General features: G+C 50.7%; 1 protein-coding gene across 1 annotated transcript; it reads left to right on the plus strand.

Annotated features, from left to right (window-relative positions):
- The first annotated feature begins 10805 nt into the window (after positions 1 to 10805).
- Mindy4b (MINDY family member 4B) lies at positions 10806 to 39571 on the plus strand. The gene is made up of 12 exons (XM_077793990.1): positions 10806 to 10912; positions 11145 to 11172; positions 12849 to 13016; positions 20010 to 20129; positions 20799 to 20890; positions 23397 to 23562; positions 24032 to 24097; positions 27718 to 27788; positions 29134 to 29206; positions 29745 to 29906; positions 38113 to 38293; positions 39429 to 39571. Exons 1-12 carry the CDS (start codon positions 10806 to 10808, stop codon positions 39569 to 39571), a joined length of 1377 nt encoding a protein of 458 aa, XP_077650116.1.
- Positions 39572 to 71464: the final 31893 nt, after the last annotated feature.

A 71464-nucleotide genomic window follows, 5' to 3' on the forward strand; every position in this document is an offset into this window, starting at 1 on the left:
GACGGCTGCCCCGTGGAGGCCACATGTACAACCTCCTTGCAACTGGTGGCCACATGATTCTGGCCCGAGGGATATGAACAAAAGGGACAAATGCCCTTTAGAGGCATGTCCTTTCTCTTTCCCTTTTCTTCACTCTGGAATTCAGTTTAATGGCAGGAGACACAGCAACTATATTGGACCATGAGATGAAAGTCAGATCAGAGTATGGGAGAGCCACAAAGTGGAAGGACAGGGGTACCTGAGGATTAGAAGCATCTACCCAGCACAACCAGCCAGGCTTGCTTCCAAGGCCAAGATGAGCTGAAGTAATAAAATGCTACATATCCTGTACAGTCTCATAGTACCCTGCAAATGCTTAATGTTCTCATGATCAACATCGACTGAAAATACAGAAAAACAAGATAGGCCTATTTGACAAGGACATTGGTGGCAATTTCTGTTTTAATTCATTACCTACTTAAAATTTTGAAGTGACTATATGCAATAAAAAATTATTAATGAAGTTGATTTCATCCATCAAAAAATCTAAGTATTTTGAATTTCTGACATGGCAATTCTTTTTCAAGGAATTTTTTTATCATAGGGAAACTTATTTCCAGATATTTCTATCATAAACAGAAGTACGAAGTAAGTGTAGACTTCTGGCCCTGGTGTGAGATTTTTCTTGGACTAAATTTTTTTAAAGCACGAAGTTCTAATCACTGGTTATAAACCCTAAATATTTTACATTTTTAATTGTGGAAATTTTAAAATGTTTGCACGCTTAGATAACGAATCCCTCAGTACCCATTACATATCCTCAACTACCAGCTCTTGGCCAGTCTGTTTTATCTCTATGGTCTTAATCACTTCCACCCTGCCCCCCAGATTATCTTGAGGCAAAGATATCATACCATTTCATCCATTAATATTTAATATGTATCTCAGGACTCTATTTTAAAAGCATAATCACAATAACATTATCCCACATTTTAAAAAATCAGTAATTTTTTATTGTTATTGAATATATACAGGGTTTAACTTTCCCCAGATATGTCATGATTTTTCTGTAGGATGCAAATAAATCCCACCTCTCACGGTTGACATGTCTCTTCTCATGCACAGAAAGAGAGTTTTATGGGAAAGACCCACAGGCCTCCGGGTGTTCCCGGCTCTGCTGTCTTGGTCCGAGTCCTGCTTCTCCAGGTACATCCACGGCTCACCGCCCTGGCCTCCAGGCTGGCAACCCCCCCCCCCAGGGCAGGGCCAGCTGTGGTCTCTTCTCTGGCCAACACATTTCCCCATCCTCTTCAGGACCTGGCAAAAGTGCCAGATGGCCCGGAGGGGCAGCCAGGGCCTGGGCCTCCTGTCCCAAGCCCAGATGGAGCTGTGCCCAGGCTTAGGTCATTTGTAAGATCTATTGCAGGGACCTGAAGACCACCTAGCTCAGTGGTCAGTATCTTCTACAAAAGGGCAGATAACACGCATTTTAAGGTTGGCGGAACACAGAGTCCAGTTGCTGTTTTCAGCTCTGCTGTGGAGGGCAAAGGTCATCATAGACAACACGCCAACAGAATGAGGCTGGGTTGCAACAGAACTTTATGATGGCACAAATTTAAATTTCATAAGCATCAAAGTATGATATTATTGCAAATTGTATTGTATAATAATATGTAACTATGTATGATATTATTATTATTAGCATGTTATGTTATATTAAAGCTATAAAAAGTATTGCATCTTGTGTCATGAAATATCATTCTTTGGTTTTGAGGCATTTAAAAATGTAAAACTCATTCTTAGCTTGTGGGCCATACGTAAACATGGCAGAATCAATTTGGCCTGTGGTTGCCGCATGCCAACCTTGACCTAGCCCAACCTTCACAATTCTTTCACGGAGCATTAAACTGGGGACCAGAGAACCCAACTGATTGACTCAAAGTCGCACAGCAAATCAACGACAAACCAAATTAGAATTATCCCTTATAGTGCACAAAAGAATCCTATCATCTGCAGGAATTGTCATCTGAGAACCACTGGAAAGGCCAAGGACAGAGAACCTGAGCTGATCCCCTGCCATATGGTGACAGTGACAGCTGAGAACCCTACTGCGGGCCGTTTCCTAGTAACCACAGCCTCTCTGGCTTGTTATTTATAACTTATTTCCCAGTGGAGAGGGTGGGCGACCTGATTATGTTAAGTTAGGAGAGTGGAAGTCCTGGTCCGCCATCTGAGGACCGACGGGCCACCGCTGCCCCTGGTGGGTGGAGCAGGTCCAGCCGCAGGGCTCCGGGCAGGACCGTCAGTGGGCTGCGGAGCTGGGAGCCTGGCACACCAGCCTCCCCAGCTCTCTTCCTCTGGCTCCAGGAACCTGGCTCCTCCTCGGTGTCCAGAGGGCCGTCTCGTGCCTAGAACGCTGGACAGTCCGTGTCCGCGGAGGGACACCAAGCATCTGGTGACCCTGGGAAGTGTGGGCGGCGGCGACTGGAGGCAGGAGATAGTAGGCGGAGCTGGGCACGTGGGAGCCAGAGCAGGTCCAGCACAGGGCCAGTACAGATGGCCCAGAGTGCCACCCCATGTGTCCCACACCTTGTCCCCGCAGGAGGGAGGTGAGCTCTGGGCTCACACAGCAATCACAGGCCACCCGCCTTTCCTAGGCCCGGGCAGCCCTGAAACGGGGTTGGTGGCGAGGCCAACCCGCCTTCGCTTCTGTCCGTGTTCCCTGCCATGCACAGTCACGGGAGAGCAGAGGAAGGGGGGGCTTTCCCTCAAACTGTGAAGAATAGCGGGGCTCCCCAGGTCCAGAGCCTCCAAGGAAAGGACTTCAAAGCCACTGCTTGAGGAGGAGGTCCTTCGGGTTTGTGGCCGTGTCCACCTGGACATCTGCTCCTGGACAACAGGAATGGGCAACCACCCAGGAATGCTGTGTGCTCAGAAGTCACAGTTGGGGTGTATTTTACCATGTGTGTGCACGGCACACACACACACACACACAGGTTTAAAGTGAGCATTGCATACTGTTGGTGATCTGGCCCATTATGGATTAGGGTTCATCCAATGCTGTGCTTTCAGCTGCCCATCAAGCGCTTCTCCTCGCCTCACCCAAAGACACCCCAGGCATGCAAGGTGGGTGTGGGTACCAAGGCAGCAAGGACAGAGGAAACCGGGCATACCCAGCAAGCTGCTGCCCTGGATAGACATGCAGAGGGCAGGGGGTGAGAGAAAGCAGCCCAGCTGGCAGCATCCCAGGGTGCCTGCCACTGTCATCAGAGATGCAGGGCAAGGGTGCCCTCTGGCCCAGGTGGCTGTGGGGTCCCTGTGGCAGATGGTCTGACTGACCCGAGACCACAGGTGTTTCCAGAAGTGACTCCTGCATTCTGTTCATTCTTGGTGGTTTGCTGCTGCTGTTTTGTGCTTGGCTGGCATCCAGGGCCTGTCGTGAGCTGGCGACTGCTCTTGCTGAGCTGCACCCCAGCCCTGACCCTGTCTTACTGGAGGGCAGGTCTGGTCTTGGGGCCTACACTCTGTAAAGCTGACACCCCCTCCCCGGTTGGAACCAGCGTTTTGGTTTCCCCCTGGAGATGATGCTCCCTTCCGCACCCTCAGTCCCTGGGGTCCAGGCTCTGGGGTCCTCCTCCTCGGTCTGGCCAATCAGTGATCCTGGTGGCCCCAATCACAGGTGCTAAGAGATGACCCAGTTAGAATCCACCCTGTGATTTTACAGGACCAGAAATAGGTGTGCTCTTGCTGGGGGGGGCTGAGCTGGTAAAAGTGGGCCCGACTGCCTTCCTCCCCCAGGAAAGTCTCTCTGAAGACTCAGCAAGCATGGCTGGGGACGGCCAGACCCCAACAGTGTCGCCCGAGTGTGCACATTCAGCCACCTCTGTGTGGGACTCCCCGGGAATCAAAGAACTCCTGGGTTCTCTTTCCTCAGTTCTGCTTAAGCTAGTTCCCACGGAGCTGCTCTTCCTCACAGTCCAGGTTCTGAGAAGGCAGAAGACAGGCCACCCTGTCTGCTCAGCCCCTCGGCTGACAGAAACCTCCCACCCCAGGGTTTGGAGCAACTGTAGGAGGTCACAGGGCAGAAATGGTCCCTGTTTAAAGTGAAACAGTTAAACGTCACTGCACACTCGGTATGTGTGCCTTTTTATGTATTTTTATGTGTGTGAAGACTCCTAACAACCTCATGATGTAGTCACTGTGACATCTCCATTTGACAAGGCTGGAAAGTGAGGCACAGAGGTGAAATGAAGGGCCCAAGATCACTGCCGGGGGCGTGGTGCACACACCCTGCTCCTGAGTGCACTTCTATACACTCTGTGAGCACAGGCAGATCCAGGCCTCGCCTCTTACAGAGAACACGGCCAGGGTGAGGGGCTGTCTCTCTTGTGATGACATCACCTTGTGGCCTGAGAAGGGGTTTGCAGAGTCGTCGTTGAGGTCCCCCATCAGGAATGAGAGCATCCAGGTTGCAGAGAGTGCTCTCTGAGCACCACGGTTTCCTGCACCATCAGAGGCTTCAAGCAAAGAGACGCCTCTTCCCTGCTGGGCTGGAAGAAGCAAGTGCCACCCTAATAGAGAAGTGTGTTCTGCCAAAAGCTGGGTGAGCTTAGCAAAGACCCAGGTGTGGCCAGTGTTGAGAGCCACAACCAAGTCAAGATGGCGCCTGGCATTTTGCCAGAAGGAGTGGTTGAGAAGTAACACCAGCGAGCCATTAAGATGATGATAATTAAGTTAAGCTGTATATAATTATTAAGATAATGACTGATTGCTGTAACTGGGTGATGCTAAATTGAAACAAGCTGTTTATTCAGTTGTGTATATAAACCTCTGCTGTCCGGCAATAAGGCGGCTCCTGCTACCTCGGGTGCCCGCTACTTTTGAGTTCCCCTTGAGTTCTCGTTGGTTCTTGCGGAGTTTCTATGGAGTTCTGGAGAGTTCCCGTTGGGTTCGGGCAATAAAGTAGTTCCTGTTTGAACCTACAAGTGGCTTGTGACCTCCCGGTTATTTTGTGCCCAGCCAGGCTACGGCAGCCAGAGTGCCAGGCCCATCGGTCCTGGGTGCAGCCTGAGCAGCTTGATCTGGGGAGCAGCAGAGCTGTGCACCCAGACACTCGGACACCGTGGCACAAGTGGGCGCTGAGGTTCCCACCCGATGGCTCTCCAGTGCTGGCACCTGAGGAGCGGTTTCCCCAACGCCAGCCAATTCTGCCCCAGCCAGGAGTCCTGAGGTCACTTCAGCGCAGACACTAGTGCCCTAGACCCATTGTTGGACACAGCATGTCTAAAGATGGGGTCCCATGGGGCAGCCAAGCCAGGACACCCAGGCAGGCAGTGACATGCCCTCCTGGCAGAGGCTCCCTCATGGTGCTCAGCCTGACCACAGCATGGAAGCTGGCCCTGCAGCTGGCCTGTCCCATCGTGCACGCCTAGGACAGCACTCAGTGAAGCGTGAGATCATCCGCATCTTATTATATGAGGATACGCCAAGGGCAGGTGCTCCAGTGGGTCTGTCCCACTGCGCGGGGTCACCCCAGGCCTGGGGCGTGTGGGACAGTGCCCACCGCCAAGCTCCCGCCTGGTTCTCCTTCCAGTTGTTTCCATCTGCAGTCCACTAGTTGGGACATAGATCCATCCTCAGTGCAGGTGCCAGTCCTGGGTCCCCTGCACTTCTGACCTGCTTACTGCAAGGCCAGGGTCCCACTACCCCTGATGATTTGATAGAGAGGCTCATGGAACCTGGAAAGCCACTTACTTATGGTCACCAGCTTCTTACAAAGATACAGATAAACAGCCGGATGAAGAGGTGCGTAAGGGTGGGGTCTGGAAGGGTTTCTGTCCCCAGTGGAGCTGGGTGCTGCTCTCCTGGCACCTGGGTGTGTCCGCCAGCTAAGAAGCTCCCTGGAGCCTGTTCCTGACGTAGGCGATGTTGATTGAACCATTCTGTAGTTCAGTCCCCAGCCTCCCCAGCCTCCCCAGCCTCTCCATCCTCTTCAGCCTCTTCAGCCTCCCCAGCCTCTCCAGCCTCCCCAGCCTCCCCAGCCTCCCCAGCCTCCCCAGCCTCTCCAGCCTCCCCAGCCTCCCCAGCATCTCCATCCTCTTCAGCCTCTTCAGCCTCCCCAGCCTCCCCAGCCTCTCCAGCCTCCCCAGCCTCCCCAGCCTCCCTAGCCTCTCCAGCCTCCCCAGCCTCCCCAGCCTCCCCAGCCTCTCCAGCCTCCCCAGCCTCCCCAGCCTCTCCAGTTTCAAACCACACTGAAGCTGCTGAGGACCATCAAGGTCAGTGCACAGAGGAAGGTATCCTTTCACCTTTGTCACTCAGGAAATGCCAAGGGTTTTCGGCACCAGGATCGAAAACCAAATCCTTATTCCCCATTGTAACACGGTGGTTTCTGAGGCCTTTGGGGGTGTTGACAGGACCACAGTAGTGAACAGTGTCCAAAGGCCAGTGACTGAGGGAGTGGGCCAGGACCGACATCTGTGTCCCTCATGTGGGACTTTTGACTTCCAGCTGTATCCGTGACCCAAGCTGCTATTCCTAAAATCTACAAAGGCAGGAAGATGGAACTTCTAAGGGGGCATTTTAACCTGTAGAGACAAGGAAACACTTAAAGGTTAGGGGCTTTCAGACAAACCATGATCATTATGATTCTACGAGGTACGTCAGAGGAGGTATGGAAGCGAAGCTCAGAGAGAGACTAGAGAACTTGTCCAAGGTCACACAGCTGTGGCAGAGGGACATAGATCCATCTATCTGGTTGGGACATAGATCCATTGGACACTGAGCCTTCTCCCCACCTTCCTCCTCCTCGCCACAGCACCAGAACAAAAGCAGAACGTATCAGCCACCTCCCAGCTTTAGGGACTGGCAGGATTCTTTCAGGAAGGAATATAATCAGGAAATTTCCAACTCCACAGAAAGTAGAACCGAAGAAAATGAATGATAATTAAAGCATAAAGGATTTAACTTAATCCTAAGGAAGAGCTTTCCAGTGGTAAGGTTAATTAAACACTAACGAGATTGTGTTTTAAGAAAAAAATCAAAAGCCTCTAAAATTCTGCTTCCAGATTCCTGTTTACGAAGACTCACATGAAAACAGCAAGAAGAAATTCTAGTCGGGGCGGGGGGGGGGGGTTCATTTTGCAAGTTAGTTGAAGTGTTTGCACACCCAAGTTCTTCAAAATTGACTACGGGCTGAATTGAGTGTGTGATCATTAAGATCAGTCTTGCTTTCTGGGGTCTAGAGCAAATGTTAATAATACTGAACTCTCACATTCTGAATTTCAGATTCAGAATATATACTAGCTTTTGTCATAATGTCATGAATATTGTTATATTTGATTATGAACAAAGCATGTGGCCTCAGGTGCTGATTTCTACATTCATGTCATTCGTGCCTGGGAAGGTGAATGGGTGCAGACCCTCCTGGCCCCCATCATCCTGCCGCACGCTACAGAAGCTCTCCTACCTCCCCCAGGGTTTTGGACTGGATCTTTGCAGCAAACACATGACTGTCTGAGATCTCTTTTTTTAAAAAAAATATTTATTCTTAAGCTTTAGGTGGATACAATATCTTTATTTTTACATTTATGTGGTGCTGAGGATCGAACCTGGTGCCTTGTGCATGCTAGGCAAGCACTCTACCACTGAGCCCCAGCCCCAGCCCCTGAGATCTCGTATTCCACCCCAATCCTTTGCAGACTCAGGGCAGTCTTGGGACAGGAGCTTTGGGTGACTTCCTATGCTGTGGGGTGGGGGCAGGGCATAAAAATGAAGATGACAACCCCAGATTCCACTCATTCTGTGCCCTCCACTGTCTTCTCCTTCCAGACCTGGGTCAGGGTCCCCCAGCCCCATCCTTTCTCCCCACTCTACTTTTTACACCCAGGTCTGCTGTTCTTGGTCTGTTGACAAAATGCCCAAGAGAATGGTAGTTTCCCCTGGACATGGATGAACACATTCCTAACTCGGGGACTACTCCAGAGACCAGCCCTTTCCATCTGCAGAACTGGAGAGGGCCATGGAGCCCAACCTGGGGATCAAAGTAATAGGAGAGGCTGAGCAAGGAATGGCCTTGAGCAATGATGAAACCTGAGTGTTGAAGTTTCAAATGGCCACACCATTGGACCTAGCCATTCCACCTCTGAGTGTCAAGTCCAAATAAGCAATGAGAAGACAGAGAAGGGCTGAACAGCAAGACATACCATGTTCATAGACGAGAGGTCCCGATGTAATGAAGTTTCCAAATTATTCCCATTTCACAGATGAATAACCAGATGCACAGGCTAATTAAATAACCTAAGGCCATACAGCTGGCAATGGGTGATACTGAGAGAGGAACTGGGGATATAGAGAAAAAAAGATACATGGAATCTCAAAAGAAAAGTGCCCATGAGCCTTTGGAGTCAAGAAACACCCATGAGCCAGCAGAACAAGCAGCTCAGAGCACCCAGCCTGTACCTTAAGCACAACGTGAGGGCCGTGGGCAAGGCAAGGAAAACTAGCTCAACATTGCAAAACTCGCCCAGCTCCACCCATAGCCCAGCCCCTGGTTACTGTCGCTGGTGAAATAGTAACACCCAGACCAAGGTGGGGGGCTTCTCACACTCAGGAAATCCCAGCTCACTCTCTTTCCCTCACTTTCCTAAGTAAATCTGTTTGTACCTCTATTCCACACATGCTTAAATTTCTTTCCACCATGTTTGTCAAAAACCCCACTAGTTCTGATTCCCGTGGGGATTCCTCAGACCTCCTCCAGTGACAAAACTATGATTCAGAACCAGCAGTCTGGACCAGAGGCCCCCTGCCCCCTTGCCTGTCCTCTGTGCTCCTGGGGCCCAGGACACATCCTCACAGTGTGTTCCCTGCACTGCCTATGCTTCCTCCACCACAGAAGAGTGGGAATCGTACCTTTTCACCTTGGCATCTCCAAGTGCCCAGCATGGAAGGAACATGCAAAATATGCATATTGAACCCAACAGAATGGACTTGTCTAATCCCTGGGATTTATGCTCCAGCCTTTACAGAATTCTATGTGAATTAGGACCCAGACATAGGCCAGAATTCACAGATTTAATAATGATTCTTAAGAAAAATGGTTTTCTTAGCTGTTTCCCTTTCCTGGTTTGGGGTTGTTAAATAATTTAAATGACAGATTTAGAATTTATTTTTTAATATGACTTTCTAAATAGGAAATGCCAGAACATTTCTCATCATTTTATTATTTGAGAGTAAGGATCATGTAATTTCTTATTTCTTTTTCTACACTAGGGGTGCCTAATAAATATTAAATACTGATGCAATCATTGCAACTAAAGAGGAAAGCAACAACACCTTCTCTTTAAAAATAGGAGAATTTATGGTTAGAGAAAAAAAATACGAAAAGATTTATTCATGCCCCTTATGTTTGCAACAAAAATCCTAAATCTGAGAGAGCTTTATGAACCTGTGAATATGAAATAGTTAAACCATCAACAAAAATTAGCTTAAGAAACTGTTGTCATAGGACTCCCAAGCCAGAGTGTGGACACTTAGGTCCACCTTGGGTTATTTGATACCTTTCTGTTTTAAGGTATTTGCAATATTACAAATAACCAATCCCCTATTCCCTCGCCACTGCAGCTAAAATACAACCAAGTCACCTCTTTGCCTCTTGACCTCTTAGCATTCCTGGGATTTTATATAACTCACATCAGAAATATCTATAGAGAAAACAACTTGCCACTAAGGAGGTTCAATCATGAGGTTCAAAAAAGTCAGAAGAGACTTAACCAGTATTGGTTTTTTATAAAACCCATCATTTTGGTCAAAGTCCCCCAGAGAAACAGAATCAACTGGAGACACACACACACACACACACACACACACACACACACACACACACACTGGCTTGCAGGAACCAAGGAGTGTTTTTTTGGGGGGAGGGGGATCTGAATTCTGCAGGTAGACCAACAAGCTAGAACCCCAGACAGGATGGGTGTTGAAGACTTGCTTCTGCCTGGTCAGAGTGATGTGTCTTCCTGCTCAGCAGACGGCAGTCTTCTCCTGAGACCTTCAGCCGACTGGGGGAGCCCTGCCCTGAGATGGAGGGTACTCGGTCTCACTCACTAAGAGTCTCCTGATTTAAAAGTCAATCACATCTTTAAAAAAGCAAAAACCTTCACAGCAACATCTAGACTGGTGTTTAAGGGCACAGATGTGGGCACCACAGCCCAGCCCGGTTGACAAGCAAAATTAGCCACCGAGGCCATCAATATTCCTTGTTGTGCCAATTACTGCAGCTACAATTCTTTCAGCCAATAGGAAGATGATAACCTTTAGATTTCTCCCGGGACAGAGAAAACTAGTTCCTTCTTCAACCATGTGAAAGCTGGTGACTTCCTTGGCTTATAGAGTACACCACGGTAGGTGATAAAGCTTTGGGGGCGAGCAGGGTGGCTTTCTCTCCCTTTGGCAATGTATTTCTGTCCCACAGACTCTTCCAAGGAGACCTCCAGGACAAGGAGCTATCACATTCCACCACAAGGCATCTCTCATCAACTAAATTGTCTCAGGTGCTTTGAGACAGTAAGTAATTGGAATCCCTTCATTTATAAATCTGTGTCCTGGATTAAACATTCATGGCACCCAGACAGTGCACAAACACACCGTGTTTGACCTCCAATGAAAGTTTCATCAGGATCTGACAGCAGGGGTTTCATGAGCCCTGAGCAGCAGGTGTGCTCTCTGTGCTGGCCAAAGCAGGGACATCCCCAGCCTTCTGCTCCAGCCAGACCTCCCTCCCATCTAAACAACTCCTGCTTCCACTTCTTCACATTACCCAAACAGATATGGAAGTCTCCAGTGGGGAGCAAAGCCCTCCAGAGCTGGATTTAGAGGAAATAACTAGGAAGATTGTATTTCTTGATAAATGGAGGGAAATCTTTAGTTATCACAGGTAAGAGGTGTTGTTCTCCCGTTTCTCCAGAGACAGAGGGGCTCGGGGTGTTAAGTAATCAACTCTGATGCTTGCTGCATGAGGAGTTTCCATTAGAGATGCACGTTTGGAATGCTTGCTGGGGAGCTGTCCACAAAGACTTCCCCAGCGAGGCTGGGGCTTGGGGAGGTTCGGGAATGTGAGCTTCGGATGCAGTGGGTAATTTACTCCATGTTTTCTCCTTCACTTATAGGTTGGGAACCATTAATGCAACTCCACAGGTAATTACTTTTCCCCGGGCCAATGTGTTTTCCTCTAGTAGCTTCTTCAAACAATCACAGTAACAGCACAATCTGCATTTATTCAATGCACATAATGTCACTCAGGCACTAGCATTTAATGCGTGAAAGCTGGAGAGACTAGAAAGCCTGTGAAGATTTTATCTGGTGCTTTCTCCCTTCAGAAATGTCTTCTTACTTTTAAGAGCTACTTTTCATCATTAAGAGCACCATATGGTTATTATTTTAGAAAAAAGTAATAGAATTTGAAGTTCCTACACTTGTGAAATAACACTAGAATCTGACAAACCAGCGCATCCAATGTCCCTGAAGAAAAGTAATTTTGAAAATAGTTATCATCTTTATTCAGCATCTGACAAACTGCTTTCCTTTACCATTTTCAAATAAGGGAGAGATGACTGAATTCAGGTGTTAAAAAAAGGTGTTTTGTCATCAGTATATTAAAATCTCTTACTCAGTATAAGATGAAAGATGTTTGTACCTCACGTAACCTGCAGAGGTTGAGAGGTAATGGACTTTGTACTGCAGGCAGTACATCAATTTCTGAGCCAACACAGCATAAAATATTTAGGTGATTTTCCTAGCACTAATACATATGATCAAGCAATTGGATTATTAAAATTTTAACTGTAATGCTAAAGCATCTTGCTTCAAGTAACCTGTGATCAAAAGCCTTATTTGTGCTAAAGCCTTCTTAACCATAGTCTAAATTAGAATCTGGGAGATAATATTTCTATTTTCATCCTGGAAGTATTAAATGGAGATAGCTACATTTGGGGGGATAAAACATTCAAAAGATAAAACAATCTCTGAAAGGAAAAAGTAAATAAGTGTCAAGTTATGCTCTACACAGGGCGGGGAAACCCCACTGGCACAAATGTAAAGATTTTCCATTTGATTTACAAAATGCATCTTCTCCCATCAGTAGCCTGTGCCTCAGATGCTGCGGTTCTGAGATAAGAAAGCATCTTTGCCTCTAGGAATACAGAAAAACGAAGAAGGCCGCGTCCTTCGCATTTCATCTCCAATGGGGAAGTTCCTTTCGCGGTGTTAGTACCCATGTTGAATAAATCAGAGAAAGCGTGGAGGCTAACTTGTGCTGAAATGCCAGTGAATCAGTCAAGAAAAGTTAAAAGAGATTTTTTTAAAAGGTGGGGGTGGGCATTTAAAGAAGAAAATTATTACACTCCCTTATGGGACAATTGGAAATGGAAAGAATTGAACAGAGGAAACTCGATTCACTTATTGGCCAATAAGCATTATGATGGGGGTGCCCCACGGACAGAAAAAAGGCAGCCCACGTTCCTAAGACGCTATCTTTTCCAAACAAGCGACGGTGACATTTACATTCTTCTCTAAACATAATTTCAAGTCAAGGCCTCGATAGCATTAATTATGTTTCCATAGTTACATTTCACCTCTCTGAGTCTCATAAAACTTACAAGAAACTCCTTTGACACAGACCCTGGGATTTTTAAAAAATATTTCCATCTCTTTTATCGCTATTTATTACAAATTTCAGGCATCTTTAAAAGTGAGACAGCGTTTTCTGAACACTGATATTTCAAAGAGAAAGAGAAGACGTGGAACAGGTTATTCTGTCTTTCATCTTTATTCTGTTTGCTTTGTCTCTTTGGGGCGGCTGGCATTTTATACAGAACCATGAGGGGAATGCTGCGTCTGCTGATGGAACTGGAGATGGGACAGGAACACCTCAGCCCAGAGGACAGGGACGTTGGCCACCCAGGGGCCTTTGTCCTATTCCCAGGCCCTCCATCATCTCCTCAAAATCGGGCGGCTCTCCTATCTCCCTGACAGTGGCCACAGTAAGTACAGCTGGTCAATTAAACATGAAACAGGGACACGGTCTTGGCAGAACCAGACTGGGAATCTTACCCACTCCCGGGAGAGTGTTGTTGAAGATCAGAATACAGACCGCTGGGATTGGTAAAAGGAGAATAGAACTTAAATGACTTATTGAGGGCATTTCCCAAGGACACGGGTGACAGTAGCCTTTTCTTCATGAACTCTGAAAGTCTCTCTTTACTCACTCCCTCAAAATGACAGTTAAATTCGAGAGAGGGAGTTGCATTCAAATGTTCTCTCTGGAAGGTAGACCGGGTCAGTCCTCTAAGGAGCAGGCAGACCATGGAGCACTGGGAATGCATGAGTCTCGGGGTGAAGAAGGGTCATAGGAGAGGACCCTGTGGGTGTGGGGGCAGGAGGGGGCTCAGTCCTGGGTCAGGAGCTGATCTCAGGAAAGGCTTCTTACTTGGGACTGTTGATTAATATATAGATTAAAAAAGAACCTGGCATTTGAGGATCCAAATGGATCTGGAATATTGGTCCCAGGGACTGTTTGTTTGATTCGACTCTTGATCAGGATGAAAATGAGGCTGATGCAGAGAAGTAGCCAGGAGGTGAACCTAGAGATATCTCAGGGGTTGGAGGTGATGTCTTGGCAGATGTCCAAAGGAACAGCTGTCATGGTTGAAAAGACACAATTGGAAATGGGAAGTGAGGGCAGGGGTAGGTCAAAGCAGAAGTACCAGGTGGGTGAGAGTTCCCTCCAATTGGGTTGCTCTCCAACACGGTGCTTTAGGTCGTAATGGAGCTCAGGCTTCCCAGGACAAGCCACCCAGGTTGGCGCCACCCCTCAAACCCTCATGACACTCTAGAGCCTCAGGCAAGGACCTTTCTTTGGGGCCCTAAGAAGAAGTGTTGGAAGAGGCACTTCCTTTCCAAAAGCATGCTCCCACACACCTGGCACACCTGCAGAGGTGCCCCAGGACTAGCCCAGATCTGGGCAAAGACTGGCAGCAGCAATTGCCCTGCACCAGGCCACCATGTATGTGAAGTTGGGCATTCTGTGTGCTGCACACAGGGACCCGATGAGAGGAGTGGGTGGGACCAAACCCCTCAGAGAAACCACACAGAGCCTCAGGTAGGGCCTCTGGCTGCTGTTGGAGCTATGGCTGGGTGACCCCAAGTGCGGCCTTTCAGTATAGCCTTTCCTGAAGCTCCCCAGATACACGTGGGGACCAGAGCCCCCGAACTCCTTGGGATTGTGTGACCTCTCAGGCTTCCCGAGCCGCTCTCCACTGCCACACTTCTGTACAGATGTGCTGGGCCTCGCTCCCTTTCTCCTGTGAGCACGCTGCCTCCATCCGCCTTCCTCTCCGGCTGGCAGGGGAGACAGGCAGACGGGGGCTCTCTGAGAGACTGCGCTGTGCTCATTGGCCTTGACACCCCTGGTAGGAGGGCGTGTCTTGTACCCTTCTTCCAGCAGTGAAGATAGTGACTCTAAGTCCTGTCAGTGCCCAGTTCTTGGTGGGCCTGCTGCCTACATGGTGCAGCCAGGAGGCCAGAGCAAGTAGAAACCCCAAACCAGAAATCCAAAATGCTCCGAAATCCAAAACTTTTCAAGGAATTGACATGACAGATGGACAATTCTACACGTGACCTCCTATGATGAGTCACAGTCAAAATGCAGGTACATTAAAAATATCATATAAAATTACCTTTGGGCTGTGGGTATAAGACCCATCTGAACTATAAGTGAATTTCATGTCCAGACTTGGGCCCCATTCCCAGAGGGTCTTACTATGTATGCTCAAATATTCCAGAATCCAAAAACCCAAAACACTTCCAGCCCCAGGCATCTTCTTTTTTAAAATTTATTGGTGCATTACAATTATAGACAATATTGGATTCATTGTGACATATTCGTCATACATGCACATAACATGACTTGATCAATTTCACTCCCCAGCATGTCCACCTTCCTTCTCCTCCTCCCTCCCCTGACTCCTCCCTCTGCTCTACCCAGTGAGGGATAATCAGCTCGTATGTGCATTTTACTTGATAATGTTTTAATGAAAAATCTTTCATAAAAATATATTCTTTGTTTATGTACAGATTTCTTATGGAGAATATCATTTACAAAGTAATACACCTCTGAAAAATAGGCTACCTTTTATATGAAAAAAGAAAAACTATGATTCTATTTGGTATTTGCCTGTGTATTAAAAAAAAAAATGAATCCCAGAAGATTTCATCAAATACCACAGGGGCTCAGAGGGTACAGGAGACAGGGATAGGAGGGAGTGTGTTCACAGTGTACGTTCTGGACTCTGGAATTTGAACCATGCAAATGTACTCTCTATTTTTAAAAACACACAAATCTTAAAAATAGAAAAGCACTCACAGATGTTTGTGAAGTCTTTTCTCTCTGTAGGAGAGCAGATCTACTCTGGATGCTCCCACTTAACATCAAACACACACAGAGAGGTGCCTGGAGACCTCCCCAGTGGCTTTTCCAAGGTGATTCTCTCCCTTTGCAAAAGACGGGGAGACAAGATCCAGACCACTGCAGCCTGAATCGGGGGGATGTCCCAGAGGTAGAGATAATTGATCTTTTTTAAAAAATGAATTTGGACTTATTCCCATCATGTGGGCCAGATGATAGTATGTCCTTTAAATAGCAGCAGCATTAATTAAACACGCCCTGGACTCCCAGATGATGAGCTTAGGGTTCTGAATGTTTGTCCCAGGCAGGTTTGGAAGCTTGGCTGATTCTGATCCACATTTCAACAGCACAGCCACCTGGCAAGTTACAGAGCTATTGGGTCCTGCTGGCCCAGGAGAGACCTTTGTCCTCCTGCCCTTCTCCGAGGGGAGTAGGGGGACCTGGGACACCTGACCCTGGCACACAGTGGCCACTGGGACCCACTCAGACGCGGAGGCTGCATCAGTGGGCCCTGTGCCTGCACTGGCCTCACGGCTCCTACCTCCTGCCTTGGGTTGCCCTCCTGAGCTGGGCAGCTTCCTTCTGTCACTCAACTCCTGCTGGAAGGAGCTCTGGCCAAGGCTGCTGGCCCTGTGAGATCATGGAGAGGGTGCGCCTGCCCCACCAGAAGCCCTTTCTCCCCTCCCACCTTCCCTTCCCCAGCCTTCTCCATCCCCAGCCCTTCTTAGAGACCCAGCCTGGGATTTCTTCCCTCAGACTCTTATTGGCAACCAAGGACCAGACCCCTCATGAGCTGCAGCACCAGCCCATGGCAGTATCATGGTAAATCACCAAGATGCCCAAAGATTGACTCCGGGAGACCCCATGAACAGAGCTGTCATAGAGGGAGGTCAGGCAGGAGTGGCTTAGCGGGCAGTGAGACAGAGCCTAGTGCCCTATACATGACTCCTGGCTCCCAAGTGGACCTCAGAGGGTGGTAATCAATCAATACAGGACAGAGGCTCTTCTTGCGCTTTCCACCTGCTTCAGCCCAGGAGGCTGACCTGTCCTCTCCATCAATGCAGTGCCCTCCTCCTCTGACCTCCTGTTGAGTCTGAGCAATGGGGAGCCCTGCAGGGAGACTGAGGGCAGGTGGGGAAGGGAGCCAGGTTGCCTAGCGCTGGCTTAGTTCCTCTGCTCTCCTGGAAGTCCCTTCCTGCTTCCTGTCCCCAGGCTCCTTCAGGTCTAGAGGTCACGATGACTCCCAACTGCTGCTAGGAAACCGCATTAGCACAGTGGTGTCCCCACACCCAGCCCAGCCTTGGGGAGGGTCCTGTGTTAAACTTCCCTCTGGCTGACCATCCTGGTTGGAGAGTGCCACCTGCCTGGCACTGGGATCCTGCTGGTCTGCACCAGAGACCTGCCCTCTCTGTGGATGTGACCTTGCATGCCACTCGCTGCTCTGGGCCTCCAGTCCTGGAGCTGTAACATGAAAGGGCAAAATGAGATGCTTTCATTCAACGAATTCTTACAGCCAGCCCTCCACATTCCAGGGGTGACCTGGAATCTGAGAAGCCACAGCCAGGACTCCACCACACAATCAAATGGCCCAGCACACGACTGGCTTAGGACTCGGGAATTCTAGAATCTCGGATTCTGGCAGTCCCAAATTCATGAGGCAAAGAGAAATCTAGGGAAGAAGCCTCCACGAGGGTTATTCTAACTCAAGTTGGGACTGGATGGGGACAGGTAGCTGTGGGAAACTCTCACCCCAGGGACGAGGGACAAGACTGTCAGGGTAGGAAGTTTAACCTCTTGGGAAGAATGACTCGGACCCGACTTCTGTGTGTGTGCTGGTGTTGTTGATGCCAATCTCTGCTGTTATCATGGTCATCAAGACAGTGACGTGGAAGGCAGAGCCAGGAGAGGGGAATGTGTCACAAAGCACAAAGGGGGAACCTCGAACTGTCCCTGGACGTGTTAAGCTGCAGTGATTGCTCCAGTCACTTACAGGCAGTCACCACGCGCCTCCGGTTCCCGGGCAACAGACAGGCCTGCCATCAAACCTGCGCAGGGCGATCTTCTTGTGTGATGAGGAAGTCAATGTCCTGCGGTGAGAGGGCTCGCTCTTGCCTCTGGTGGCCTGGCTGGGGAGCCTCCCAGAGGTGCAGCGGGCGGGCGGAGCTGAGTGGAAGGTGGCAGCTGGCAGCCGAACAAGGAGTCTGGACGGCTTGCAGGAATTTTCAAATTGGATCCGAGTTCTCAGGCTTCCAGTCTCAACAGTCTTAATCTTTCACACTTAGCCTGGTTTCTCCTCCCTGCTTCCTGCCAATCTCTGGTCTTTCTCCATCTGTGTTGGGACTTTCTTCCACACAGCACAAGATGTCCCCGCAGAGACAGGCTGTGTTTTCACGAAGGCAACGACGCTTACATTCACTCAGCACTTGGGTTTCCAAAGCCCTTTTCCATACTCCTCCTTCAGTCCTAGCCATGATGTGGACCAGGAAGGGGTCTCCACTTCTGAATTAGCAAGGAAGGAAGGTTTGGCAATTTCCCCATGTTCCTGGGGCCAGTAAGAAACAGAGATGGGCTTCTCAGCCCATGGAAGTCCTTCCGAGCTGTTCCAACTTCATGTCAGGGAAACCCTCCTGTCATCTTCGAGGCCCTCCCTGGGGCATTGGAGGCTGGTGGCCGTCTCCAGTCACCGTACACGCTGCATCTCTCCTCCCAGAGCCTCTCCTCCAACACCCTGGGCCCAAGACCGCCGTGTGGGTTTTCTGCAAGCACACGACCCAGCCCTCCTCACACTGAGATGCACCTGCCCTGATTTCTCTGGAGAGACCACCTTTTCTTTTGAGCTGGGAGCAAAAATGATCAGGAAGAAACCTGCAGCCATGAAACCAACCTGGGCCTGGCTCGGGAAGAGCGTTCTAGATGCATGTTTCTTTGTTTCCCCTTTTGAGAAGCAATCAGAGCTGCTCTCGGGCTCTGATGGGAAGGTGGCACGGCTCTGGACCACCTGGGCTCTGGGCTCCATTTGTTCACGCTCTTCAACTGGCTTTAGGGTATGGCTACAGGGACTTTCCATTCTCAGTGTCCATCAGCTGTCCCTACCCCGCCCCCACAAGGCCCTAGTCACCCTGAACTTCTCATTCCCCATCCAGGAGGCCCCGGGCACCTGCCTGGGTGTCTGTAGAGCCTCTTCCCATCCCCCTGCTTCAGGCTGCTGCGTGGTCTGTCTCAGCGTGGGGACGTGTGTCTCTGCTGGAACGGGCACTTTAGGGATGTGACATATGTAACGCACCTCAGAAGATATTGGTTCCCAGGGAGGGTGTCATCCCTTGTGCACTCGGGCAGACCAGGGGAAAGACTGGGTCAAGGGAAGTCCTGGCTGCACCCCCTTTACCTTTTCACCCCCCTTCCCAGTGCTGACGAGGGCCAGAGCTTTCACAGCAGAGGTTTCTTGCTGTGATGGATAAAGTTGCTTGATTTCCACTGGGTTCCTTATGGATGGCAAAAGAGCTTGACTTCCATGTAAGGAAGTGGTATCAAGTGTCCTTTTAAAACAAGGTTTCTAAATCACAAGAAGGCACCAACCTGATTAAAGATGTTGAGTAAGGAGTAGTTGGCACACAGAAATGGTAGAAAACACAAAGTCGGCCCATGTAGGACCATGGTGGGAAAGCTGTGGGACACGGTGGGAACCCCTGCTGTTCCCACCTAGGGCGGCCTGGGGCCAGGTGCTTCCCTTGCCTGGTGGGAGGAGGCTTGCACCACAGCTACTTCACAGAATCAAGTGAATGCCATGAGCGTAAAGGGCTGAGCCCAGGTTTGGCATGGGGAAGTCTCAACAGGTGACAGGGACCTTTCACCAGCCTAGTTCAAATAACACCTCCTCCCTGAAGCCTTCCCGAGCAACTCAGCCTAAGGTCTCTGTCCCTCTGTCTCAGGGTTCTGTCCTGTACAGCACTTTGGGTGTCAGACTTTGACCTGACCGCACTCCACAGTAGCTCGTACCTGTTAAAGATGAGTAAGTCTTCAGCTGTGAATGGACCCCCCACGCCCGGCCCTGCCTTTTTTATTTTTCATGAGTTTCATTGATAAAGACTTTTTCCTACTTTTCTGGGAAGATCTAAAAGGGCCTCTCAGATCTCAGTGTGTGGTTAGCGCACCCAGGACAACTTCAGAGATCCCCGCGGGAATGCTTGTTCACATCACTGGAGTCACTACTCTGCTGAGGCCACAAACATGAGGTCCCATCCTGTCCTTATTTATTTATTTTTCCTGGATCAAGAAAGAAAACCCCAGAGATGAACTAGGCAGGGATTATAGTCAGGGCCAGAGGGACCAGAGGCCAGGAACAGAGCAGCAGCACGTGGTGGACTCTGAGGGACATGACCAGCAGGGGACGTGAGACCAGGGACACGGCATGTTGGACACGCTGAGTGGACCCTAATGTGAACGTGCTGTCCCCACTTGGTGCCTGGAGACCTGGTCACGGACTGTGAGTGGGAACAAGGCCACTTGCGATTCGCCTGGAGAGGTGTAGGGAGGACTCTTTTTGCTGATAGTTTATTTCCTCTACTTTCAGAAGCTGCGGCAGAGCCTCTTTGGAAACACCATCCACATCTTCAGCTATGACTGGAACAAGGCCTATTTCAAGTTCCACAGTCCTTTCTCTGACCTTGCGTTTGCTTTGGAAGTGGCAAAGGTAACAGCCAGATGGCGGTCTTGTTAGATCCCTAGTCTCTCTCCTTCCCTCTGTGTGCGCATGAACCATTACGACCGTAGTGGAGACGCGTGCACAATTTGAAACGTAACCTCAAATGGTAAAAGACTTCAACATCACCACACACTGCCTGGTTATGATGGACTCCTCACCTCCTTGTTCTCCTGTCTCTTCTTTCCAAGTTCTAAGCATCCCTGAAGATTCAAAAGCAGAGGGAAATCTAGAAACTTCCCTCTGGCTTGTTTGAAGTCTCAACAATTCCTGTGTGGTCACAGGCACACCCACGTTCCCAGGACAGCTAGTTGCTTGCCTGCTCCGAGACTGCAAGTCTGACTAGAAGCAGGGGCAGAGTGATGGGAGGATGGAGGGGAACAGGTTCCCAGGAACCCGTCTGAGGGCTCCACAAAGAAGCTAGTCATTGCAGATTCTAGCCGGCCACGGTACCCTGCTACAGCCAAGGGCAGGGGTGCCTAGGGACAGAGCAGCGTCCCTTCATGAAGCCCTGGGGTACCAGGAGGGGGTGGGATGCAGAGCAGGGTGGAGAACCAGGTCTACTCCCAGGGCTCTTTGTCACGTCCACTCCGTGGTTCTGCTGCGGTGGTAGAGCCCAGCACACAACTTCGCCCTCACTGCTCACCCTCCCCGTCCCAGGGAGGCCCCCGGAGCATTCAGATGGCTGTACAAGGGTCCATCATCAAACATCTCTTGTTTACCAGGAAGGACAGAGACTGCCACCTTCGCAGGTAAGAGCACTGTGAGCAGTGCGGAACAGTGACCAGCTTCATGGAGACCTTAATATGCTAAATAAGCATACTGGACAGGGCGGGTGGCCTCAGGAAGGACTTGTGCTCCTAAAGCAGAAGGCAGATGTGATCAGCTCCCCCAGAGGGGCTGGCCTGCAGCACTGGGGTGGGGGGGCCTCCTGCCGTCCCTTCAATGTCCAGCGGCAGGAATGAGGTTGACAGGTTTCATGCTCCACTGCGGACCACCCTGTCAGGCAAAATTATGCCCCAGGTCTCAGGTGAGCTCACCTGTCCATACTTGATGGGAAGCCGTAACCCAACAATTCTAGGGGGAACCACGGAGGTGGTTCAAACCTGTGAATGAAGGCTCCATCCTCCTACTTCACCAGTCTAACAAGGGACCGTGTTTGGTGGTTCCCTATTTGCTAAAATCAACTCAAAACTTGTTCAAACTGACTTTATTCTTAGAGGTTAACAACTGCCCCTCATCAAGTGCAGAGCCCTGTGCTGTGTATCAGAGGAAATGAAAATCAGTAAAAGGCAAATATCTGCCCTCGGGCTAGATAGGTCATCCCCACCAGGAATGAAATGTATAATGTATTCTAAGGTCATGGATTGCCAGGTCCTGCGGAAGCACGGTGCACAGTGGGGATTTTTATGCCAGTGATTTATTCCGGGTATGCCCTCCAGAGAGCCCTGTGAGAGAGCAGGAGAAGCAGGCAAGAGAGGAGCAGCTGAGGAAGAGCGTGGCTCCCAGGGAGGCCAGCCGACGCTGGGGGAGCTTGGGCACAAACGCAGCCTGCCCCACCTTCAGATAAGGGAGGGGGCGCCTCCTGCCCAGCCAACCCTGGCTCCTGGCCAGCCACAGGAATGGGCACCCCTCCCAGTTGTCTGTGGACCAAGCGGCTCCAATCCTTGGAGGAGGGTGAAAAGTGGAAGTCACTAGAGTAGGACCCAAAGTGTCTGGGGAATGCACCCAGTGCCAAATGGGGGGACCCAGGGAGCCAAGATGGGGCATGTGGGCACATGAGCACACACATGAACACATGCACATATGCACACATGCAGACATGCACACAGCACACACATGTGCACATGTGTACACACACATGAACACAGGCACACATGCACACTGTACACATGTGCACACATGTGTACACATGCAAGAACACAGGCACACACATGCAGACATGCACACAGCACACACATGCACACTCATACAAACACACGCATCATGCACATGCACACAGGCACATACACGTGCATGCATGCACACATATGCACGTGCACACATGAAGACACACATAGCATGCACACACATGCAATTACATGCATACATGCACACATATACACATGCATGTGCACACACATGCAGACATGTACACCCATGTGCACAGCACAGACGTGTGCAGACGAATGCATACACACACACATAAACATATGCACACATGCACATAGACATGCACACACACACAGCACCACACACGTGCACTCAGGCATGCACACATGCACACATACACACACAGTTGCTACATGATGTAAAGCACTTAGCACAGCACCGAGTCTGTGGCAAACTGAACAACTGTGAAGGAGCTGCTGCCCTCTGTGCAAGCCTCTCTCTGCCCTCCCCCTTACCTCATAGCACTTTGTCCTCTTCTCATTCCGCTCAGTGCTAGAGTTTTGGGCCCTCAGACTCCTTGTCACAAATCTGTGCCTTGCCACAGAGCTAGAAGGATTGTGTAAATCATCATCAAGCTCACTGTAGCCATGGCTGTGTGTCCCTCTATAGAGGCCACACTTGTCAATGTCACACATGTAGAAAGTAAGCAGAGTGACGTCACACAGAAGATTGGCTCCCATTTCCTGGAAGGTGTGTCCTCAAGGGCACTCAGCTCAGTGGAACAGTGAGAAGCAGGGATTCAGGACCCCAACAGCCTGAATTCAAGTCACTGCTCCCCCACTTTAAAAATGAGGGAACAGTGGCGAGTTACTTAACCTCTCTGTGCCTTTTTGTGGGAGCAGCAGTGGTATGTGCCCTAGAGGCTTAGGCAACCAGACAAGGTGACATTCGGGAAGTGCTTAGTGCAGGAATACAGCGAGTGCAGGACCATCTGGGGGAGACCTCCTGTGCCACTAGGATGGGACAGATGAAAGTGGAGAGCAGGTCCAGGCTGGCCAGTCCTGGAAGAGGCTTTGCAAAAGAGAGATTATGGGGGTTGCACTTGAAAAAGGCCCATCAGTGGGCTGAAGTGTTCAGGCTGACCCCTGCTGTCGCTCAGGACAGAGGACAACAGCGGCCCTACTGGGTGAGACGCAGGAGGTGAACTGGCTAAGATCCCTAGAGAAACCAGACCCTGCTGTGAGGACTCCAGTTGCAGCCACAGCTCAGGAGCAGGCTGGTGAAGGAACCCAGGCGATGCCGCTGTGTTCAGAGGGGGTATGACCCTGGGGGCCCCACACACAGCAAGGCGCTGTTCCCTGTGCCTGTTCCCTTCCCCTCCTGCAGTTTACAGGACCTGAGCAGGCAGCAGCAGGAGCAAGCCCTGGCCACGGTGCTGACTGACATCCTGTGGGTCTCAGGAGCCACTCAGAAGGCCGTTGTCTGCCTGGTTACCGAGGACACCTATGTTGACTGGACTCCTGACTACTCCAGGGACAACTTCACCGAGAGGGTAAGTGCAGTCCCACCACGCGCAGGGCTTCCATGGAGACCAAATGGAGCCCTTTGATGCCCCTGGACATGCCTGCTGTGGCAAGAGGCACCCCAAAGAGGAGAGTGCCCAGAGCTATAATGACCCAAGCGGCCAAAGTGGAAGGTCCCAAAGAGAATTTCCTTCCAGATAATTCAAAATCACCATCCCTGAATGTCCATATCCATCATCCTAAAGATAGCTGAATCCTTCCTACGGGGGAAAATCTCTTTATTGTCCTACTGCTCGAAAATCACATGGGCTTAAAACTGAGCACTCCGAGGGCCACCCATCCCCGCGTGTGTCTCGTGGCCTCGTGTAAGAACATGTCCGTGTGGCAATACCATCTCGCTACAAAACAAAGATCTGCCTCGAGGAAATGACAGAGAATTGGCGTCCCTTGGAGGCACCTTCCTCTTCCTCATTGTTATCTCCTGTTCCTGATTTGTAGCTCCAGCTGTTTGAATTTTCAGAGAAGGAAGCGGCTGAGAAATTCATCCGGGATCACTTGGAGAGTGTAAGTGTCGGAGGGCTGCGGTGGTGCCTTTGCCTTGGACCACCCTACAGAGATCCTCTTTCTCTTCTGAGGCGCGTTGCTAATGATGCTCGTTAAGAAAACCAGGTCATTCCGAGGGCTGGGAAAGGGCAGGATGAGTGGAAGAAGCCTGTTTCTCCCTCCTCACAACCTAGAAAGAGGCCAGATCAGACGGAGCCCCGCTCACTACAGCCTCTTTCCTTGGCTAATCAACCCAGAGCACAGTACTGTAGAGGGCACGGGCCAGGATGTCTTTTGTTCAGACAGTCTTTCCTTATCTGATGGGTAAAAACAGAAATGGTAGAAAACTAGGGAAGGCCCTTGTCTATGCTGCCTCCACAAGGACCTCGGATTTCGGGTAAATAACTGGCCTTAAGGTGGCCCCTCACCTCTTCCCACAGCCCCCACCCCGGGGAGGGCGGGAGCACAGACCAGGAGGCAGCAGGAGGAGAGGGAAGGGGCCTCTCAAAGACTCCGCAGAGAAAGAAACGAAAGCCGATTTCCTGAAGAATCAGAGACCTACCGTGTGCGGGAAGCAGGGAGTCAGCAGGACAGCAATGGAGCCCGAGGCCTGTCGGGTGAGCGGAGAGGGGACTGTGGTCTCCGTTCCCTGGAAGGCTGAGGAGGCCAACACTGGGAGCTATGGCCACGTGTGGCTCATAGCTCTATGGTCTGGATGACCAGCTGCCCAGGCCCACCTGCCCCCCTTCTCATGGGCCTGCTGTTGACTTGTGTGACTGGCAGGATGGTCCCAAGAAAGGTGTGTACTCCCTGCCCCCAGAGCCTGTGAATATGTACATTACATCACAGAGGAGAGTGACCACAGCTGGTCGGATGGCTTTAAGATAGAGGGGTCATTCTGGATGACCCAAGTGGGCCCAGGCAGCCACAGGGTCCTCACATGGGAGAGGAAGTCTGCAAGGTGCTGAGAAGAGCGTCGCCCACGCTGAATGTGCAATGACCTTGTACTCCAATGACCTTGATGTTTGTAGGATTTAAACTTTACAAGTGGGGCCCCAGCCAAGGCATGTGCACAGGTGTCCAGGAGGACAGGCCAGGGCCAGGACAGGACAACGGAGTCTCCAGAGGGAGGGCTCTCCTGAGGACACTGTGATTTCAGTGCACTAAGACCTGTTTCAGTGACCTCCACAGCTATGACACAATATGTGTTAAACATTTTTTTTGTTGTTGTTTAATTTCACATTTTGTTTTACTTGGTACGGGGCATTGAGCATGCACCCTATCACCAAACTCCATCCCGAGCTCCGGTTTAAGCTGTTCCATTTATGGTAATTTGCTACAGCGGCAAAATGCAACAAGTAAAACCTTATGATGGACTTTGACTCCTTGACATGAAATGTTGAGCCAGGAGCCAGCTTAGGGACACTGGGTTGAGGACAGGAGACAGAGATAAAGTTATATAAACACAAAGGACCCACATAAGAAGGGAACTTTTCAGCAAAAATCAGTAAGGACATTCCTTTGTGTTGCTAGCCTCCTCCACTGACCCCTCGGAGACTCTCAGCAGGACCCACATCTGCCGGGAGTCCTAAGTGTGGCCTGGGTGGCATCCGAGGAGCACAGCTGGAGCTCTGTAGACTGGCCCAGGGCCCTTAGCAGAGGGGACTTTGCCCTGCAGGTGGGCATGGCAGGAGAGCCACTTGTGTGGAGCCCGCCTAGGCTACGGTCACCTCAGCCACCTGGGGAAGGGCTGGCAACATTTTCTGGGTGAGGGGAGCTTGGAGGCAGGCATATTGCCTTCTCATTGTTACCAGGACCACTCACCCAACCAAACCCATCACTACCAAAATGCATCCATCCTCTGTCCCAGTGCACCGGCCTGGATCTCCAGCTGGAGGCCTGTGGCCTACTGTCACCAGTTGGACTGTGTCCCCTCCAAAATACATTAAAGTTCCAACCTGCAGCATCTGGGAATGTGATCTTACTGGAAAATAGGGTCTTTGCAGATGTTAGTGGGTTCAGATGAGCTTGTTCTGGGTTAGGGTTAGGGTAGATAGTACTCCAATGACCTTGATGTTTGTAGGATTTAAACTTTGGATACAGATAGATACACAGAAGACACCACAAGGTAACCATGCGAGCGCTTCCTAGGAAATGATCACACTTATTCCACACACTTTGGGACGGCCCAGGGCTGTGCTGCTGACTTTTGAATCAGCAAGTGTCAAAAACAATCAGGAAATCCCACAGAAGAACTTGGGTTTTTGGCTTTTCCTGGAAAATCTGGCCACACTGATCCTATAGGGTTCAGTTGGTGGAGAGGCGGAGGCAGCCCGCCCTGATAGATGAACTGCGACAGGCGAGCACTGCTCACTTCCAGGCTCCAGAAACCTCCTGAATGTCCCCTAGATGGTAAAAGGAACTGTGCAGACGCGATTAGGGACCTTGAGATGGGGAGACTCTCTGGGTCCCAGATGGGCCTGACTCATCGTAGGCTTCCTCTCAAAGAAGGAGGGAGACAGCTTCAGAAGGCCAACGAGGCCAAGAACCCGCTCTCCCCTATAGCATCCCAGGGAACACAGGCTTGCTGTTACTACGACCGTAGCCACTGAGACCCATGCTGGACCCAGGGCATAATTCATGTGGCTTTAAGTCACCGTGGCAGAGGTGGCAGCAGAAAGCTAATACACAGGTCTTTCCAGCTTGCCTCAGGCCCCACCCTGCCCACTTCTCCCACACTCTCGTGGTAGGGTCATAGGAATTCCTGTCTGACTCTGGTAGCGCTGGAATTTGTTCTCCTGCCTGAGGGTCCTGGTCCCTGCCAGGTCACAGATAGCAAGGTGAGCAAATTAATCCACAGAGGGGAAGCACGTGTGTCTTATCAGGTCCCTTCTTGAGACAACAGCTTTACGGGGGGCCTGGACCCTGGGTACCTGGAAAGCCAGCCAACAAGCAGCCATGCTGCAGGCAGAAGATGGACACTGGCCAGCTCAGGAGAGGCCCTGGACGTTGAGTAGGCAGAGGGATGTGATCCCAGAGATTGCAAATGATCTTCAAGGAGTTCTGAGCTGAACAGTACTGCAGCCCAGAAAAGAGAGAAGTGCCTTAAAGAGGGGCAAATACTGACCTCTCTATGGAGTTGGAATGACCCAAGACGAAGAGAGGCACATGCACTCATTAGTTCACTTGATCTTTGCAACAGACCGAAGGAAAGGGTTTTGGCTTTTTTTTTTTTGTTTTTTCCTCTTATGATTGCAGACAAAACTAAAGAAGACTGGAGCTCAGAGAAGTCAATACTTAGGAGTAGGTAGTAAGAGAGAGGCCTGTGTGACTCTGTTTCTGTAAAGAGGGACACGGCCAGAGAGGGCAGGGAGGCAGGCCAACCTGGACAGCACTCAGGGCCTGGGCAGGATTGGAAGAGCATCACCTTGGAAAGGTGGGAAAGAGCATTTGGGGCCGGGAGACTGGTGGTACCATGGTTGCTGCAGGAAGGAGGCTGAGGAGGGAGGCTGCCCCTGAGAGTGGAGTCCCAGAGCCGGAGGCCAAGGGTGCCCCTGTCTCAGCAACGGACGTCACGCCTACAGGGACACAAGGCTGCTGTGTTCCTGGACCAAAGTGCTTCTCTTTTGTTTCCCAAACAGTTCAAAGGGGAAGGGAGTCACGGCATTGTGCTGTTCCTTTATAGCCTGATCTTGTCCAGGACGTTCGAGAGGTAAATGCTGCCATGCCCCAGGTGTTGGGTGCAGAAGCGGGACCATGTCACTGTGCCCTTGGGGTGGAAAGCATTCCCACGAGCACCACTATTTCCTAAGGCTCACTCTTCTGTGGACACCTCGTTCCGGAGGCTGGCTCAGCCGTGTGGCGGGGCAAGCAGAGACCGTCAGTCGAGGACACTGGTTTTATTATTTAGATCCACAGTAAATATGCCCTCAGATATCCACTCCGTCTCGGTGGCATGCAAAGCCCTGCTCACGGCACTGTGGGCAGCACAGATAAGAAAAGACGCAGCCTGACTTCCTGCAGGCTCCCCAGGAAGGGCAAAGCTAGGCTTGGCGGGTAGCAAAGTGGGTCCTGACAGGAGGCGCGGTGTGAAGACAGTGTGGGTGTGGGTTCCAGAGGGGAGGCCCTCTGCCAGGGAGGCTTTCTGGGTCAGAGAGGAGAGGCCCAGGAGGGAGGCTGATAGCCCGGAAGTGGTGTTCTTGAAACTTATCTTTCACTTTCCACTATCACATTTTTGTGGTCTGTGCTATTATTTGCTTAACAGTTTTATTTAAATTAACACCCATTTAAATATTAACCTGGTCCTAAGCATTAATATTCTATCCACTAATATCTGCCTAGACTAATAAATAAAAGATAAAGCATTAAAATAAACACATCACTATTAAATGTCTTAAGTGCTCAGATCTGTACCATCTAAAAACACTGCCCAGAATTATATCTGGTGCCACAGAGACACTGGCCAGCCTTGACCTCAGGTCCATTCACAGCTGGACATGACCTCCAGTTCCACGAGTAGCTTCATCCAAGGACACATGCAGCTCCCATATCAGTACTCAGTGGCTCCTTGGGTGACAGCAGGAGCTGCATTGTACCTGGACCCCTCCCAGCCCAGATCCCTCCCAGCCCCGACCTCTGCCCTTCTACAGCCAGAAATGGGCTCCCCAGCCCCTCTGGTGCTTCCACTGGGGCGGCATGTTCAGCCCTGCCTTGGGCCAGCACTCTCTGGCATGGTCATGTGTCACCACCTAGAGCCAGGAGTCCTTGTCACACAGTGCAGACAGCTTCCCTAGTGAGCCCAGCATCCACCCAGAGCCCGACACAGGGGTTCTACAGCGCGGGACATCTATGTCTGTTCCCTTCTCCCCTGCCACTGGCCACACGCCCCGTCTGCACCCACAGCTCCCCGACTTTGCAGTCCTGGCCTAGGATTTCCCTGGAGGACGTTGGAGTGTGCAAGGCACATGGGAGGGGAAGTGACCAGGGCCTCATCACTGCCGCTCTGCCCGGGGCCGCTGTCGACCTGCCATGTGCTGATGGCTTCTCCCCTCCTGCAGGCTTCAGGAGGACCTGGACTCAACCACCCCACACCTGTTACAGCCCAGCGCTGGAGGCTTCCTGTGCAGGCAGGTGCGTGGGTAGACTCTGCCCTTTTATTGCAGAATCTGATGAAGGCTTGTTCTCCAAGTGAGCTCGTTCGCTCCTTCAGCAAAGAGACATCACATCGTTATCTTCTGGAGCCCGAGAAGATGGTGCCCTGAGTCTGTGTCGGGAGCTGCCGTCCAGTTCCTGTTTCAATCCTCCCTAGTTACCTTGAAAGCTCCAGGACCCCGTGATTCTAGAAACATCAGAAAGGGTCTTAACAGGACTCACCAGGAATCCCTAACATCAGAAAGGAAAGTTTAAAATCAGTTTAAAAGAAATGTAAAGGGAGGAGGTTAGTAAGTTCAGAGGGGGCTCCAGGTAAGATGGGGCTGGGGGGTGAAGGCAATGGACTATGGCTTTAGCTCTACCAAATGATTAAGACATGTGTATCTAGAATTATGTATTGCGTGGCTTCATTTTTTCAGTAAAAAATGCTTATTTTTAATAATTTTTAAAACTAAAAAATTAAATCCTTATTTCATTGCCACCTAAAATGTGTTTGTGAATCATGCCACCTCCCCAGGCCATTCTGAACATGATTCTCACTGGAAGAGCAAGTCCCAACGTGTTCAACGGTTGTGAGAAAGGGGAGGCTCAGGAACTGCTGCACGGAGTCCTGGCCCGCAGTGACGTTGGCTACCTGCAGTGGGGTCAGGACGCCTCCCAGGATGACAGACTCTCACAGGTGGGTGCCCCAGATTCTCAGCTTTGCAGCTAGCACGTCAATAGTGTGTCAATGTTTAAAGTCTCTCTATCAAGGCAGCTCTGAGCTTTTCCTTCCTATACTGTGTTTCTGTATACTTCTGACCCCCCCCGCCACCACACACACACAAGGACACACACAGGACACATGGACATACACACACACAAACACACACGGAACCATGGACACATGAACACACACACAGAGACATCCAGGGTCGGCATGGAGATCTCCAGGTCTATACTGGACATAAAGACTGTAACCAGTCTACACAGTGGAAATGGAACTATAAAACCCTGTATTGGATACATAATCTTGTGTAAGATACTGTATGCATTTTAGTGTACACAGCGCACAGGTAACCTAAACAATACATGTAAACATTTTTTAAAACAATGTTTGAAGTGTACAGATAAGAGGACAGCCCCTCTTATCCCCAGGAGCCACAGATCCCTTCTCAGAGGTAAACACCTCAGCCATGGGTCCTCCCTACCCTTTACTTATGCAAATGGACGTTCTGTTCTACACATCAATGAGAGGCTTCCTGGAGACACTGGGAGAAAGGGACCCTAGTTAGGGAACCCTGTCCAGCCTATTTCTAGGGCTGGGGGGCTGAAAGGCACAGCCCCTCAGGGGTTGAGTGGGACAGGATTCTGCAGCGCCAACAGGGAGGAGGCGAGCTGTCGCCCACCACCCATCGCTGCTGCTGTGGGACGCCTCCACTAATGTGTCCATCCTAAACCCAGCAGCCAGGCCAACTCCATGATGCGACCCTTCTCTGGGTGGTCCTGGGACAGCGGGGGAGCCTCAGTGCAATGCTGCCTGTCCTCCAGGCCACCCTCTCCCCTGCTCAGCATCTGCCTGCCCTTCAGCTCCCCTGGTTGCCCATGGCATCTTGACGTCCATTACTTCACCCTCTCTGCCCCCACTGAAGTGTCCAGTTACCTTGTCGTTCATAAAATAAGCATCTGGTCCTGCACCCAGTGACATCAAGAAAACAGTGTCCAACTCTGGTAGAATTGGCATGTTTTGGGTGCAAGTGTGCTGTGAAGGTTCCCTTATAGCTCCTGAGTTGGTCATCTAGGCCCACCATACCGAGGATGAGAAGTGACAGACGAACTAAGGACCTAGTCCAACCCCGCCCCAAGTCCCTTCAGACCCACTTCTTCCCCTCCTCTTCCCCACACGCCTCCGTCCACTTGGACCCTACTCTGCACACTAACAGGGACATCTCCGCTGGTCCACGAGCCTCTCCCTTCACTGCGTCCAACAGGCAGCACCCACGGCTCCTGGGACACTGCACTTCGAGTACGTCCCCGGCAGAGACTGGACTCATCATTGGGATGAAGTCCCAAGTCATTGTTTCCAGACAACTTTGGAACTCACCTTAAAATCTCACAAATACAATGAGAGGAAAGCTAAGCCAGAAATAGGGGATATGTAGATCCCATTCCACACATTTTTCTTCTCTTTCAACCCTCCATGGCCTCCTGGCGTCTGGTACCTACCAGAGCCCAACAATACGCCAAGATTTGGTTGGAGAGAAATAGAGGCTACATGGGGCTGAGTTTCAAGGAAGGGGAACCCAAAAATGACAGCAATGATTTAGCATTTTGTTCGATATCACAAAGCTTTCAAAACACTCTTAGATAATCCTCGAGTTCTGTCATGTCTTTCCAAACCCTCTGCTGTTATTTGCTTGATGTTTTTTCTTTAAATCAACTCACTTTTAGAATTTGGGTCTAACCTTTTCTGCAGCTGTATTATAAACCCTGTGCTTGGTGCACTCTCCCCCCAATATGTATTTAAATAAGTAAACAAATATTTTAGGCAGGAGGATCACAAGATTGAGACTAGTCTGGGCAAATTAGTGAGACCCAGACCCTGTCTCAAAATTTAAAATGAAAAGGGATGGGGATGTGGCTTAGTGGTAGAGCACCCCTGGGTTCAGTCCCCAGTACCGTAAATAAATAAGCACATACATAAATAAATAAATTCATTCCTGGTGCCACCAGTCATGCCACATGCCACCAACGACACATACACCACATTTGGATCCTGGTGTAAAGGTGACAAAGCTCCCACAGTGTGTGGGAAATCATCCTGGCTTGGTCATCAGCAGACTTGACCGCAGGCCTTGCCCTGCCACTTGCAGGGATGTGCCATGGACCAGCGCTGACCCTCTTTGAACTGGTTTCGGGTTCTGCACATACCTGTCTTGCAACCAGAGAACTGAGTGAAGAGCAAGTGCTGTCATGAACTCAGAAGCCACTGGAAAGCTTCATGTGCTCATGCAGGACTTCCTGATAGATGACATAAGGTGTAACGTGGAAGCCGGGATCCTTAGCCTCTCCCAACTGGGAGCTCTGTCCAGAAGCAGAGGGGCCATCCTGGGCCATACGTGGACGCACACCGGCCACTGTAGAGGGATACAGGTGACAAGTGCCGCAGGACACAGATGTGGACCTGGCTGCACACTGGACTCTCCAGAAGAGCTTTGGAAACTGCCAACACCTGGGGCATCCCCAAAACTGTCCACTTCAAGAGTGCGAGACTCGTGCAGCCCCCCAGGGCCCTGCGTTACCAATAACTGCTAGACAAGGACCCTTGCATTTTTATTTTGCACTGGGACCCATGAAATTTGTAGTCACTTCTGCCCAAAGACAGTTTCTTTTGGTCTGGAGGACACTGGACACAGGAGATACTGATATGTGCCAGGGTCAGACGTCTGTTTCTAAGCTGGACCTCGCGATCTCAGCCCTGGAACACCTGATCACCAGGCTTCTCTGCTGGGGGGGGCATCCTGGGCTATCAGCAGTGTCCTCACCTCTAGCACCACGCCCAGGTCACCACCAGAAATGTCTCCAACATTTTCAAAAGTCCCCTGGGGATCAAAGTTGCCCTGGTTGAGAATCACTGTTCTGAGAAGGGCAGGGCAGAGGGTTCAAATCCATTTGGGCTGGGCAAGCCTGACCCACGGGGCCTGACCCATGGGGCAAACCCAACCCATGATGCAAAGACCTGGGAAGCCAGCGTCTTACCTGAGCTTGCTGTAAGCTTCAGAAGGCTGCCAGGTTTTTGCTCCTTTTAACATTTACCAAGCCTTGGGAACAGCCTCAGACCTTATCCTAACTGAAAATTGAACAGGTGTTTGCAAAATGAGTTGCTCTGAGAAGAGGGAGAGAGGACTCAGCCAGAGAGTCAGCAGCTCCCAGGGACCAGCCCTGGGTTTTTCTGGAACATATTTCTTTCTACACAAGTCAGCTCAGACCCATGGAGCTGCTGAATCTTGCTCTAAAGAAAATCACCTGCAGTCTAAAATACCCTCTAGTAATAAAGAATAAGCTTGCCAGGACCTTAAAGTCATAGCACAAGATCAAAAAAGGAGCTTTCCTGCTGGCACAAGGGCAGGATGTGCCAGACCATGGGTTCCCCGGAGGTTTATCCAGTCGTGTCTGTGTGCACTTGGGGTTTGGTTCCAAAAATACGGTATTGAAGAGCAACCATAGGCTGATGGTTTGCTATCTTACAAACATGTTAAGCACATGCATGTAAAGTTGGTTTCACCTGCAGACAACTTTTTTTTTTTATTCCTTACATATCAGTTCATTATTTGGGAAAAAACTGATCCCTAACTCATATGTAGTATTGAAGTAGCTCCCTACACATACGCATGTGTGTGTGTTCTCTGCCTCACTGACACGTGGCAGTTAAGGGAAGTCTATACGACGGCATTTTATTCATCCTGGGGACAGCCACATGCATTGAGACCTACTGTGTTCCGGCTTCCTGGGGGCCATCTGCAATGATCTCCGATTTCATTTAATCCTCACTTCCACTCAAAACTATAATCATTGTTACTTCAAGTCCCAGCTTGGTCATTCGCCTTAGAGATAAAGAAGACCAAACCGTAGGACGTGCAGGAAGTTGCCCAAACTCACTAGCCAGGCACGGGGCAGAGTTAAAACCCTGTTAGTTCTATCTTCATTCAAAGCCCCAATTCTGTCCCCTCTTTCGCGGGCTGTTTTCTGGTCAACGATAAGCATATGCCTGCCAGTCCCTAGAATTCCACTTCACCATCAGCCCTTTCACAGTCCCTTCTAAACACAGCTCTGTATTCTACAGTCTGTAACACGTCATGGGCACATGGACTGGTGTGGGCCCAACATTGGGACAGTGGCCAATCACGGCTAGGTTTCAGAGGGCATGACCGTCGTGCTCAACCAGCAGGGACTTCATCACTGGCTTCAAGGCTAATGCAGTTGTGAGTTCACCATGATCGTGAACTTCAGGGGCCTGTGTACAGGCTCTGCCTCCGTCAACTCCGGTTTGGTGGGTCACACCTGTCAGGAATGTGGAACTTCTAACCACCGGACAAGCTTGGTGGTACTCAGAGATGTGTTAACCAGAGACCCCAGTGGACCAGACGACTAACACTGCACAGTATCCCAGCGTTGGCCTGAGACACATTGCCCAGCCAAAGTCTACCCAGGGAAGACCGCAGCTCCACGGGGGCTGCAAAACAGTCTCCCTCACATGGCAGGATTGAAGACCCTCCATTGCAACTGCCCTTCCTTTCCCCTGAGGCACGGTGACTGCACCCAGCACCCATGATGTGCAACTGGGCAGGTAGGCGCTTTATGGGTATGTAGTGGCCTGTCGAGGGGAGGTGTGACAAACCTGAGTGTGATATTTATGTACTGTACTGATAACAAAAACCTAACCTAAGAAAGGTCTCTGAGTTTGAAAGGACAGCTCGTGCTCTCTGTCATCGGGGCTGTGTTGCCCGGTGGCCTGTCCTCTCCCGCCTCTGTCTTTCCCAACTCCATCTCTTCTGATTCTGCAATCCAACTGCAGAGACTACAAAAACACTTGTCTTTCAACCCAATGTCACAGCCCAGTGGGTGACATTTAAAAAAAAGAAAGAGAGAAGATGGAGCTGTCATTTGTTGACATGGCAAGCCCCCCAGAGCCCACCAGACTGACAGTTCCTGCAGGACGGGGCCAGCTCCCTGCAAGATGAGGCTCTATTTTGAAGCTTCCCTGTTACTTTCCTATTGGAGGATTCAGGTTTGTTTGTGAGGTTCCAGTACCTAAGCAAGAACATAAAGCAGTTTGAGTCTAACACCATCTGGAAAGCCTTGGGAGGTTCACATTATCCTCACACCTGCCGCTGAGAAGAGAAATCAACTCTCATTTTTGGAAGGGACTGAAGCCATTTAGGTCTGGCCCGAGTTAGTCCCCAGCACCCTGGCAGCACTTGCCACGGTCCCAGCGGTGCCCTTTCCCTCTTTACATTTCCCTTTAGAGAGTTGGTAGGGGAAATCCAACCCTGAAAACCAGTTGGAGCTGTGCTTGCTGCACTCTGCTCTGGGCCTCTGAGACCGCACCCTGCAACCACTGTCCAGTTTGTCTTCACAACATACCTGCAAGCTCGGTGAGGGACGAGACACGGACTCCGTGTTCCAGGTGGCAGAGATGAGAGCAGGGCCGTTAACTGTTATGCTCAGGAATCGTCACCGGGACCCAGAGCAGAAAGTGCAATGTAGCCAACACCTTTCTCCCGTTCAGATTGCCAGCCCGGGGCCTCGGGGACTTGGTCCCAGCAACACGCTCTGAGCACCATCGCTCTAGGCCATGTAATAAAGAATTACATGGACTCAGTTGCGGCCTTCTCTGTGTGGAATCTGTCCATCCTTCTTCCTGTCCTTCCAATGCTACCTTCGTCTGAAGGATGTGTGGTATGTGAAGCTTGGTGGCTGTGTGCACGGCAGCTACGGGCTTATTGCACCAAGAGTGAACCTAAGGAGAAAGGTGTCTTATTTATAGCACCTCTGTATCCCAATTTAATTTCCTGCTCACCATGGCAACATGCACAAATTCAGACTTGGTGGAATCTCACCAATAAAACATACTTGGATCCTGCTTTGGGAGTAGCTGGTAAACGGTGTCTATCCAGCAATACAAATGCTTCAAGTGGAAAATTTCAGTCCAACTGCTCATGTAGGGGGCCATGTCTGACTGGCTTGGGGCAAGAGGTGTTTTGTTGGTTTCTGCAGGACTGGCGTAAGTTGGGTGTATTCTCATGGTCATCTTTAGGCCCCCTCAGGGAGTTAGCTCCCCACACACCATGATGGTCCCAGATGACAGTCCCCTCTCCACCACATCTCCCCAGGTAGCCTTGGAGTCTGCCTGCCCAGGGGACAGCTGATCACCATGGGGGGCCGGAGGTGGCTGTACTTGGACTACATCATTTTCCTCCTCCTTGAACAATATCTGGGGTAACTTTGAGTTCAGGAAAGAAGCTGTGGCCTGAGGTGGCAATGCGTGGATGTGGGCCTGGAGAGGTGCCGTTGAAGTTTGCCTCCTTATGATGATTCTATGAAATGATGTTCCGTAAGTGCATGTTTTGTTTCATCCATCCAGGCATAATGTACAGGGACTTCCATTGACTTGAAGCCAGCCAGAATGTCCACCTGAAATTCCAGTGGAATGACAGTTGGTGACAAACAGCCCTCTCTCCATCTCCCAGTTTATCCACGTTTTCCAACCTTAGCAATTCCATGTCCTTCGTATTGTGTTTTGATTATACATGATCGTAATGCAGGGAGAGCAGCAAGAAACCTAAGAAAGGTGGCTTATTGTGTTCCTGACGACAAGTTTCAAGTGAGCTGCAACTTGGGCTGGACGCGTGATCCCAGTCACCAGGGGAGCTTCAGCAGCACATGCTGCTGCATTCTGACCAGCCCCAGGCCCACACCCACGCCCATGCCCACTGAATATTCGGGTATGTGAGACACTCAGTGGGCCTCAGCCAGGAGGAGGAGGAGAGGAGCACCCACCAGGAGCACGTTCTGACTGAGGTGCTGGTTCTAAGACCACCAACTAAAGCTAAGATCATTTCCTTAAAGCACGGTAATAGAATCTTTCTCCAGTAGCTAAAAGCAAAATGCTTAAAGACGAAAGCCTCTCTGATTCATCCACTCACCCACAACTGAAGAGCGTGAACAGAAGAAAATGAAGGAATTTGAACAGAACTATTGAGAAATCAAAATGTCAAGTTATTAGCCTTTAATACTTGGGTTTACAGAGCATGTAATAATTTTCCAAAGCTGGATATTCTATAAAATAGAATTTGTTCCTGAACAAAGAGTAAACTCTGAGGACTGAGAAGAAAAAAAACCAAAATGGCAATGTTGGTCCTCCCATTGTAGGATAGAGCCAAGCTAGAGGGGGCGGGGAAGGAGGTCTCGAAACTTCTGGGCACTGTGTGGAAATCATTGTTTATCTCTTTAAGTAGAAGCTAAATTGTCCTTAATATTTTAAAAAATTGTCTTTATGAATTCTGAAGGAAGTCTTTTTCAAAATAGGTGTTTCCCCAAGTCTTTAATCAAAATGTAACTATTTTTTTATAGAAATACACTACCATATCCTGGTACCTCCAGGGCCATTGAAATACTCGGGCCACTGCTCCTGCCCCTTGGCCCCGCCGTGTGCTGGGTGTGAGGCTAGTCACCAGCCGTGGGAATTCAGGCACTGACAGTTGCCTGGAGGAAACAGAAAACAAGCTGGTTAAACCAGTGAACATGGTGTCACGTGGGGTATGACCAGACGCCGCCCTCGAGGACACCTTCCCAGCTAGAATAGCCGGGAGCCTGCTGCGTGTGCCGTGGTCTGCGGCCCACTGCCGTAGCTTTCCCCTGCCTGCTAAGCATCTCTCTTGTGCAGCTGAAGTGGTGAGCAGACATCCGGCCACCTGCTGAATGAAATGCTGTCCTGTCTTGGGAACAGAGCAGAGGCCCTCCTCAGTGACAGAGTCAGGGTTCTCTGACCCCACCCTGCACTCCCATCCTGGGCTGTTCTTTACCTCGCCTTAAATCCAAATGAAGACTCCTCCACCCCTCCACGAGGCCACCAAAAGCAGTTTGAGAATATAATCCATTAGAGAGAAACTGCAGCGTCCCCCTTGCCCCACAGAAATGCAGAATCCTGCCTGAGGACACGAGCTGGTCCCTGAGGAGGACTCAGGCTGGGCCTCACAACACAGCACACACCACCCCGCACAGGTGCACACACACACACACACACACACAGAGAGAGAGAGAAAGAGAGCGCCTCCAAGTGATGGTGCCCTGCCTCTGTGGGGTGGTGAGGCCCACATTTCCTCTCCTGCCCCTCTCCCCTGCAGGTGGGCAGCATGCTGAAGACCCCCAGATTCCCCATCTGGCTGTGTAACATCAATGGAAACTGCAGCGTCCTTTTTTGCACAAACAGGCAGCTCTTATCAGACTGGAAAATGGAGCGTGTCTTTGATCTGTACCTCTACAGTGGTCAGCGCTCGCAGAGGAGGCCCTCGCATCTTACCGTAGGTGAGCACTTCAGACCTGGGCCTGCGGGCTCTGCTGGGCCCACAGAGACGCAGCGGCCATTGGTTAACACCTGTGTGGTAGTCACGCTGGCTCTGCAGGAAAGTGCTCGGGCTCAGTCCTGAAAGGAAGCCCGGCACAATCCCACGGGTCTAAACCCAGCCTTCAATGTGGGCATTCTACACCCTGGAAAAGGAAAGGGGCGCGGTAGGAAAACACAAAGAAACAAACAACTTAGGTACTAGAAAACACAAAGGGCAAAGAGGCAACTTTCCAAACAGCCTTGTCCAGGACTTTTTATTTTTGCAGTATGTAATGCCTGAAGAGAGACATTTAAAAAAGAAGAGAAGGGGAAAGTGGGGAGAGGGAGTTCCAACTGGCCGATTCTGTGTCACAACCAGACATCAGGTGATCATCCAGCGACAAGATCAGACAAACTAGGGGTGCATTTCTGTTCAGACTAGCTCAGAAGGCACCTTGGAGGGCTTGCCCTGGGCCAGAGTCTGGCTGGCCACAGGAAAGCCCTTGGGGGATGAGGCACAGTCCCCACCATCCTCATGAGGTCCTCCTCACCACTCTGTCGTGCACTGGCCCTCGGACTCGGTCCTGAAGCAGGCAGGCTGGAGTCTGTATCGGGCAGCCCTGGCTCTCTCTCTGGAGCCTGGCCATATCCCAGTCAGCACTGGGCACCATATCCTGGCATTACATCATCCTCCATTACTGTCACTGACTTGGAAAAGTAACCGAGTGACCATCTTATCTGTGCAGCTTCTAATTCTTTTTCTTTAATTGTGAAAAACACATATTAGCCCATTTAATTTAGGGTGATATTGACAAGATGTTCCTTAAAATATATTGCCATTTCTAATTTAACTTTCCTCTTTGAGGAAGCCACGGTGTTTTTATTAGCTCGCAGGCAGCCCACACATTCTGTTCTGGGCCCTGTGTTGAAAGCTCCCCTCACATTAACCCATGCGACTCCCCAGAGTCCCCCGGGGTGGGTGCGGGCCTCCCTCCACTTCCCCAGCTCTAAAGCCTAGGCCCACCTCCTGCCCAGCCTCCCTCTTCTCCGTCTGTCCTGGCCTCCTCGGGAAGGGTGTACATGGGTCGGGGTAGACGCTGGTGTTCCTTCCCCCAGATACACACTCCCATCACTGGGAGAGGGGCGGACGTGAAGACGGACACAGACCCGGAAGACGGTTCTCTCCCCTGGAGATGGCAATCAGAACCAAGTGGAGAGAGGCCACCATCACCTGGAATGGGACTGGTCCCTTTTTCTAAAGAGAAAACCAGGTTGTGCGATAAAGTCTAAGTCTCTGAACTGTTGGGGTGCAAAAGCTAGGGTGGGTGTGGGTGATTTCTACATTCCCGACATGAGCGCCATTGAAATTACCACGAGTAGCCTTTGGTTTTCTCCCTGCTAAGTCCCCCCCTCCATCCCGGCAGTGCCATCGGCATTGGCATCATAGAGAAACAGCGCTCGCACCAGGGTCTTCCCAGCAGGCCCTCAGCTCCTTAACCTCACGCCTTCCTTTCACCCAAAGGACGATAGGAAGCCTCTCCTGCGCCTGCTCTTTCCAAGTTCCTCTTCTGCTCTGGTTCTTCATGGGGACTACGGGAGCAGGCAGCCAGTTTCCATTTGGGGGTGATGTCATCGGCAGTACGTCATCCCCTCTCAGTCATGGCAAGAACACAAGCCTTCTCGGAGACTCCTGGCAGGGGGACCGTTCCCCTCCAAGGACACACTCGCCTGCCCACGTGGGCAAGTTCTTGTCCTCAAATGGTAAACGGGCTCCTTGGGCTGGAAGGGAGCTCCTCCTGGTGGGCAGGCTGCTCTGGCCAGGTGCAGGGGCACCAAGTGGTCAAGGGGAGCCTGCCAGGAGACACCCTCTTTCCATTGCGGTATTGCTGCATTCTTTCCAGTGTTAAATTTGTTTCTTTTTCATAAGATAAATATTAATGATATCAATAAACAAAAACTGAGGCATGTCTTATTCTCTGTAAAATAAGATCCTGGATAAAAATAAAACCTCTCATGTCAGTGTTTACAGAGGAAACCAGTTCTTTTAAGCATGGGGTCCCTCTGTTCTGTTAAGTGCCTTCCTATGTTTTGAAGAGATGGAGTCACACATATTCTTTCTAGAAGATGTCCCTGGGAACCACCTAGACCTTGCTGGTCTGCCAACTCACAGACTCAGGGCTTGGAATTTGGAAACCAAGGGTCAGTTTCCAAAGCACGACTTTTCTGCACTCGTTGTCCACATTAATTATTAAGTGCATTTTCATTTGGCTCCAGAACAATGTTTAACTTAAGGAACATGCAGAAAATGAAACTTCAAGGTGAGTAATAAATTATGTCAAAAGAGGAAGCCAATTTGGCTTGGATTGCTGATTACACTGTCTTTATCATCAGTGTTTTCATTTGGGATTTTTAACACATCGGATAAATGAGTGAGTCCCTACAGACCCCGGTCTTATTTGGTCTTAGACGTAGCCATGTTGCTTTTGCTGAGCTGCTGGCCTGTGAGGGTTTAATGAACACTGGGTTGTTACTTACTCAATGTCCCTCTTGGTGTTGACAGCTGGAAAGCTTGGAGCAGAATTAGGAATCACATTAAGTGCCCTGGTGAGAAGCACTTAACTCTAAGAGATCTCACAGGAGCCTCGGACAATGAGGACATTCCTTTCTACAAGAATGGCCTAGCTAGGAGGCCCACAGCCCTTAGCTCAATCCTGCTCATCCTCTGGGACTGAGCACCAGACACTGGGCAAAGAACAAAGTCAGGGTCTGCAGAGGACAGCAGAATGGCTGTTGGTAGGTGACCAGCAGGTCCCTGGCAGCAGCATAGACCCCACAAAGGCATTTGTAAAGCAGCCTCACCCCTGTTACCATATTCTGTTTCTGCCCTTATTTCCCTTTGAATTTTTAATCTGTTCATAATTTATGTTAGTTTGCCATATTTTTTATGTTGTTGTAATCTCTGTTAAATTATTCCCAGAACAAGTCTATAAATAAGTAAAATAGTGCAGGAAAGATTAAGTACCTATGTTTTATATGTAAAGATATAATAATTATGATATGTAAGGGTATTCATCACTTTGAATGTCAATGTGGGTGAAGATGAGTTTTCCTCTTAGAAGCAGGGCACCCAGCAATACTCGAATTTTTTTGAGATGAAGCTGTATTATTTAGAAGAAGCTAGAAATTTCCTCAGGCTCTGAGTTCACCTTTGAACTTCTGAGTTTTGAGAAAAATGACTCAAATTGTCCTTTTACCTTCTCAGGCTTAAAGCAGGAGAAAATTATTTGCTTGAAAATGGAGATATTAATTTTTCTGAATAGTGACCTAAACCAACTGTGTCTTTAATGGAGCTTGGAGGAGATGGCAAATATTTTTCTTCTGTAAATATTAACATTAGACTATTATGTCCCCCTGCCCCCAAATCATTACTTGTTCTTCAAGGAACAGCATGGATCATGTTTCCAGTATATGCTCACCTGTGTCACAGGCCAGGTAGGACCAGGGCAGGGACAACAGACCTGAGGTTCCCTGTACCTCACCCTGCAGAAATAACAGAGAAGCTGGTGTCACACTGTCCAGATCTGTGCAACCTTTGGCCACACTGTGACCTTGATTCAGGTAGCACACTATGGACACATACGTCAAATGTCGCAATAGCTTTCAGGCCTTGGAGACTAGACCAGCTGTTGGCTCATTCCACCAGGTGGCTTAGCACTCCCCTGTGCCAGGCACTGTGGGGTTCTGGGAAATGCGGGGAGTGAGTCACACACCCCTTCTTCTCCTCCTCGAGCTCCTGTGCTCTTCTTTGATGGCACTAACCTACTTTAGTGGGCACACACTTGGAAACCCGGTGAGCATTCCAAGGGAAGGGACTCTGGACGTGTCCTCTCAGAGTTCAGGACTGGTGGCCAAGAAAGGTGTCTCCCAGGAGGATCTGGAGGCCTGGAGAGGCACCTAGGAGAGCAGACGGGGTGAAGGAACTGGAGCAGCTGCTGAGCTGGGCTGTAGAGCAGGAGGAGGCTGTAGAGCAGGAGGAGGAGGCTGGAGAGAAGGAGGAGGAGGCTGGAGAGAAGGAGGAGGAGGCTGGAGAGAAGGAGGAGGCAGCTCTGGAGAGCAGCAGGAGGCCTCAGACCATGGCGCTGAGGTGCCTGGGAAGATTCTAGAGGCCTGAGAAGATCTGCATTTTGAAAGGTGCCTCAGTGTGGAAAACAGAATAGCAAGAGCCCAGACGGATGCAGAGATCAGCTGGGTGGCCGTCCCAGCGGTGGAGCCAGTGATGGCCAGAGCAGAGGGCTGGTAATTCACACAGACGGAACACCTGTTGGTGACAGCAGAGAAGGCAGGACAGGCCACAGGTGCCAGAGAGAGGGAAGCAGGGGTCTGGAAGGACGTCCAGGCTCCAGTGGGAGCCATGGCAGGTCACACCTTCGCTGTGTTTGGGTGCAGGAAGGGAACAGCAGGCTCAGAGGGGAGGAAATGCCAAGTTCATGTCTTTCACTAACAGGGAGCTGAGAGGAGGGATCAGGAGCATCTAGAGCAGATAAACACACCTGGGAGTCACAGAGAGTGGGTCACAGGATGGCCTGGGGTGGGGTCACATACAGAGAAGACCAGGCAGGCAGAGAGCCAACCCGACGCTGACCCGAGGATCCCAGTGTCCCTCAAGTTCACGAGCCCTGCGGGGAGGCCGGAGAGATAGCCAGGAGGCAGGAGGAAGCCCGAGGTGAACTCAACTGAACCATGGCAGGCATTCCCCTGCCCATGCTGGGGGAGGAGGCAGGCCCGGGAGAGAGGAGGAAAGCTCTTCCCAATCCAAGCCCCCAGCCAGAGCTGGGGGCCAGGCACAAGGCCTGGACCAACACTGGGGAACCCAGCCAGGTGACAGAGAGCTTCGAGGAGCCCAGATACCACGAGGAGAAGGTAAGGCTGGGTTTCCCTGGTTATGACAGCATCGTGCTGGACTAAGGTGATAACCCCAGCCTGCCTTTCTCTGGGCGAGAGAGGGATCTGCCTCACCCCAGGGGACTTCCCAACACCTGGAGAAGCCAGTCCTACAGTGGGAGGGCCTCCGGAGGAGCCCAGAGCGACAGACCAGCAAGGAGTAGCCAGGGCCCAGCTGAGGGCACAGCTGACACAACAGGAAACGCAGCAGAAAAGCCTGGTCTCAGGGGAGGCCACCTAGTGGACAAAGGCAGGTAACACCACTGCCCGCAGGCTGACGCCAGAGCAAAAGGCCACCCCACCTCAGGAGAAAATGGCAGTGACAATGGAGCACATTTTGGCATAAAAACAAAAGGTATTGGTGGCCATCAGGAGCTATCTAAATAAAAGGTGACTTTGGGAAATAACTGTGTTAAAAAGCCATCAGAGAGGATCACCTTGAATGAATTCGAACAGTTATTTTCAGAGAACGGGTTTAAACTTAACCGTGTTGAATGTGTTCATATCACATCTCTGTCCGAGAAGGGCCTGGGGTGGCTGATAGCTGTGAACCTCGTGGAGAAATTGGTATCTTAAGTAGCTATTGCTCTTTCTCCAGTGGTTAAACCAACAACACCCCAAACCAACCAACAAAAAAACCTTTCCACCACTGTCCACAAGGTGGAGCTCTGAGAGAGGCTTCATCAATCTCTCCCCAGCCAAACCGTCCAAGGCAGGATGGCAATTCAGTAACACGCACGCACACAAATACTCACAGACCCAGGGTGTCTATAACATTGGTGTGGTGGATGCTTAGTCTTCGAGACACCTAGGATTGGGATCCCTGACCACAGGGGCAGGACAGCTCTGAGGGAGGCACCCTCCCCTGCTCCATTCTACCCAGGTGGCTCCATGTCCACAGCCGCCTCCCTCCTAGACACCGTAGCCTGTCTCACCTGGCTTCTTGTCCCCTTCCAATCCTTGCTCCACAGGATAATCAGTGATCCTTTACAGAGTCAAGTCTGATTATGTGATAGCAACTCCCATCATGGTCACTAGTATGCACTTAGGACAAAATACCCAAAACTTCGCAATTTCTGCAACAGCCTGCAGGATTTGGCCCCTGCCCCATCTCATGCCAGACTCACCCGGGGCACTCCCTCAGATCTCAGCTTAAGCCACCTCTGCCTCCACCTCCATTCCCATTAGGCCCCAGTGCCTGTCTCGGCACCTGGCCCTTTGCCTGCCACTCTCTGTGATTGGCAGTTGCGTTCTCATTTGTGTGCTTATGAGCTAAACACCCAGCTGCCCACTGACCAGCCAGGCTCAAACAAGGCCGTCTCCAGATCCTTTTACATACTTCAACGTTATCAAGGATCCCAAAGGGCTTTTATTTACCTGGGTTAGATCTACTGACCTTTATTCCATTAGAAATCAAAACAAAAATTGGCTATTATTTAATTTAAAATAATAAAACTTAATACATACTAACCCTTAAAGGTATGTATGAGACACAACTATATTTTCCAAAGGAAAAAAAGTCATGAAAAGAGGCATTATTTTACATTTCCATAAACATTGGGGGTTTTTTATTTATTTTTTGTTGTTTTTTGGTGTGGTGCTAGGGATTGAACCCAGGACCACACTCATGCTAGGCAAGTGCTCTGCCTCTGGGCTACATCCCCCAGCCCCTTTTTCAACTTGATTTTGAGACAGGCTCTTGCTAAGTTACTCCTCCAGCCTCCCGAGGAGCTGTGATTGCGAGGGAGCGCCACTGCGCCCTGCCCTTAAACCCTCAGTGGTCAGCTTAAAACAGGACAGCTATATTCTCACTTCTGCCTCCTCATTCCAACTGTTGTGATATGTTCTTTTAGTTGAAAAATATGAAGAAAATTGGCCTCCGATATTTAAGGAAAAGGAAGGAGGAATTTGATGGCTCTGTGGCTCTCCCTTGATACTACACCAAAACCCTGTAGTTGTCATTTCTTAAGGGTCAGTTGCAACATGGAAACTGAAATCACCTGGATGAACTTTGCAAGTCTGTCCCATAAAAATCCATGAATGTATCTGGCACTTTGAATGGATCTTTCCCAGGCATTGGTCATTTGGGAAATATTGCCTCATCAAATTATGAAGAACATTACATGTTACAATTTAATACCAAAAACTTCATGTTAGTAACTTTTACCACAGTCTCCTCAGAGAAGTCTTGGAGTATTAGAAACTGACCCCGGGTATGTCACAGGACTGGCAAATCAGACATACAGGCTTTATTCTAAGAAAAAAATCCCAGGCTGGTGTTTATTGTTATTGTTGTTATCTGTTAATTCTCTCACCTAATGGTGCATAATTTTTTTTAGAGAAAAATCTGATTTTCTTGTGAAATTTTCTATGAAAAAAAAACCCCAACACTCAAAGCAGACAGATGCACAGCTTCGCTGCACAGAGCAGAGTTGGGGACCCGTGTCTCCATTCCCACCCACGTGACCCATCAACCTTTCCTTAAATCTTGTAGCTCCCTGGCAAGCCACAAGCACCCGCTGTCCTTGCCTGTGGAACTACTCAGATTTATTTTGGTGGGAGAAATCAACACAAACTGGCTTTCTTGTGAAAGAGGAAAGCGCTGACTCCCTCTTTGACAGGCCCAGGAGCAGCCTGCTCCTCAGCACCGAGGGGTGGAGGCAGTCCAGCATTGTCACTGGACCTGGCCTCCCCTGCTTCTCGGCTCTTCGGTCTGTCTCCTTTCAAAGACAAGCCCCCTCCGACTAGCAAGATGTCCACCTGTCACGGTTTGGATGTGGGGTGTCCCCCAAAGCTCCTGTGTGACACAGCACAAGACCCTGAGCCTGATCAGTGTGCTAACCCTGATAGGGGTTACTGGGGGGACTTGGAGGTGGGGGGTGTGGCTGGAGGAGCTGGTCCCTGGAGGCCTGCCACTGGGGTTGGTATTTGGGAGTGGTGAGGAGAGCTCTCCTCTCGCTCTGCTTCCTGGTGCTGCTTTCCTTTGCCACACCCTCCCATGATGCTTTGCCTCACCTGGATCCCAGAGTGTGGAGTCCACTGAGACCCCCGAAACCACGAGTCCCCAAGTAAACTTCTCCTCCTCTAAAATTATTCTTGTTGGGCCTTTTGATCACAGCAGCAGAAAAAAAAAAAAAAGCCGACTAAACACCCCCCAAACCCCAGAGCTTTCTCTTTCCAGCCTCTTCGGTGGAAAAAGCAACTCCCCCCAACTACACCACGGAGCCCTGATCATGCTCCTGCACCTGCACCGGTCTCTGTGGCCAGGGAGGGATAATCTTGGTGTGGTCATTCTCTAGTCACCTCAGCTTCCTGGAACTGGGGATGGACTCCACTCCACCCACATGCTTTTGACTGAGAACAGAATGGACAATGGACGGTCAGTGTGTTCTTTGAGGAAGGCGATTGAATCTAGGCTTCAACCTCTGTGCCCACCCTCAAGACTTCTGGCTCTGGCCTCCCCATTCCCCAGGGCCACTCCAGTCCCTGCTTTGGCTTCCTGTGCCCAGTTCTTGGTAGCACCCACGGATGATGACCCACAGGCAGACTGAAGCCTCAGCAGAACCCAGGGCAGGCTGCAGGCAAGCAAGACCCTGTTTGCAGGAGCCAAGACCTGATCCCAGGCCAGGAGCAGGCGGTGAGCCCCAGGTGGGTGGGGGTGCGGACAGAGCCAGGTGGAAGCCATGGGGTCCGCGTTACACAAGGAAGTGGGGTGGATGGTGCTACCCCCACAGGCTTGTATCCCCACTCACTTTAAAATTGCTCCATCCCTCCTGTGCACAGTAAGACTGCAGACTAGGCTTAGGATCAGACTTTGCCATTTTCTAAGAAACACACCACAGAATAAAAAAGGGTAATGCTTAACAGGCAGTAGCTTGGGGATCGCCTTTACTCACCAAAGTCCTACACATGGACACAATTTTAACACTCAACACAGCTTAAAACTCTGATAACTTGTCTTGAAAGAATAGAAGGGGCGGGGGGCGGGCTGCACAATCTCCTAATACTGAAAACCTTGTGGTGATACATGAGCAAACTTTGAAAGGCTAATGTACCTGTTCCAACCTCCTGAAAGAAGTGCATGGGAGTTTCCAGTCTGCACATTCTCACTGATACCTGCACCACTCCATGGGTGACTGTGCCACACTGTGGCAGGTCCCTGGTGATGGATGAAGTTGAGCACTGTCCATGTGGTTTTGGTCCTTGTTCTCTCTCATGTCCCGTGTCTGCTTTTCTACTGGGCTGTCTCAATTTAGTAGCTGATTTGTAAGATTTTTTTGCTTTTTCTGAGGGGACTGTACGTATGGCAAACATCTTCTTCTCTATGGACCTTTCACTCTGTGAATGTCTTTTGATAAAAAGATGCTCTTATTTTGGTGTAAATTTGTACAGCGACTTTGAAAAGGGGTTCTGCTCCCAAGAACCAAAACCTGGAAACAACCCAATGCCATCGACAGCAGAATGAATAAGCAGAAACCACAATTCCAGATAATGGAACAGTACGCATCAGTGAGAGTGAATGAGCAACTGCTGTACACAGCAACATGGACAGACCTCATAGCATAACGCAGGGGGAAGAAGACAGACAGGAGACAGTACATGCTGTGTGGTTCCATTTGTATATAATACAAAAAAGGAAAGACCAATCTGTGCTGATTGGTCAGGAGAGTGGTCACCTTTGTGGTCAGTGACTAGGAAAGGTTCAAGTGGGTTGCAAGGTACTAATAGTGTTACATTTCTAAATGTTGGCTACACAGGTATGATCAGTTTGCAAAAAGTTAATCAAAATTATACATTTAAAATGTATGCTTTTTCTATATGGATAATATAGTGAATACAATGATTTTTCTGAAATAGGGCATTTGAAGGTAGACTTATAGGTCATTAAGTCCAGAAGACTTAATGGCCAATTGACTTTTGACAAAGAGGCCAACACAATTCACTGGAATAGCCTTTTGAACAAATGGTAATGGGACCACTGGTGAGGCGCATGCAAAAGCACGAAGTTGGACCCTACCTCACACCATATACAGGCTTTGGCTCAAAGTGGATGATAGGCTTAAATGTCAAAACTGGACTATAAAGTTCTGAGCAAACAATACGCACATAAACCTTTGTTATTTGAGGTCAGTCAGGTGATGTTTTCTTAGATACATAACTAAAAACACAAATGAAAAGTTGAATTTCATCAAAATTAAACTTTTGTATTCAAAGGATGCCAGCAAGAAAAGACAACCTACTGACTCAGAGGAAATATTACATATTTGATAAGAAACTTGTATGCAGAATACATATGAAGAACTCAAAACTCCATAGTAAAAAGACAATCCAATTTAAAAATATCCAAATTATTTGAAAAGACATTTCCCCAAAGGAGATAGACAGTGGCTAACTAAGCATGCGAAAAGATTTCAACCACTAATAACCAATCCAAAGGAGACCTCCTACTGCATCAGGACAACAGGGTCAGCCCTGTGCCAACCACCAGGAATAGGAGGAGGTCCACTCTCTGCCCCCTGCATCCTGAGCCGCAGTTGTACTGTCTGCTCAGACCTGGTCAGATAGGACACGCGTGCACACATTTTGTAAAGCAGATTTGTTACGGATAGGCAGCCAAGGAGAAAAGAAGGGAGAAAAAAAATCACAAACAGCTGGTCCCCCAAGGCTGGGGAAAGCTGGAGTCTCCTCTGAGCACCCACTTACTCTGCAGCAGAGAGACCCAAAGGTGGCCTGCCTGGGTTATGCACCTCAGGGAAGATGATTTGCTGGGCTACAGCATTGAAGAGCTTCCTGCCTCTGGGGAGAGAGGGACCAAGCCCACTGTCCCAGACAGTCCTTCCTCTCCCATCTTGGGATGTTGTATTCCTAACATGTTCTACAGTTCTTCTGAAAACTATGAGCAAGAAGACAGGGAGGGGACCAGGGCTGGTGACAGCTATCTGGGGACCATCCTGCATTAGCCTCAGGGAATTGCAAATCACAACCACAGGAGGTCCACTTTGTACTCTCCAGGGAGGCTGTGATATGAAAGAAGACTATGGGAAGGACAGTGGAGAGAGAGGAACCCTTGGACAATGCCAGTGGAAATGGAAGATGGGGCTGACTTTCGGAGCAGTTTGGTAGTTCCTCAAAATGATAAGAGGAAGTGACCATGTGACCCAGAAATCCTACTCCCAGATATGTACCCAGGAGAAACAAGAACATACATTCACACAAATGTTGGCACCTGTATGTTCCTAGCAGCACTATTTATAATATCCAAAATGCAGAAACATCCCCACAGTCCATCAGCTGATAAGCCAATAAACCAAGTAGTTGTCCATACGGTGCCATGCCATTCAGCAACAGAGAGGAATGGCTCACCCGCATGACCGCACCATGCTGCTCCAGCATGGACAAACTTCAGAGAATTACACCACGTGGAAGACCAGATTCTGTATGAACTCATATGGAGAAAATTATCAAAATAGGCAAATCTAGAGAGGCAAATCCAGGGTAGTGAGTATCCAGGCTGGAGGAAGGAGTGGCAGGCAAGGGTGGGGGGAAGATGGGAAGAGGCTGGGGCAGTGCAGTGCTTCTTTTCAGATGATAAAAACATTCAAATTAGATTATAGGGATGGTTGCATAGCCCCACAAATCCATGAAAAATATTAAATAGCGTACTTTAAGCAGCTGAACTTAATGGAATATAAAATGCATCTCAATCTGCTTTTTAAAATGGGCTATTTACTAGGGGTGCTGACGGCGTTCATTGGAAGGCAAACAGTAGGTGGTAGGATCTGATGGGTCGAAGGGATGAAGTGCACTCCTTTAACCAGCGTCATTGTGTGTCACCAGGCCAAGGGGTGGGGAAAGTCTCACCGCCATCCCCTCTACCCAGTGCTGCCATGTAGTTTCCTAAAAGAAACTGGTGTGAGGTCTGTTTCACATCCTAAATCAAACCTCCACTCTTGACCAAGTCCCTTCACCTCTTTTGGCTTTCTTGAGCAGGGTTGGAGCTCCACAGGAGGGAGCCCTGGCCCCTTCCTCTCCCCAGGACACGTGCCCCTCCTGTCCTAGTGCCCGCACCTGCCAACCACCACCCCTGTGAGAAGTGCTGCAGGGCACACAGGGTTACCACACAGCCGCAGCCCAAGAGCCCGCACCTTCAGAGACTAATCAGACTCACAGGCAGAAGGACGGGGCACTGGGCAGAGCAGCAGTTGTCGGGGGTGGGGGTGGGGGGCACCTGCTTGACTGCTGCTTACAAGCCCGACAGAGTTACTCGCTGAGCAATTTAAAGTCACAGGGAGTGCGGGGGTGTGCAGATGAGCCAGCCAAGGGAGCTCAACTGTCACTGTACAAAATAAAATCGCCCTTCCCTTGGGTGGCTGCGGGCGTCTCAGAATGCAAATAGGCTGGACCTGGGAGGTGTGGGTGTGTGTGTGTGCCTTGTCTTCTCTGCACGGAGAGCCCAACTCAGAACCACATGTTGTGCTCCAGAGCTTGAATTTCAGGGTAATAAGAAGCAGAAGGTTGCTAAGTGCACATGACGGTCATTTCTGCATGGTTCGTAGCTGCCCCGGCTATTCGGAATCTGTCCCATACAGTGAGATTCCCACTTAGAAAAGAAATGGTACACCAAGGGAAATCCTCGATGCTCATGATGACTCGGTCACTTCTGCCTGTGCACTCAGGGCTAGCTGCTAGAGGAAAAGTATAGTTATGCAAGAACTTAATAGGTTCAAGGAAATAAGACATGCATCTGGATACATCAGTGTCCTGCTTGTCTTCTCCTGCCACGCCACGGTCAACAGAAAGAACGTCACACCAAGTGAGTGGGGTTTCACCCGGAAGAAGCCATCACAGCTGAAGTCACTGGCGCCAGCTGGGTGCCTCTGATCCTGTTTCCTCTGGTCATGGTGTCAGATTCCACAGGTGAAGGGCTCAGTCCCCAAGACTGCCCCTCCCCTTAGCTTAGATGCCAGTCATAAGCCCAGCTACAAGTCGGGGTTCCTCCAGGCTGCTTCCTTAGGCTTGGTTCCTTGGCTCACAGAATTCAGGGGAGGCGTCTACTTTGATTGACAGGATTATTACAGAGGACAAGACGAAGGTCTCAGATGCAGAGTTGCACAGGCAGGTTAGGGGAAGGGTGCAGAGCAGGATCTAATGGGGCGAGGTCAGGGGAGGGGTGCAGAGCAGGATCTAATGGGCTACGTGGGGAGCCCCCGCCAGGTAGCTCCATTCCTGTCCTTCTGGGTCCCTTTGTGTAGGGACCTTCTTCCGGGGCATGAGGCAGAACCCTTTGGAATGAGGGGGCTTATGACCCTCTGCCAGCATGGGCCAGAGGCGGTTCTCATGTCCAGCTCCAAGACCGAAAGGCTAAGGGGTGGGAGGATGGCAGGGCCTGGGATCTGCCTCTAGCTCCCCTGGCCTGTCCTGGTGAGGGGGTTTTGAGCCAGGAACTGTGACAGAATTCTAGATATATGTCACATGATCACAAACAGCCTCTGACCACCTGTTTGGCTCTCAGTGTGACCCCCTGTCCACTGATAGATTGCCAAACACCCGTTGGACAGTCGTTCTGACCCACAGGCCATGCCGGGCTGTCTTGCTTTGCTGTTTTGTTCTGCTGTTTGTTGTCCCAGCTCCTCTTCCTGGACAGCTGTCCAGAGATCTCTGATGGTTTTGTCTGTGTGGAGTCTGCTGCCAGGAAATAACTCACACCCCCAGGCCTTCTGCCCCTCCTCCTTGTCACGCAGGGCCTCTGGAGTCTCCTCTCGGCTCCAACATGCCTCCTGTCCCTCAGCAGCATGGACGGAAGGTATCCTTTGGTGGTCTGTAGGCAGAGGCGAGGTTGAAGAGTGTATGTGGGAGGCATGGGTTGGGGAGAGCTGAGTGGGGAAAGCTGGGTGGGAAGAGTTGGGTGGGGGAAGCTGGGTGTGGGAGAGCTGGGTGGAGGGAGAGCTGGGAGGGGGGAGATGGGGGGGGAGAGCTGGGTGGAGGGAGAGCTGGGTGGGGAAGCTGGGTGTGGGAGACCTGGGTGGAGGGAGAGCTGGGAGGGGGGAGATGGGGGGGGAGAGCTGGGTGGGGAGAGCTGGGTGGGGAGAGCTGGGTGAGGAGAGCTGGGTGTGGAAGAGCTGCGTGGGGGGAGATGGGTGGGGGGGAGAGCTGGGTGGGGAGAGCTGGCTGGGGGGAGATGGGTGGGGAGAGATGGGTGGGGAGAGCTGGCTGGGGGGAGATGGGTGGGGAGAGATGGGTGGGGAGAGCTGGGTGTGGGAGAGATGGGTGGGGGGAGAGCTGGGTGGGGGGAGATGGGTGGGGGGGAGATGGGTGGGGGGAGAGCTGGGTGGGGAGAGCTGGGTGTGGGAGAGATGGGTGGGGGAGAGATGGGTGGGGGGAGATGGGTGGGGGGAGATGGGTAGGGGGAGCTGGGTGTGGGAGAGCTGGGTGGGGGGAGCTGGGTGGGGGGAGATGGATGGAGGGGAGCTGGGTGAGGGAGAGCTGGGTGTGGGAGAGCTGGGTGTGGAGATATGGGTGGGGAGAGATGGGTGGAGAGAGCTGAGTGGGAGAGAAAGTGGGCCGGAGCTCCAGGGCGTCACAGGAGCAGTGAGAGCCATCCAGCGGCCTGGCCAGGGTGCACTCCTTACAGAAAACCACGGCAGAATCTCCTTGGGCAGAAAAGCTGTAACGAGTCTACCTCGTCATTTTGTAAGAAAAAATGTTTCCTTCCCGCGCTTCGGTTTTCTCATTTTTGATTAACTACAGCCCCCAACCTATTTCTAAAAACCACTAGGAATAGAGCAATATGTTGAGTACTTTAGGGCTCTTTGAGACAATAGCAAAGTGATCTTCAAGGAAAGAATCAGTGATTTGAACTTTAGATTGTTTATTAGTTAAAATCTAGGAAAAAATAATTTAAATAAAAATCCTGCCTTGAGCAAAAAAGTTAGTTGAAATTTGTTATATGTTTTTGAATACAATAAGCCCAAGCCCCCTAAGGACGAAGCTTTGCAGGGTCCGGTGTCCCCTAGCGTTGCTGTTCAGGGCCCTGCTTCACCCATGGTCTCCCTCCTTCCCACTCCCACCTTGCCAGTTGTAAAAGTGCTAATTACCAAATTACAAAAGCAAGTATTTCACACCTGAAAGTCCTGACCGTGAGTCTGGTGCTGTTAAACCATAAGAAACATTCTGGCTGTGACCTAATTCCTATGAAATGAGAGATGTGTCACCTGGCGAATCATCACCAGAAATTAAGTTTGCTATTAAGGTGTTACAGGGGATGGCTTGTGTGCAGCTCAGGAGGGAGGAGATGGCTGCTGTCAAAGGCCAGAAAGCAGAATTCAACACGAGTGGCAGGGGGTTCAGACTTGTGGAAAGGCCAATGTCCACTCGGACAGCACCAGTCCTCCCCGGGGCTCCTGCACCTGAGCCCCTCCCTCACTCCAGGAGCCTCGCCTCTCTTCCTCCCAGCACCCTTAGCAACCTGAGCATCAGGTCAAATCCCAAGAGGCCTCTGCCACTGCAGAGGAGGTTAAGACCTACCCAGGAGTCCCCCCACCCAGGACCCCATGGGCTTCCTCCCTGGTTGATTGAAACCCCCACTTAAAAAGAGCCTCTGTGTAGAGGAAATACTGAGAGTCAGAGAGAACAACTCCTAGAAAAAGCACAACAGGTTTCCAAACCAACTCACCTCTGCCACCGTGTTTCTTAGCTCATAATCAAAATAGCACTAGAGTGCATGTAAGTGGGCACCAGGTTTGTGACGTGCTCTCCCAGGCATCAGCTATGGCAGGCCATCCAAGACCCTGATGGCAGATTTGGCAGCCTGATTTCCAGGTGAGGAAAACAGGGAAAGTCAGCAAGCTCCCTGCAGTCTTTCTTGGTAGTGAACTCAGAGCGGGACTTGGGTACTGAGATGTGTGTTGAGTTGGGTGTTGAGCTGAGTGCTGAGCTGGGTGTTGAGCTGGACACTGAGCTGGGTGTTGAGCTGGGTGCTGAGCTGAATGCTGAGCTGGGTGTTGAGCTGGGTGCTGAGCTGGGTGCTCAGTTGGGTGTCGAGCTGGGAGCTGAGTGGGGTGCTGAGCAGGGGGCTGAGCTGGTGTCCAGCCAGCACTAGGCCCCCACATTTCCCATTGCCCTGCTGCCCAGCACTGCTCCATCAGTAGAGGCTCAAAGCTCTCAGGTGAAGGGAGGCAGGGAGAGGCCAGCCCACCTTCTCCATGGGTCCTCAGACCAGGGTGCTGACCCTGCCTCTAAATGGCCCACTCTGAGACATGAGGAGTGACAGGAAGGGCCCCATTCCAAGCCGGGCATGGCATGCCATCTCTCAGAACCTGCACGGCACCCTCTGGAGTCCCTGCAGGTCTGGAGGTTTCTGAAAGACTCCAAAGCTGTTTTGTTTGCTCCAGCAAATGCTGGACCTAGCAGGCCGAGCTGGACCACTCTCAGGCACTCACCCCCACACTCCGTCACCACGGATCCCAGGCGAGAGCTCCTGGGCAGGGATCTTGCTTCGGTCACTGATCAGTCTCAGTCCCTCGTCCCGTGCCTGGCATGCTGTGTGCCGACGTGTGCAGCAGCCCCAGGTCCTCTAAGCTTGTGCATCCTGCCAGAATCACCGCTCAGCACCATGAGCGTGGATGAGGCCATAGACAAAGCCCCAGGACAAAGGGAAAAGTGGCAGCGATGGAAGTGGCCAGAGGGGGCTGTGGCCATGCCAGGGGTTGCTGAGCTGCAGGGGACACTGACTCAGTGACAAAATCATCTTCAAAACAGCCGCCAAAGGGGGCGGGCTTGAGCATTATGTAACAGTATTTCTTGGTTTAAAAAACACCCCTAGATAGTCTTGGAGACAAAAACTGTCCATTTTGGTGATAAAGCAAATGTATATCCTAATGTACAACTAAGATCCCTAAAGGAAACAGATGCTGCCAGACATGGATCACGACCGCTGACCTCGGCACTTAGTAAATAACCAGGGTCCCCCACTGGGATACCGCGCAGCCCTGAGCACACATAACCTCCACTGGGGGCCTGGGAGCGCAGCCTGGCCGCCACACGTGGCTGGTCTTTTCCATGCACCGCACCCATCACCCGAGAAGCTACACAGGAAAGGAGGACGGTGGGAAGAAAGGAGCAGAGGCCAGAGTGGGGGATGGGCAGGATAGGTGGACGGAGACGATGGCGTTGATGGGAAGCAGGTGCTTCAAGAGCGGGAAACAATGTTTAAACCTAGCAATTGACACAGAAATCAACTCGGCGCTCTCAGGTGTTTGGTAAGTACAAACACTGGGCTCAGAAGCCCTTGCTCAGGACTGCTCAGAGCATCACTGGCGACCCAGTTTTTAAGCCTGGAGTGTGGTACATTTACTGATTTGTTTAGAAAACGCTTTACCAGGTCCCTGGTGGTCAGAGCCCAAGGTGGGTTCCCATGTACTGGGAGCAGGTCTTGTCCTGCCCGCTCCCCTGGGCCCACAGCCGGTCTCCTCCCACCCCTAGGTCAAGCCTCATTGCCCTGGCAGCTTGGAAATGGCTGCGCTGACCAGTCACCCCACAGGACTGGCAAACACTGTACATCTGTATCTTTTCTTTCTTCCACTATCCAATTGTTACACATTCTCCAGCACACTACTGCTCTAGGATGGTGGCCATGGGTGGCCTGGGAAGAAGAGAGTGACAGGCGTCATCTTCTGAGGGATTTAGCCAAAGCGCTCTCTCGCTGGTAAGTAGGACTGGAGGAGGACTGTGGGGACAGGGGATGGAGGAGCCTGAAGCTCCTGGGCTCATCCTGGGTTGGAAGGCACAGCAATGCCACCCCTGCTTACTGGAATTCAAGGGAGGGAGACCCCAAGCAGGACCCAGGGTCAGGGAGGGCAACGAGGGGATCACACACAGTCACTCTGAGACCCACACCCGCTCAGACCCAGCTCAGTCTTTGAGGATGCCCTCATCACCGCAAGCTTTGGGAACCCCTGCTGACTGTAAACTCGAAGCTGAAGTGGAGCACCTGCAATGTGTCAGAGGGCACCAAGTCACGTGTCCCAGAGCAAAGAATTGGTCTTCAAGGCAAAACCCAGATAGAGTAGGAAGCCGGGGTGGTAAAGGAACATAGGCAGGTGCGCCTCCTGCCTGGCATTCAACATCAGGACTGAATTGCTCTGGCTCCTCCCACACACAGGGCAGGTGACAGGTTGTAGAACCAAATCCAAGAGGAAGACCCTGGGCTTCCCGCTGGCAGACATGGATCACGACCGCTGACCTCAGTGCTTAGTAAATAACCAGGGATGATAGAGGGAATATTTCATAAGTAGGAGCACAGGATAGATTCAGGGGTGCAGATGACCACCACTGATAATGGTATTACGGGTGACTGCTTCATAACGCATTATCTCCTCGAGTAGATTAAAGAGTGAAGCAAAAATATGCCCAAGAAAAGGGTATCACTGCCAGCCTGAGGTTGTCCTCTGGGGCTTATGCACTGTCCCCTCCAGGAAGTCCCTGCACCCTGAGGTTGTCCTCTGGGTGTCAAGCACTGTCCCCTCCAGGGTGTCCCTGCACCCGGAGGTTGTTTCTGGGGCTCATGCCCTGTGCACCCCAGGGACTCCCTGTACCCTGAGGTAGTCCTCTGGGGCTCATGCACTGTCCTCTTCAGGGAGTCCCTGCACCCTGAGGGTGTCCTCTGGGGCTCAAGCACTGTCCTTTCCAGAGAGTCCCTACACCCTGAGGGTGTCCTCTGTGGCTCATGCATTGTCTCCTCCAGGGAGTCCCTGCACCCTGAGGTCATCCTGTGGGGCTCATGCACTGTCCCCTCAAGGGAGTCCCTGGACACTGAGGTTGTCCTTTGGGCTCATGCACTGTGCCCTTCAGGGAGTCCTTGCACCCTGAAGTTGTCCTCTGGGGCTCATTTACTGTCCTCTCCAGGGAGTCCCTGCACCCTGAGGTTGTCCTCTGGGTGCAGATGACCACCAATGATAATGGTATTACTGGTGACTGCCTCGTAACGCATTATCTCCTCGAGTTGGTTAAAGAGTGAAGCCAAAATATGCCCAAGAAAAGAGTATCACTGCCAGTCTGAGGTTGTCCTCTGACCTGTACCCTCCAGGGAGCCCCTGCCAGCCTGAGGTTGTCCTCGGGGGCTCATGCACTGTGCCCTCCAGGGAGTCCCTGCACCCTGAGGTTGTCCTCTGGGCTCACGCACTGTGCCCTCCAGGGAGTCCCTGAACCCTGAGGTTATCCTCTGGGCTCATGCACTGTTCCCTCCAGAGAGACCCTGCACCCTGAGGTTGTTCTTTGGGCTCATGCCCTTTGCCATTCAGGGAGTCCCTACATCCTGCGGTTGTCCTCTAGGTCTATACTTGTGCCCTCCAGGGAGTCCCTGCACCCTGAGGTTGTCCTCTGGGGCTCAGGTACTGTCCTCTCCAGAGAGTCCCTACACCATGAGGTTGTCCTCTGGGGCTCATGCACTGTCCCCTACAGGGAGTCCCTGCACCCTGAAGTTGTCCTCTAGGCTCATGCCCTGTGCCCTCCAGGGAGTCCCTGCACCCTGAAGTTGTCCTCTTTGCCCTTCAGGGAGTCCCTGCATCCTGAGGGTGTCCTTGGGGCTCATGCACTGTCCCCTCCAGGGAGTTCCTGCACCCTGTGGTCGGCCTCTGGGCTCATGCACTGTCTTCCTCCAGGGACTCCCTGCACCCTGAGGTTGTCCTCTGGGCTGATGCCCTGTGCCATACAGGGAGTCCCTGCACCCTGAGGTTGTCCTCTAGACTCATGCACTGTCCCCCAGCTAGTCCCTACACACTTAGGTTGTCCTCTGGGCTCATGCCCTATGCCCCCCAAGGACTCCCTGCTCCCTGAGGTTGTCCTCTGTGCCCTTCAGGGAGTCTCTACCCTGAGGTTGTCCTCTGGGCTCATACACTGTGCTCTTCAGTGAGTCTCTACACCCTGTGGTTGTCCTCTAGGGCTATGCCCTGTTCCCTACAGGGAGTCCCTGCACCCTGAGGTTGTCCGCTGGGATCATGCCCTATCCCCTCCAGGGAGCCCCTGCACCCTGAGGTTACCTCTGGGACTCATGCACTGTCCCCTCCAGGGAGTGCCTGCACCCTGAAATTGTCCTCTTTGCCCTTCAGAGAGTCCCTGCATCCTAAGGTTGTCCTCTGGGGCTCATGCACTGTCCCCTACAGGGAGTGCCTGCACCCTGAGGTTGTCTTCTGGGGTCATGCACTGTGTCCTCCAGGGAGTCCCTCCACCCTGAGGTTGTCCTCTTTGCCCTTTAGGGAGTCCCTGCACCCTGAGGTTGTCCTCTAAGGCTATTCCCTGTCCCCTCCAGGGAGTCCCTGCACCCTGAGGTTGTCCTCTGGGGCTCATGCACTGTCCTGTCCAGGGAGTCCCTGCACCCTGAGGTTGTCCTCTGTGCTCATGCACTGTCCCCCAGCTAGTCCTTGCTCCCTGAGGTTGTCCTCTGTACCCTTCAGGAAGTCCCTGCACCCTGAGGTTATCCTTTTTGCTGATGCTCTGTACCCTCCAGGGAGCCCCTGTACTCTGAGGTTGTCCTCCGGGGTCTCATGCACTGTCCCCTCCAGGGAGTCCCTACACCCTGAGGTGTCCTCTAGGGCTATGCCTGTTCCCTCCAGAGAGTCCCTACACCCTGAGGTTGTCCATGGGCTCATGCCCTGTGCCCTCCAGGGTGTCCCTGCACCCTGAGGTTGTCCTCTGGGGCTCATGCCCTGTGCCCTCCAGGGAGTCCCTGCACCCTGAGGTTGTCTTCTGGGCTCATGCACTGTCCCCTCCAGGGAATCCCTGCACCCTGAGGTTGTCCTCTGGGGCTCATGAACTGTCCCTCCAAGGAGTCCCTGTACCCTAAGGTTGTCCTCTGGGGCTCATGCACTGTCCCCTCCAGGGAGTCCCTGTACCCTGAGGTTGTCCTCTGGGTTCATGCCCTTCAGGGAGTCCCTACACACTGAGGTTGAGGGCTATGCCCTGTGCCCTCCAGGGAGTCCCTGCACCCTGAGGGTGTCCTCTGGGGCTCATGCACTATTCCCTCCAGGGAGTCTCTGCACCCTGAGATTGTCCTCTGGGCTGATGCCCTGTGCCCTCCAGGGAGTCCCTGCATCCTGAGGTTATCCTCTGGGCTCATGCATTGTCCCCCAGCTAGTCCCTGCACCCTGGGGTTGTCCTCTGGGCTCATGCCCTGTGCCCCTCACGAACTCCCTGCTGAGGTTGTCCTCTGTGCCCTTCAGGGAGTCCCTGCACCCTGAGATTGTCCTCTGGGCTCATGCACATTGCCCTTCAGGGAGTCCCTACACCCTGAGATTGTCCTCTAGGGCTATGCCCTGTCCCCTCCAAGGAGTCCCTGCACCCTGAGGTTGTCCTCTGGGGCTGTTGCACTGTCCCCTCCAGGGAGTCCTTGCACCCTGAGTTTGTCCTCTGTGCTCATGCACAACGCTCTCCATGGCAGGCTGTCCTCTAGCTCTGCCCAGGTTCTCCTGGCACCAGTCACAGTGGAGAATGGAAGCAGTGCAGCTCAGCTGGGATAGACCCCAGGCTGAGGACGGTGGTGGACTGAGTGGCCAGCCACAGGAGACAGGAAGAGTGGCAGTTGGACCACAGGCCCAGACTGTTCACTGCAGCAGCACCACAGGGCCATTAGCCCCGCTGCTCCCTGCATGTCCCTGCCACTGCATGGGCCAGTGTGACTAGAGCTGGCCTTTTAATCTTTTTCTTAAATTTCTTTCATGTTAATTTATTACAACTGAAGTAAAAATAGAAGCACATTTGGCCAACAGGTAAAAGATCAGACTTGCTCTGAGTGTTACTTAAAGTGAGGACACTGCAGCCAGGTGACCTTTGTGGCTGTTTTCTTCCTTGAATCTCAGAGGGGCATCTTTTGTGAGGATGAGGCAGGGGAGGGGGCCTCTCTGCCAACATTAACCTCCCTCCAACCCTGGAAGCCATGCCCATGCCGACACCCATGGCCCCACCTCACTCTGGCTCCTGGGTGGCCAAGGCTAGCTCCTCCGTGACAGATTGACGCAGGGGCAGGAAGCACTCCAACACGGGCTTTAATAACTCTCTTTCTACATGCTAACATGGATCAACGCGATCTGAATTGAAATGTGTGGCTGAGCGGCTCTCTGAAAATGTCCTGTGCCTGCCCATCTGCAGAAGTTAAGCCTCCTTCAGGGAAAGGAGAAAAATTCCTCATGTGGATGGCCTCTGTCCCTCGCCATCCTCACAGAGATAACCCAGAGAAGGATTTCTGTCACCATAGAATAGAAATGGAGCTTGGACAAGCAGGGTCTTCTCCAGAAAATGGAGACAGAGAGCAGAGTTTCCCACAGATGCCCCGGTATTTATCCAACACCCCATCGTTAGCTAAAGATATCCCAAGTCACAAAGGCACCGAAGATACCTGACCTACAGAACACCGTCGCTTAGCAACAGAGTATGCTGGAGAGCACTGGTCATCCACCCTCCTGCTGCTGGCCGGCTGGGAGTCCCTGGTCACTGCTGCTGCCCAGCATCAGTGGAAAAGAGCCTACCACACACCAGGAGCCTGGGAAAAGTTCAAAACTGGCCAAGTTGTAACAAATGTGTTGCCATTTTACCATCAGAAGGTAAAAAAAAATCTGTCCAAACTACTGCAAGTCCAGAACCCTCTGTTCATTTTTGCCTTACTGGAGAGTATGACTCTCTGGGGCTGGCCTGAGGCTCAGCAGAGAAAGCAAGCAGGGCAGCTGGCTGAGGGGCTTTGGGCTCCTCGGACAGGTACTTGAACTCTAGCCCTGGACCCAGGAGGTCACTAGTCCAAAGGCATCATCCCCGCACCTGGATGCAGCTCTTCCCTGGGTACTGGCCCCGCACTTGAGGTTGGCACCAGCTGGGGCTCCACAGCTTCCTTCACCTCGGCATCAACAGGGAAGTCCCAGGACAGAGGATGAGGGGTCTGGGCACCGGTGGAGCTGGGCATGTCCGGTGGCACTTGCTGCAGACTGGTCATGGCCCTCATGTATCTCGTCACCACCACAGTATTGGACCCAGAGACGGGAAGGGAAGCAGGGAGACAGAGTCTCTGATAGAGCAAAAGTTGCAAAACTCGCAGAACGTTGACCTCCAGAACATTGCCACTGTCCCGTTGTTTGGCTCCGAGGTGCGCAGAGACATTTTAGGCGTGTGAAGCTGGTCAGACAGCTGGGGCGGCTGGGGGTCAGTGCTGAGCTCTCTAAGGCTGTCAACACTCGAATATGTGGGTTTTTATTTGCTGTGTTTTGACTCAAAACCAAAACCATACTTATTTGTGACCTGTTTACTGAGAATAAGTGGTAATGTGCATTATCTTGAGCTGGGGTTGCACAAGTGTGGTGCCATGGTTCGGATGTGGTGTGTGTCCCTAGAATTTCATGTGTTGAAGTCAAATCTCCACCGTGAGGTACTGGAGTGGAGACCCTCTGACTATGCTGGGGAGGTGATCAGGACTAGATAGACTCATCAGGTGGAGCCCCAAGACCTGACCCGCCAGCTGGGCAGGGAGAGGCAGACAGCCCCTAGGAGATGCACACCCTCTGCACCTCCTGGGGACAGCCAGCAAGGCCATCACCACATGCAGCCCCCAGTGTTGCACCTCCAGCCCCGTCAGCCAAGAAAGTCTTTCTCCCCACCCATGGCCATGTGCTCTGGATGAGAGAAAGTGGACAAATACACACAGGGGATGACCACACACAGAAAGCACTTGACACTACCATGCGAGCATCCTAACCACAGCCTCATCAGACGCACCTCCACGGTGGCCACTGAGACGGCGGGGTTTCATATCCTTGGGCGTGCCTAGGAGGGAAGCCCGAGAGCAAGGCTTCATGGCTTGCCCTGTGGAGAAGTGTACTGTGAAGCCCAGACCTACCATGACAATCAGGAGCACAGGCTGCCACAAGTATTTAAGACAGACACTTCAAATTCCCCCACAGGGATGGGGATACAGCTCAGCTGGTGGACTGCTTGCCTCACATGCACAAGGCCCTGGGTTCAATCCCAGCACCACAAAAAAGAAAAAAAAATATATGCTTATATGTATTTATGACAGACACTGAGCCTGACTGTTTTTCCATCTCTAGGTTATGCATAGGCTCCCCCACACCTTACCTCCACTTACTTCTTTTGGACTCTCTGTGAAGAAAAGTTGAAATTCACAAGACACAAAGAACTGCACAGGGTTTTCTTGTACTCGGTGACCTTCAGATGCTCCAAGACTAAAGGATTCCAGCCAAATCCCTTTTGCAATAATTTTAAAATACTTATGAATACATTTAACAAAACCTTCTGACCTTTGATTTCTGGATGAGGAGTCTCTCAGGAGTGGCGAGTTTATGTCTTGTGGTCTTGCGATTCCACCAATTGTAAAGGAGCCATTCGACGGGCAAGATGGAAGGAGAAAGATATTTCAAAATATCAGATTTTATTTTTCATCTCGATGAAAAATTTTATTGAAAAATAAACTAATACACTAACGCCCACATGTACTTGTAAAGAACCTTCCTGCCCACACTCCTTAGTGGTACATTGCAGTTGTACACAACGATGGGATTTGTTACATATTCATCGGTGCACACAACAATCTTAACCTTAAAAGATCCCCACAGGGCTGGGGATACAGCTTAGCTGGTAGAGTGATTGACTTGCATGCACAAGGCCCTGGATTCACTCCCCAGCACCACAAAAAAGAAGAAAAAAAAGGAATTCCCCACAAACCCTAAATGGGTTTCACTTACATCACAGAATGGTATCAGAGAGTGGCCATAAAACAAGACACTGCCAACAAGGAGCTGTATCCATCAGAGGGGGAAGCTTTGGTTCCAGGGAGTCAAGCTGCCTCCAAACCCTGGGCACGCTGGGCATTGGGGACCCCAGGACTTTCCTGATGGGGGCTGGCCTTCCCATCTGCCTCCCCACACTCAGCCTCACATTCAGAACTGCCTGGACACTGAACCCAAGCCCTCGTCCTGGAACGGGTGGACGGGGCGGGTTGGAGTGCAGGAGGTGGCGGGGACCAAGCCCACCATGCCAGCACCAGCCTGAGGCACCAGGAGCCAGGCTGAGGCAGGCCAGGTGCACCAACCGGGCCCAACACAGAGCCCAGCCTGGTGCAGATGCCCAGAGCATCTGCAGCCTGGAGAATCCTTCACAGACATTAGCCTCTTGCCTCCCAAAGGCCGTGAGGCAGGGGAGTGGGCAGACCACGTGCAGTTAGGTGAATCTGAACCAGCGGCACTGGCACTTTTCCAGGCCCTGACTAATAAGTCTGGACCCACAGCGTTGACCTGAGTGCTATATAAACCCTGAATGAGTTTTGGGGACCTCAAATCAAGTCAAGATGGCGCCTGGCAGTTTGCCAAGAGGAGTGGTTTGTGAGGCAACGCCACCAAGCCATTAAGATGGTGGGGATTCCTTATTGACTGACTGCTATATCTAGATGATGCTAATTGAGTCATGCTGTGTGTAATCAGTTAGGTATATATACCTCTGCTTCTCCACAATAAAGCAGCTCCTGCTACCTTGGGTACCAGCTACCTTGAGTTCCTGCTCAGTTTCCCCGCAATAAAACAGTTCCCGCTTCAACCTTCAAGTTGCTTGTCACCTCCCGGTTATTGTGCCCAGCTGGACTGCGGCAAATGGTGGCCCGTATGGGGAACTCCGGGATGCTAGGGGGTAAGTGACAAGGTAAGCTGCCTGTCCCTAGAAATAGATAGGACGGGAGGAAAGCTGCTCGCCCCTGAGAAAGCAGATAGGGCGAGAGGACGGATGGCCATTTCAAGAAAACAGAAAAAATTGATACAATGTGTTTTTGTTTTGTTTTATCTTGGTGTGTTGTGTTGCCTTGTTACCAAAATATGGGATCAGAAGTTAGTAAAAATCAAACCGAAAGGGTGTTAAGTAAATTGCTAAAGGAAAGAGGCACCCCAGTAAAACCAAGAACAGTTAGGGAATACATTGATAAAAGCCCAGAAACTCTAGTCAGAAAGAGGAAGAAAGTTCAGAAGAGGAAGGACTATCAGGGAAGGAGTTACAACAAAAGGCTGCTTCTAACCACTTTTCGTCACCAGAGGGTGTGTGAAGCAGCGCAACTCAGCGGCTGCCACTTGCGTGAGCCAGTCGTGGCGCAGCAGGGACTTTCCAGGCGGTGGAGTCGGTGGCCGACAGCCCTTCCCCGCCCCCGCCCAAGGAGCAGGATGCCACTGCTGGGAGCCCGAGCCCAGACCTGACCTGGAGGCACAGTCTCGCGGGCTCTTGCTCCCTGTGCGGCCCAGTGTCAGTTCGAGACCGGGACACTCCCCAGGGCTGTCTGAGGTTGCCAGGGGATGGCGATAGGGAGAGAGAATGGCCTTCCAGCGCCACCTGAGGAAAACAGCTTCCTTCAAATTGGCAAAATAATGAAATGAAAAATTTGAACATTTTAGCTTTGGATGGGAGCATAAAAATTTGCCAGCAAGGAGCCAGCGGAGAATCAGAGGGCTAAATTCCCCCCAGGGTCCATTTCAGGATTGGCCCTGCTTTATAAAAAAAAAAAAAAAAGAGGGGGGGGGGAAACAACCGCCATTTTCAAGCCTTCTGAGCTTTATAAATGCAGGGTTAGCAATATCTCAAATCCATAACAGCTGAACTCCAGTTTTCAATTATGGTGATAGCATTTACCTTCAGATGCTTTGGTATTTTACAACTTTCACCACAGCTGCATCAGCTTACAGTTATTATCATTAAAGGTCCTGACCCAGTGATTGTCTGGAGTCAGAGGTCTCAGGGAGAACAGCAGCCAATTTGGATTCCAGAGAGACTAACTAAAGCGACAGACCAAAAAGAAGATGATTTGTCTCAAATCCATAACAGCTGATATCCAGAGCTCCAGTTCAGCTATCCTTACATCTGTGACAATGTTTCTCCCACACCTGGAGGCTAATGAATAATGAGCACCATTAAGGCCTATTTCAAATGTAAAAAATCTTGAGGCTTACTTGTGGGAATACCTTCAAACCCATATGCAAGTTACAGGAAGAAGGATGAGATATCAAAAGAAGAGTCAAACCCAGGTGGTAGCCAGGATGCATTTTTCTATTTTATTTTTTGAGCTCATACAGACCTAGGCTAATGTTTTTCTGATCAGTTTTATTTTTTGATCAACTGTGGAGTTTTTAAACATTGCAATGGAGATTTCACCTGTGAAAAGCTACAAGGCCTCTACTATTGTGTTATGTGTGCACACCTGTGTTATGTGTTGTATGTCTGTATGTGCGTATGTCCATATATCATTTATGAGGAGCGCTCATGAGAATTTAAAAAATGGATCCAAATATCTTTTATTCACATGATTTAAACAGTTTAATTTAAATTGGGTAAGCAGATGAAAGTATAGATATCTTTAAAATTAAGCTTACGGGGCTGGGGATGTGGCTCATGCGGTAGCGTGCTCGCCTGGCATGCGTGCAGCCGGGGTTCGATCTCCAGCACCACATACAAAGATGTTGTATCCGCCGAAAACTAAACAAATAAATATTTAAAAATTCTCTCTCTCTCTTTAAAAAAATAAATAAAATAAAATTAAGCTTACAAGTTTTTCTAGGTGTTCAAAATGTTGATGTCTATGAAATAATCTACCTAAATTCAGAAATTTACAAGTATTGTTTTAAAATATGAACAAAAAAAGGTTAACAGATCTGTTTGTTTACTTTCACCTTTCCTTTTCATTATATCTAATAATTTTGTTCAGGATAATGTACTAAATTGTTCAGAAAATTGTTTTCTTACTGCCTGCTGGAATGCTATACAATTTTCTTTAGCCATCATTGCCAGAATTCCCACCTTCATCCCAATGCCAGTGAAGACAAAAATAAAAGAATTTCCAGTATTATTGAAAAACCAAATGAGACTTCAGAATTACAGCTACCATCATCATAGCTGTTGCTGTTTCTGCTGCTGCTACTACAGCTTCTGCGATAACTATCACGACAAACTGTAAAAACTGATGCATCAATGAATAATGTAACTCAACAAGTAATGCTCAATCAAAGAGTCGATTTACTTTAAGAAGAAATAGATATATTAATGGATTCATCTGCTTTAAGCTGCTTACAGAACTTACCTGGACTGTGTATCACTTATATGCATTATGAACTAATGTATGTATAATTGTAATAGTACCAGGGTATCTTTGCTGACAGTGTCATCAGTGGTACAGTTTTTCCAAGGGCTTCTTACTTGGAGCCGTCAATTGGCTTAGTATCGTGGCATTTTGTATCCTCCTCTTTCTGCTTGTGGCCGGTTGTTTAAATGTGTTGGGCCGGTAGTCAAAGATGGGTAAGATCCAATTACAATGGTAAAAACCTAAGCCAGGAGGCTGACGATTTGAGGTCAGACCATCCAATGACGGGTAAGGACCATATGTAATATTAGACAACCTAAAACAGGCATGGTCCCTAAACCACATAATTGTTGTTTAATAAAACAAAAGGGAGGAGATGTTGGGGACCACAAATCAAGTCAAGATGGCGCCTGGCAGTTTGCCAGGAGGAGTGGTTTGTGAGGCAACGCCACCAAGCCATTGAGATGATGAGGATTCCTTATTGGCTGACTGCTATATCTAGATGATGCTAATTGAGTCAAGCTGTGTGGTTAGGTATATATACCTTTCCTTCTCCACAATAATTGGGTGCCAGCTGCCTTGAGTTCCCTCTCAGTTTCCCTGCAATAAAGCAGTTCCCGCTTCAACCTTCAAGTTGCTTGTCACCTCCCGGTTATTTTGCCCAGCCGGACTGCAGCAAATGAGAATGCTGGCATGCAACCCACCCGGGGGAACTCTCTCGTCTCCACCCTTGAGCAAGTCCGGCTCTTTCACACTCACTCTTGCCGTCTGTGGATTTCTTTCTTTGAATTCATGAGATAAGAACCCAGAAAGAATTGGCTGTGAGCTTCTGGGATCTGCTGAGACCCTGAAGGGCAGAGCTGGCCATTAGGAGGTGCAGCCTGCTACTTTCCAGCTCGGACAGCTGCGACCTCAGGGCTGCGCTGGGGGCATCCCCTGCCTTGATTGCTGTTGACACCATAAAAGTCCACTCAGCTGCCATCTCAAACTCTGGTTCCAGCAAGAAGACTCCTGCCTGGTGCAGATGCCCAGAGAACCCACTGCCTGTCTTCTCTCATTCCCTTGAATGATAATAGGACAGATAATTCTTAAAGGCTTTAGTTTTTTTGTAAAATAAATTGCTACTTAATAAACTAAACCTCATGTTGACATCACTCAACACCGCACAATCTTATATCCACTATGAACACCACCATGAACAGATTTCCCCAAGAATGGATTAGTGCCATCTGAAAAGCCAAAGGGCACTAGCTGAGCTCTGCTTGCGCTCTGTCCCTCTGCCACTTGAACACACCTCTGGTGCCTTCTGGAAAGAGGAGGTCTCCGCAAACATCATGCCTGCCAGCTCCTTCATTTTGGGCTTCCCAGTCTCGGGAACTCACCGGGCCTCTGGTATTTTGTTACAGTGTCACAGATGGCTTAAGGCATATAGTAAGACTAAGGGTTTTCTCCCTGCACTTGGCCTTCCAGAACACACTTCCCAGGCCCTGTGGTGAGGTCCAACCCTGTAACTCTGCTCTGGCCAGTGGTACTCCCAGGTGTTGTGAATGCTCACCCACCAGCAGAAGCAGAGACTCTACTTTCATCTCAAACTCTGATTCCAACAGACCCTGGTGGGTCTGTGAAGGGATGGGAGCCTCGTCCCCTTATTCTCTTCTCGCTTCCCTCTGGCTTGAACGCGTGTGAATGTCATGGTGACGGCCGGTGTAGGACCTTGTAGCAACAGCCATACCTGCAGGCTGGTGGGAAGAGACAGAGGGGCCGAGGCCCTTCTCCTGGTGCTGCTCTCTGGGAAGCCTCTGCCCAGACCATTAGGTGAAGAAAAGGCACCCACTGTGCATCCTATTCAGGCCTAGTCAAGAAGTCTCACTGCCTGTCCTACTAACTAGCAGGAGCTCCTAAGTCCTGCAAATCCAGAGGGGGTCAGGGAGATAAAAAATGTAGTTCCTGCCTAGAAGAAGCTGTTGGCCGAGCGAGGAGAGCTGGCTGTGGAAGAGAGTCCTCGTGCACACACACACACACACACACACACACACACACACACACACATGGAAGGAAGCACCAGGGAAGAATTAACTTCAGCGACCATGGGAGGCACCCAGAGAAGATCAGGGGCCCAGGAGGAGGTGATATGGAGAGGATTCTGAACAAGAAAAGGAATGTATATGAGAGGCAAGAGAGAACATGGTCCTTCAGGGAGGAAATGTGGAGCAGGGATTAGGGATAGGGCCTGCAGCCAAGCTAGTTAACAAGTTTACCACTTAGCTCTGTCACTCTAGGTGAGTTACTTAACTTCTCTGTTTCCAGAGTAGTCATTAGGGCTAAGTAAAATAAGCTGTGTAAAAATCCTCAGGACAGTATAGAGCATGCTCAGTAAAAGTTTTAAAAAAGAAAATAGTTAAGTATGACAGGAATCCAGAGGGCAAAGGAAAGCATCATCAGAGAAGAGTCTGGAAGGGGTGGTTTTCAACAAGATCAAAGAGTCTGGCTGTCACCCTGAAGCTCCTACAGGACTCCTACAGGATTTTAAGCAGGAGGCTGACACCGTCCGAGAGATTTCTGCTGGACAGAGTTCAGTCTGGCTGCACAGTGACACACGGATCAGACAGGGTCAGGCCTCTTCTCCAGAGGAATCCCACTCACTGTGCACAAAGAGAAACATTCCACACATGGTGTCCCTTAGACAAATATTTTCTGTGGCTCCTGGACAGCAAAAATGGGTGGACTGAGTCACAATTTCCACCTGCTATGGCAACTCCCAATGTCGCCTGCTGGAGGCGCTACCGTGCCCTGGCCTGGAAAGGACAGCACTGCTTCTGCCATTGCTCTCCTGCAACAGCCCAAGTTCCCACTTTCTGTCTCGCTAAGAAAAAGTCCCCTTGGTGGTAGGATCAAGAACATCATCGCCCCAGGCTAAGCTACTGCAGAAGGGCCCGCCCCAGACAGGTGCGGATACTCTGAGCTCTTCTTCCTCGACACCCGGCAAAGCTTTCTGCCACTTGCTCTTTCCATAAAGCCATCAGGAAGAGCCTCAGCTCTCTGCCCATTGGCTGTCACCCTTCAGAAATCCCGGCATGTGGCCCAGAGAGCAGGGAGCTCAGCGCTGCACTGGGGGTTCCAGAACCCCTCCCCCGGGGCTGACGCTGGCTCAGTCATGCTATGCTCTTCTTGCAGAAACTGGGGGGTGTCAGCACAACTGTGAGCCTTTTCCTTAAATAAAGAACACCAAATAAGGCCTGCATACTTCCCTGTGAAGTATCTGCATATCTGCACTGAAGGAAAATAAGGAACATATGTGAGTCCCCGCTGGAAAGTGGGGTGGGGCTTTCCTTCCCAAATAAAGTAAACTAAAGTCACCATGAACCAAGACAAGACATCCTGCGTGGGAAGCATGTGTGAGCAAAATCACCCGAATTCTGAAACCGCCTTTTACCTCCACTCTAGGAAGACAATAAAAACATGTTAGATAACACCCCTTTTTCTAAAGGTATAGAGACCCCCTTTATGGTCATTTGTCAGAAACTCAGCCTTCAGGGCCTCGCCCCATGACACACTGGAAGACCTGTTCTGTTCTGTTTTGTTTGGGTATAGGACTTAAACCCAGGGTGCTTAGCCACTGAACTACTTCACCAGCCCTTTTTTATTTTTTATTTAGAGACAAGTCCTCACTAATTTGCCTAGGACCTCGATAAGTTGCTGAGGCTGGCTTTGAGCTTTTGATCCTCCTGCCTCAGCCTCCTGAGCTGCTGGGATCACAGGTAGGGGATACCATGCCTGGCAAAGCCTCCTTTTCAAGCAGAGACTGGAAATGGGACCAATAGTATCTGAATATTCTTAAGACATTACATTGGCTAGGTGAAATCCTTTGGCCTGATATCTTGGTATCCAGAAACATGTCCCATTGTGATCAAATGACAGACTCGGAAGGGCTGGGAAGCATGGGAAACGGCCCCTCACGCTGTTCCTCATGCTTTGGGGCCAGGACTGGGACAAATCAGATCTGGAAACTCTCCTGAGACCACCTGCTCCTAAGAGAGTTGTGTGGCCAAACACCCACAGTCTCCTGGAAAAGCCTGATCCAGAGAGTAAGACACAGGCCCTGCACAGCTGAGGGTGTGCCTGGGCAGAGAAGAAAGTGACCCGAGGTCCACCAAAGCTGCCGGAAGCCAATAAGGACCTGGGAGGACAAAATGGTGAGGAGGGCTGGACATAGGAACAGGGCTGGACTTGGATGTCCAGCAGAAATATCCAGAAATAGACCCTGAAGGTACTGGATTATGACGTGATCCCAAATATCAAGACAGATGAGCATGTCATTAGGCTTGGGGGCCATGAGATCCTCTCCCACTGATGCCAAGGCAGGTCCTGGAAACACAATGAGGACCCTGAACCCAAACCCCAGCACGAAGCAGAGACCCTCGCCTTCTCTGTGGCGCCTGGGCCTTGCCCGCCCTGGGGTCTGGCATCCTGGGCTGAAGGGTGTAAGCCGAGTCCAATGCCCACAAGGAGGCTCAAGGGATAGGCTCCTTGCTCAGCTCCTCGGGGCCCATGTGCTATGCCCAGCAGCCTTCTCACTACTGGGCCCTCGATAAACATGCACCCACCTGCCCCAAATCATCTTTGGCTTAGACATTTTGAATATCATGATGGCCAGGCACCGAAGAAGAAAACCACAGAAACATGCAGGGCACACACGGCCCGGGAGTTCTTTGCCTATGAAAAGGGTACAGGTGCCATCGCAGCCCGCGCGGCCCACCTCCCAGGCCCCTCTGGTCTGCAGGTCCACCTTTCCACGTGGGCAGTCACAGGCAAGTCTCCGAATTGCTGGAGATGGCCTTGCCTCTCCTTAGCCGGGCAGTGTCCCGTTGAGTCCCACGCCTGGCCACCCCAACCCCGCTTCTCCATTCCTTAGCTCTAATTATTCGGAATGACCGTTTCCCCGCGGCACACCAAGGAGACAGGAGCACAACCTCTTCTCCCCCGAGAGCCTCTGTCTATCCTCAGCCTCCACACACTCAGAGACAGGGGGGCCCCCGCCGCCTGGGACCCTGATCGCCTCTGACAATGGTGCTCTGGCAGGTGACCTTTCAGGGTGGGAGCAATGGAAAAGACA

Source organism: Urocitellus parryii, chromosome 2 (assembly GCF_045843805.1).
Source record: "Urocitellus parryii isolate mUroPar1 chromosome 2, mUroPar1.hap1, whole genome shotgun sequence".
NCBI lineage: Eukaryota > Metazoa > Chordata > Mammalia > Rodentia > Sciuridae > Urocitellus > Urocitellus parryii.

Coding starts and splice junctions, on each gene's coding strand:
- Mindy4b (XM_077793990.1), top strand. CDS start 10,806: ATGGAAGTCTCCAGTGGGGAGCAAAGCCCTCCAGAGCTGGATTTAGAG. Junction 13,017..20,009: donor TCTCCCTGACAGTGGCCACA/GTAAGTACAGCT, acceptor CTCTACTTTCAG/AAGCTGCGGCAGAGCCTCTT. Junction 27,789..29,133: donor TTGTCCAGGACGTTCGAGAG/GTAAATGCTGCC, acceptor CCCCTCCTGCAG/GCTTCAGGAGGACCTGGACT.